General features: G+C 34.0%; 1 non-coding gene across 1 annotated transcript; it reads left to right on the top strand.

The window, feature by feature from the left end:
• Positions 1-27,219: 27,219 nt before the first annotated feature.
• Positions 27,220-27,326, top strand: LOC139850818 (small nucleolar RNA R71). Its single transcript, XR_011760196.1, has one exon. It is a non-coding gene; the product is annotated as a small nucleolar RNA R71 (small nucleolar RNA).
• Positions 27,327-72,089: the final 44,763 nt, after the last annotated feature.

Here is a 72,089-nt window from a genome sequence, read left to right on the forward strand (position 1 = left end):
GTGATTAGCTTGGGCGGCAGCGAGTAACTGTTGGAATTGCTCAGTAGTTAACACAACGTTGTTAACGGTAGGTGCAGCTGAACGAACCATGATGTTACTACATAAAAGTGAACATATGTTTGATAAGTTTAACAAGTTATAAGTTTGAGCAATCGCAAGTATGAATAAAGTATTGATATCGCATGATATTAATAAAACACTTTATATTATTAGAATGAGGCATTAAATAAGCCTTTATTATACGATTCAAAAATAGAAATAGTTTAAGGCATAGCCTTTACATAGACAAGGAATTAGAAAAATAATCTAGGAAATATTAAGATTGAAGAAATCTTCATATTTCTTCTTCTCATCCTCCACCTTCTTCATAAACTCATCAACTTTCTCGTTCCTCGCCTTTTGCTTCTCATAAAGATACTCGAGGTTATCGTAGAGGTTGGTAACACGGCTGTTGACTGCGTTGTTATCGTACCCCTTTAGAGTAAGCTGCTTGTAGACTCGATTTCTTTCCATATCCAACTAGAAATTAACATTCTCCTTGAGATGAGCAAGTGATTGCTTTCCCCAACGGGTGTTACGTTCTTCCTCATACTTCACCAACTTTTTCTCTTTCTTTAACTCCGCGTTTACCTCCAAGAGTTTCTTAATTTTGCGATCCTTCTCATCCATACGAACCTCCACTCTCGCCACGTGGCAAAGCAAACCTTCCAAGTTTCTCTCGGTATCTTTTCGCAGGCTCATGATCTCATACTTAGCAGCATCATCATAAGAAGGAGATCGGGCTCTTTTCCTTGACGGACCAGTTTCCTCAGGACGTTTCCCCTTGTCTTCAGTTTTCGAGGTCGGGTAGTGATCGGGAGAATTAGGTAAAGTATCCGGACTGTAGTTTGGTGAACGAGGACCACCAAAGCCATAAGGTGGACTTTGGGCTGGTCTTTCAGTGGAAGACCCTTTAGTATCTTCTTCGATCGGCTTGAAAAGAGTCATTTTGTTCGCTTAATGAAAATTAAACATCCTAATTTTAGGAAAGAGACTTTGATTAGCATTTTAAGCCAAGCGTATCAAAGCAAGGTTGTTAAGATTATTGTAGTGACCTGAACTTTTTCATGTTTATATATATTAATTGAGATTGATATTTACATGATTAAATGTTTCCAACATGTTAAGCAATCAAACTTGTTAAGACTTGATTAATTGAAATATGTTTCATATAGACAATTGACCACCCAAGTTGACCGGTGATTCACGAACGTTAAAACTTGTAAAAACTATATGATGACATATATATGGATATATATATATAGTTAACATGATACTATGATAAGTAAACATATCATTAAGTATATTAACAATGAACTACATATGTAAAAACAAGACTACTAACTTAATGATTTTTAAACGAGACATATATGTAACGATTATCGTTGTAAAGACATTTAATGTATATATATCATATTAAGAGATATTCATACATGATAATATCATGATAATATAATAATTTAAAATCTCATTTGATATTATAAACATTGGGTTAACAACATTTAACAAGATCGTTAACCTAAAGGTTTCAAAACAACACTTACATGTAACGACTAACGATGACTTAACGACTCAGTTAAAATGTATATACATGTAGTGTTTTAATATGTATTTATACACTTTTGAAAGACTTCAATACACTTATCAAAATACTTCTACTTAACAAAAATGCTTACAATTACATCCTCGTTCAGTTTCATCAACAATTCTACTCGTATGCACCCGTATTCGTACTCGTACAATACACAGCTTTTAGATGTATGTACTATTGGTATATACACTCCAATGATCAGATCTTAGCAGCCCATGTGAGTCACCTAACACATGTGGGAACCATCATTTGGCAACTAGCATGAAATATCTCATAAAATTACAAAAATATGAGTAATCATTCATGACTTATTTACATGAAAACCAAATTACATATCCTTTATATCTAATCCATACACCAACGACCAAAAATACCTACAAACACTTTCATTCTTCAATTTTCTTCATCTAATTGATCTCTCTCAAGTTCTATCTTCACGTTCTAAGTGTTCTTCATAAATTCCAAAAGTTCTAGTTTCATAAAATCAAGAATACTTTCAAGTTTGCTAGCTCACTTCCAATCTTGTAAGGTGATCATCCAACCTCAAGAAATCTTTGTTTCTTACAGTAGGTTATCATTCTAATACAAGGTAATAATCATATTCAAACTTTGGTTCAATTTCTATAACTATAACAATCTTATTTCAAGTGATGATCTTACTTGAACTTGTTTTCGTGTCATGATTCTGCTTCAAGAACTTCGAGCCATCCAAGGATCCATTGAAGCTAGATCCATTTTTCTCTTTTCCAGTATGTTTATCCAAGGAACTTAAGGTAGTAATTTTGTTCATAACATCATTCGATTCATACATATAAAGCTATCTTATTCGAAGGTTTAAACTTGTAATCACTAGAACATAGTTTAGTTAATTCTAAACTTGTTCGCAAACAAAAGTTAATCCTTCTAACTTGACTTTTAAAATCAACTAAACACATGTTCTATATCTATATGATATGCTAACTTAATGATTTAAAACCTGGAAACACGAAAAACACCGTAAAACCGGATTTACGCCGTCGTAGTAACACCGCGGGCTGTTTTGGGTTAGTTAATTAAAAACTATGATAAACTTTGATTTTAAAGTTGTTATTCTGAGAAAATGATTTTTATTATGAACATGAAACTATATCCAAAAATTATGATTAAACTCAAAGTGGAAGTATGTTTTCTAAAATGGTCATCTAGACGTCGTTCTTTCGACTGAAATGACTACCTTTACAAAAACGACTTGTAACTTATTTTTCCGACTATAAACCTATACTTTTCTGTTTAGATTCATAAAATAGAGTTCAATATGAAACCATAGCAATTTGATTCACTCAAAACGGATTTAAAATGAAGAAGTTATGGGTAAAACAAGATTGGATAATTTTTCTCATTTTAGCTACGTGAAAATTGGTAACAAATCTATTCCAACCATAACTTAATCAACTTGTATTGTATATTATGTAATCTTGAGATACCATAGACACGTATACAATGTTTCGACCTATCATGTCGACACATCGATATATATTTCGGAACAACCATAGACACTCTATATGTGAATGTTGGAGTTAGCTATACAGGGTTGAGGTTGATTCCAAAATATATATAGTTTGAGTTGTGATCAATACTGAGATACGTATACACTGGGTCGTGGATTGATTCAAGATAATATTTATCGATTTATTTCTGTACATCTAACTGTGGACAACTAGTTGTAGGTTACTAACGAGGACAGCTGACTTAATAAACTTAAAACATCAAAATATATTAAAAGTGTTGTAAATATATTTTGAACATACTTTGATATATATGTATATATTGTTATAGGTTCGTGAATCAACCAGTGGCCAAGTCTTACTTCCCGACGAAGTAAAAATCTGTGAAAGTGAGTTATAGTCCCACTTTTAAAATCTAATATTTTTGGGATGAGAATACATGCAGGTTTTATAAATAATTTACAAAATAGACACAAGTACGTGAAACTACATTCTATGGTTGAATTATCGAAATTGAATATACCCCTTTTAATTAAGTCTGGTAATCTAAGAATTAGGGAACAGACACCCTAATTGACGCGAATCCTAAAGATAGATCTATTGGGCCTAACAAACCCCATCCAAAGTACCGGATGCTTTAGTACTTCGAAATTTATATCATATCTGAAGGGTGTCCCGGAATGATGGGGATATTCTTATATATGCATCTTGTTAATGTCGGTTACCAGGTGTTCACCATATGAATGATTTTTATCTCTATGTATGGGATGTGTATTGAAATATGAAATCTTGTGGTCTATTGTTACGATTTGATATATATAGGTTAAACCTATAACTCACCAACATTTTTGTTGACGTTTAAAGCATGTTTATTCTCAGGTGAATATTAAGAGCTTCCGCTGTTGCATACTAAAATAAGGACAAGATTTGGAGTCCATGTTTGTATGATATTGTGTAAAAACTGCATTCAAGAAACTGATTTCGATGTAACATATTTGTATTGTAAACCATTATGTAATGGTCGTGTGTAAACAGGATATTTTAGATTATCATTATTTGATAATCTACGTAAAGCTTTTTAAACCTTTATTTATGAAATAAAGGTTATGGTTTGTTTTAAAAATGAATGCAGTCTTTGAAAAACGTCTCATATAGAGGTCAAAACCTCGCAACGAAATCAATTAATATGGAACGTTTTTAATCAATAAGAACGGGACATTTCAGTTGGTATCAGAGCGTTGGTCTTAGAGAACCAGAATTTTTCATTAGTGTGTCTTATCGAGTTTGTTAGGATGCATTAGTGAGTCTGGACTTCGACCGTGTTTACTTGAAAAATGATTGCTTAACAAATTTTGTTGGAAACTATATATTTTTAACATGTGAATATTATGTGATATATTAATCTCTTAACGCGTTTGATATTATGTGATAGATGTCTACCTCTAGAACAAGTCCCATTGACTTACCTAATAATAATGAAGAGTCAAATGTAAATTGGAATGATTCATGGACTGATTCACAAGTTCCCGAAGAGGAACCGGAAGAAGAGTCGGAACCGGAAGAAGAATCGGAACCGGAAGAAGAATCGGAACCGGATGAAGAAATAGAACCGGTGGGGGAAATAATAAAACTGTTAAGTAAAAGAAAATCCTCAACCAACCGACCAAGGTTAATTATGGTCAATGGTGTTTCCGCCAAGGAAGCAAAATATTGGGAGGATTACCAATTCTCCGATGAATCGGATTCCGACGAGAATTCCGATGATGTTATAGAAATTACCCCAACTGAATTTAAAAAGGCAAAAGAAAATAATAAGGGAAAGGGCATAAAAATAGAGAAATCTAATTCCAACCCCGATGAACTTTATATGTATCGTCAACCCCCGAAGTCCTTAAGTTGTAACAATGACCCAGGAACCTCTAAACCACCAGGTTTTTCTAAACCAATGTGGACAACGACGGCTCGTATTAGGGGAACATCATATATCCCTAGAAACTTGGCAAAACGAACCAAAACCGAAGAAGAAGAAACGAGCGAGTCGGAATAAGATAGTTGTATTCGTGTGGTGTAATATATGTAATATAGTGTTCTTATGCTTTATGATATACGTAAAAATTGCTTGTATTAATAAGTATTTTTTTATGAATCTAACTCTTGTCTATTTTACAGTTTAAAAACACAAAATGGATAGACAACCCAATATTTTAAGAGACCTACCCGGAGACATGATTGATGAAATCTTGTCTAGAGTCGGCCAGAATTCCTCGGCACAACTATTTAAGGCGAGATCAGTTTGTAAGACATTCGAAGAACGTTCCAAGAATGTCTTGGTTTATAAGAGACTTTCGTTTGAAAGATGGGGGATATCACATTGGGAAACCCATAAGTTACGATGTGTTTACTTTGACGCATATATTGCGGGGAACCCAAATGCTATTTTACGCAACGGGTTAAGAAATTATTTTGACTCAATATATCCGAATATTGGACTTCGTGATTTAGAAAAAGCGGCTAACATGCAACATAAAGAAGCATGTTATGCTTACGGATTAGTAATGTTCGCTTCTCACCAAAGTGAGAACAAGAACATCGGGCTACAACTATTAAACAAAACGTTTCCACAAGTGACGGAGTCGGTAATTGGGGTAAGAAATGAGGTTTTTAGATTATTACGGGACTGTTGGACATTACGTAACCCTCGTCCCTTTGACGACGTTACAACACGCTGTCCTATCAACGGCCATAATGGTTATGTTCCACAAGACCAAGGATGGGAAGTAGTCCTAGTAAAACCAGAATGCATGACTTGTTTCTGGACGTATGAATTACGTGTCTTTATTGCCTTTGCTGAACGACTTGTGTACTAGCTAGAATTATCTTCACAACTATCTTGTATCAAAGTTATTGTGTGCTATATTTCATGCTTTATGTAAAATAAGCGGTATTGTAAGTTTGTAAAATATTGTATAAAAGTTTGAACGCGAATCAGTTTTTCATATAGAATTGTAGTAGTTGAATTGTATATTAGCTACTAAGTATGAACTTAACGGGTAGGTACTACCCGAATTTAAACTTATAAAACGCTAATATGAAGAAAAAGCTTTTATAAATGAGTTCATATTATGCTACGAAATACTATTAACTACTCTTAATATTCTGTATGATTAACTTGTTCCATTTAACTATTTTGAAGGAAATGGCACCGACTACTCGACACACCGTGAATATGAATGAAGAGGAATTCCGTACTTTTCTAGCTTCAAACATAGCCGCAGTACAGGCTGCGCTACATACCAACAATAACCTTGGATATAGCAGTACAGAAAATCGTGTAGGATGCACCTACAAAGAATTCACTGCCTGCAAACCTTTGGAATTTGATGGAACCGAAGGACCGATCGGATTGAAACGGTGGACCGAGAAGGTCGAATCGGTGTTTGCCATAAGTAAGTGTACTGAAGAGGACAAAGTAAAGTACGCTACGCATACCTTCACAGGTTCTGCGTTAACATGGTGGAATACCTATCTAGAGCAAGTGGGACAAGACGATGCGTACGCACTACCGTGGTCAGCATTCAAGCACTTGATGAACGAGAAGTACCGTCCCAGAACCGAGGTCAATAAGCTCAAGACAGAACTTAGAGGGTTAAGAACCCAAGGATTTGATATTACCACGTACGAAAGATGATTCACAGAATTGTGCCTATTGTGTCCGGGAGCATTCGAAGATGAGGAAGAGAAGATCGACGCGTTTGTGAAAGGATTACCGGAAAGAATCCAAGAAGATATAAGTTCACACGAGCCCGCCTCCATACAACAGGCATGTAGAATGGCTTACAAACTCGTGAACCAAATTGAAGAAAGAATTAAAGAACAGACTGCTGAAGAGGCCAATGTGAAGCAAGTCAAAAGAAAGTGGGAGGAAAACGGTGATAAGAATCACCAATACAACAACAACAGCAATTACAACAATAATCGCAACAATTATCCCAACAATCGCAACTACAACAAACGACCCAACAACAACAACAACAGCAACTACAACAATCATCCCAACAACAATAATAACCGCAACAACAACAACAATCAGAAGCAGCTATGCCAAAGGTGTGAAAAGAATCACTCGGGGTTCTGCACCAAATTTTGCAACAAGTGTAAAAGAAATGGTCATAGCGCAGCGAAGTGTGAGGTCTACGGACCAGGGGTTAATAGAACAAAAGGAACAAATGGTGTCAGAACGAGTAATGGCGGAGCAAGTAGTGTCGGAGCAAGTTATGCCAATGTAGTTTGTTATAAATGTGGAAAACCGGGCCACATTATTAGAAATTGCCCGAACCAGGAGAACACGAATGGACAAAGCCGTAGAAGAGTTTTCAATATTAATGCGGCAGAGGCACAGGAAGACCCGGAGCTTGTTACGGGTACGTTTCTTATTGACAATAAATCTGCTTACGTTTTATTTGATTCGGGTGCGGATAGAAGCTATATGAGTAGAGATTTTTGTGCTAAATTAAGTTGTCCATTGACGCCTTTGGATAGTAAATTTTTACTCGAATTAGCAAATGGTAAATTAATTTCAGCAGATAATATATGTCGGAATCGAGAAATTAAACTGGTTAGCGAAACATTTAAGATTGATTTGATACCAGTAGAGTTAGGGAGTTTTGATGTGATAATCGGTATGGACTGGTTGAAATAAGTGAAAGCGGAGATCGTTTGTTACAAAAATGCAATTGGCATTATACGAGAAAAAGGAAAACCCTTAATGGTGTACGGAGAAAAGGGCAACACGAAGCTACATCTTATTAGTAATTTGAAGGCACAAAAACTAATAAGAAAAGGTTGCTATGCTGTTCTAGCACACGTCGAGAAAGTACAAACTGAAGAAAAGAGCATCAATGATGTTCCCGTCGCAAAAGAATTTCCTGATGTATTTCCGAAAGAATTACCGGGATTACCCCTACATCGATCCGTTGAATTTCAAATAGATCTTGTACCAGGAGCTGCACCAATAGCTCGTGCTCCTTACAGACTCGCACCCAGCGAGATGAAAGAACTACAAAGCCAATTACAAGAACTTTTAGAGCGTGGTTTCATTCGACCAAGCACATCACCGTGGGGAGCTCCTGTTTTGTTTGTCAAGAAGAAAGATGGTACATTCAGGTTGTGTATCGACTACCGAGAGCTGAACAAACTTACCATCAAGAACCGCTACCCACTACCGAGAATCGATGACTTATTTGATCAACTACAAGGCTCGTCTGTTTATTCAAAGATTGACTTACGTTCCGGGTATCATCAAATGCGGGTGAAAGAAGATGATATTCCAAAGACTGCTTTCAGAACACGTTACGATCATTACGAGTTTATGGTCATGCCGTTTGGTTTAACTAATGCACCAGCTGTGTTCATGGACCTTATGAACCGAGTGTGTGGACCATACCTTGACAAGTTTGTCATTGTTTTCATTGATGACATAATTATTTACTCAAAGAATGACCAAGAACACGGTGAACATTTGAGAAAGGTGTTAGAAGTATTGAGGAAGGAAGAATTGTACGCTAAGTTTTCAAAGTGTGCATTTTGGTTAGAAGAAGTTCAATTCTTCGGTCACATAGTGAACAAAGAAGGTATTAAGGTGGATCCGGCAAAGATAGAAACTGTTGAAAAGTGGGAAACCCCGAAAACTCCGAAACACATACGCCAGTTTTTAGGACTAGCTGGTTACTACAGAAGGTTCATCCAAGACTTTTCCAGAATAGCAAAACCCTTGACTGCATTAACGCATAAAGGGAAGAAATTTGAATGGATTGATGAACAAGAGAAAGCGTTTCAGTTATTGAAGAAAAAGCTAACTACGGCACCTATATTGTCATTGCCTGAAGGGAATGATGATTTTGTGATTTATTGTGATGCATCAAAGCAAGGTCTCGGTTGTGTATTAATGCAACGAACGAAGGTGATTGCTTATGCGTCTAGACAATTGAAGATTCACGAACAAAATTATACGACGCATGATTTGGAATTAGGCGCGGTTGTTTTTGCATTAAAGACTTGGAGGCACTACTTATATGGGGTCAAAAGTATTATATATACCGACCACAAAAGTCTTCAACACATATTTAATCAGAAACAACTGAATATGAGGCAGCGTAGGTGGATTGAATTATTGAATGATTACGACTTTGAGATTCGTTACCACCCGGGGAAGGCAAATGTGGTAGCTGATGCCTTGAGCAGGAAGGACAGAGAACCCATTCGAGTAAAATCTATGAATATAATGATTCATAATAACATTACTACTCAAATAAAGGAGGCGCAACAAGGAGTTTTAAAAGAGGGAAATTTAAAGGATGAAATACCCAAAGGATCGGAGAAGCATCTTAATATTCGGGAAGACGGAACCCGGTATAGGGCTGAAAGGATTTGGGTACCAAAATTTGGAGATATGAGAGAAATGGTACTTAGAGAAGCTCATAAAACCAGATACTCAATACATCCTGGAACGGGAAAGATGTACAAGGATCTCAAGAAACATTTTTGGTGGCCGGGTATGAAAGCCGATGTTGCTAAATACGTAGGAGAATGTTTGACGTGTTCTAAGGTCAAAGCTGAGCATCAGAAACCATCAGGTCTACTTCAACAACCCGAAATCCCGGAATGGAAATGGGAAAACATTACCATGGATTTCATCACTAAATTGCCAAGGACTGCAAGTGGTTTTGATACTATTTGGGTAATAGTTGACCGTCTCACCAAATCAGCACACTTCTTGCCAATAAGAGAAGATGACAAGATGGAGAAGTTAGCACGACTGTATTTGAAGGAAGTCATCTCCAGACATGGAATACCAATCTCTATTATCTCTGATAGGGATGGCAGATTTATTTCAAGATTCTGGCAGACATTACAGCAAGCATTAGGAACTCGTCTAGACATGAGTACTGCCTATCATCCACAAACTGATGGGCAGAGCGAAAGGACGATACAAACGCTTGAAGACATGCTACGAGCATGTGTTATTGATTTCGGAAACAGTTGGGATCGACATCTACCGTTAGCAGAATTTTCCTACAACAACAGCTACCATTCAAGCATTGAGATGGCGCCGTTTGAAGCACTTTATGGTAGAAAGTGCAGGTCTCCGATTTGTTGGAGTGAAGTGGGGGATAGACAGATTACGGGTCCGGAGATTATACAAGAAACTACCGAGAAGATCATCCAAATTCAACAACGGTTGAAAACCGCCCAAAGTCGACAAAAGAGCTACGCTGACATTAAAAGAAAAGATATAGAATTTGAAATTGGAGAGATGGTCATGCTTAAAGTTGCACCTTGGAAAGGCGTTGTTCGATTTGGTAAACGAGGAAAATTAAATCCAAGGTATATTGGACCATTCAAGATTATTGATCGTGTCGGACCAGTAGCTTACCGACTTGAGTTACCTCAACAACTCGCGGCTGTACATAACACTTTCCACGTCTCGAATTTGAAGAAATGTTTTGCTAAAGAAGATCTCACTATTCCGTTAGATGAAATCCAAATCAACGAAAAACTTCAATTCATCGAAGAACCCGTCGAAATAATGGATCGTGAGGTTAAAAGACTTAAGCAAAACAAGATACCAATTGTTAAGGTTCGATGGAATGCTCGTAGAGGACCCGAGTTCACCTGGGAGCGTGAAGATCAGATGAAGAAGAAATACCCACATCTATTTCCAGAAGATTCGTCAACACCTTCAACAGCTTAAAATTTCGGGACGAAATTTATTTAACGGATAGGTACTGTAGTGACCCGAACTTTTTCATGTTTATATATATTAATTGAGATTGATATTTACATGATTAAATGTTTCCAACATGTTAAGCAATCAAACTTTTTAAGACTTGATTAATTGAAATATGTTTCATATAGACAATTGACTACCCAAGTTGACCGGTGATTCACGAACGTTTAAACTTGTAAAAACTATATGATGACATATATATGGATATATATATAGTTAACATGATACTATGATAAGTAAACATATCATTAAGTATATTAACAATGAACTACATATGTAAAAACAAGACTACTAACTTAATGATTTTTAAACGAGACATATATGTAACGATTATCGTTGTAAAGACATTTAATGTATATATATCATATTAAGAGATATTCATACATGATAATATCATGATAATATAATAATTTAAAATCTCATTTGATATTATAAACATTGGGTTAACAACATTTAACAAGATCGTTAACCTAAAGGTTTCAAAACAACACTTACATGTAACGACTAACGATGACTTAACGACTCAGTTAAAATGTATATACATGTAGTGTTTTAATATGTATTTATACACTTTTGAAAGACTTCAATACACTTATCAAAATACTTCTACTTAACAAAAATGATTACAATTACATCCTCGTTCAGTTTCATCAACAATTCTACTCGTATGCACCCGTATTCGTACTCGTACAATACACAGCTTTTAGATGTATGTACTATTGGTATATACACTCCAATGATCAGCTCTTAGCAGCCCATGTGAGTCACCTAACACATGTGGGAACCATCATTTGGCAACTAGCATGAAATATCTCATAAAATTACAAAAATATGAGTAATCATTCATGACTTATTTACATGAAAACAAAATTACATATCCTTTATATCTAATCCATACACCAATGACCAAAAACACCTACAAACACTTTCATTCTTCAATTTTCTTCATCTAATTGATCTCTCTCAAGTTCTATCTTCAAGTTCTAAGTGTTCTTCATAAATTCCAAAAGTTCTAGTTTCATAAAATCAAGAATACTTTCAAGTTTGCTAGCTCACTTCCAATCTTGTAAGGTGATCAGCCAACCTCAAGAAATCTTTGTTTCTTACAGTAGGTTATCATTCTAATACAAGGTAATAATCATATTCAAACTTTGGTTCAATTTCTATAACTATAACAATCTTATTTCAAGTGATGATCTTACTTGAACTTGTTTTCGTGTCATGATTCTGCTTCAAGAACTTCGAGCCATCCAAGGATCCATTGAAGCTAGATCCATTTTTCTCTTTTCCAGTAGGTTTATCCAAGGAACTTAAGGTAGTAATGATGTTCATAACATCATTCAATTCATACATATAAAGCTATCTTATTCGAAGGTTTAAACTTGTAATCACTAGAACATAGTTTAGTTAATTCTAAACTTGTTGCAAACAAAAGTTAATCCTTCTAACTTGACTTTTAAAATCAACTAAACACATGTTCTCTATCTATATGATATGCTAACTTAATGATTTAAAACCTGGAAACACGAAAAACACCGTAAAACCGGATTTACGCCGTCGTAGTAACACCGCGGGCTGTTTTGGGTTAGTTAATTAAAAACTATGATAAACTTTGATTTTAAAGTTGTTATTCTGAGAAAATGATTTTTATTATGAACATGAAACTATATCCAAAAATTATGATTAAACTCAAAGTGGAAGTATGTTTTCTAAAATGGTCATCTAGACGTCGTTCTTTCGACTGAAATGACTACCTTTACAAAAACGACTTGTAACTTATTTTTCCGACTATAAACCTATACTTTTCTGTTTAGATTCATAAAATAGAGTTCAATATGAAACCATAGCAATTTGATTCACTCAAAACGGATTTAAAATGAAGAAGTTATGGGTAAAACAAGATTGGATAATTTTTCTCATTTTAGCTACGTGAAAATTGGTAACAAATCTATTCCAACCATAACTTAATCAACTTGTATTGTATATTATGTAATCTTGAGATACCATAGACACGTATACAATATTTTGACCTATCATGTCGACACATCTATATATATTTCGGAACAACCATAGACACTCTATATGTGAATGTTGGAGTTAGCTATACAGGGTTGAGGTTGATTCCAAAATATATATAGTTTGAGTTGTGATCAATACTGAGATACAAATACACTGGGTCGTGGATTGATTCAAGATAATATTTATCGATTTATTTCTGTACATCTAACTGTGGACAACTAGTTGTAGGTTACTAACGAGGACAGCTGACTTAATAAACTTAAAACATCAAAATATATTAAAAGTGTTGTAAATATATTTTGAACATACTTTGATATATATGTATATATTGTTATAGGTTCGTGAATCAACCAGTGGCCAAGTCTTACTTCCCGACGAAGTAAAAATCTGTGAAAGTGAGTTATAGTCCCACTTTTAAAATCTAATATTTTTGGGATGAGAATACATGCAGGTTTTATAAATAATTTACAAAATAGACACAAGTACGTGAAACTACATTCTATGGTTGAATTATCGAAATTGAATATACCCCTTTTTATTAAGTCTGGTAATCTAAGAATTAGGGAACAGACACCCTAATTGACGCGTATCCTAAAGATAGATCTATTGGGCCTAACAAACCCCATCCAAAGTACCGGATGCTTTAGTACTTCGAAATTTATATCATATCTGAAGGGTGTCCCGGAATGATGGGGATATTCTTATATATGCATCTTGTTAATGTCGGTTACCAGGTGTTCACCATATGAATGATTTTTATCTCTATGTATGGGATATGTATTGAAATATGAAATCTTGTGGTCTATTGTTACGATTTGATATATATAGGTTAAACCTATAACTCACCAATATTTTTGTTGACGTTTAAAGCATGTTTATTCTCAGGTGAATATTAAGAGCTTCCGCTGTTGCATACTAAAATAAGGACAAGATTTGGAGTCCATGTTTGTATGATATTGTGTAAAAACTGCATTCAAGAAACTGATTTTGATGTAACATATTTGTATTGTAAACCATTATGTAATGGTCGTGTGTAAACAGGATATTTTAGATTATCATTATTTGATAATCTATGTAAAGCTTTTTAAACCTTTATTTATGAAATAAAGGTTATGGTTTGTTTTAAAAATGAATGCAGTCTTTGAAAAACGTCTCATATAGAGGTCAAAACCTCGCAACGAAATCAATTAATATGGAACGTTTTTAATCAATAAGAACGGGACATTTCAATTATAAGGCAATCTTAAGTGCTTTAAGTCTAAGGCAGGAAAAGTTATAGTTTCCTAGATTGCTAAGGCACCCTAGCTAACAAGTAAGGCACACATAAAGATGCAATCCTGGTTCTCTATAACAGCCTGGTTTGCTCTGATACCAATCTTTCACACCCCCAGTTAGGGCCTGGGCGAAATGTGACTTAATATCGAAACATACCAACATATTATAATAAACGAGAACAATACTAAATGATGAATTTAACTTTAATGAGTACGCAGCGGAAAAAGAAATGTAGTTACAATGACAGGAATAACAATAATGGAAATGTTCACATGCAGAAGTAATAAATGCGATATCTCTTGATCCTATGTCCAAGTAGCATCACATAAGCAGTAAGTATAAGAGCTTGAATCAAATAGCATCTGAGACAAAACATGCTAAAGTGTCAACCAAAAAGGTTGAGTAAAGTTCATATGTTTAACAAAAAGTTTGACCATTGTTTTAGACCACAAGATTTAGTTTGTAAAGTTGATCTCGAAAGATCGAAAGAAATATTTATGCCAATTCGTGATATTTAAACTAAACGATAGTATGCCCCATGACAAGTTAGTTCTACTTGTAGATTTAATTTCATTATCAAGTAATACAAAGACATAGTCAAATGTATCGGGGACGTTACTCCCGATAGGCCTACCCCCAATAACCTAGCATGCCGAGCACTTAAAAATATCACTGTAGGGACTTTAGCCGAACAAAGCCGGGTATAGCATAGTTTAAGCAGTTTGGTACTTGTGTCTAAAGTGTAAAAAGTAAAAAAAAAAAACAGCATGTGTCTCACCCCAAAAGTAAGTAAGTTTTGCTAGCAATAAAGAGGGGCTATGAATTCACCTTAAATAGCAGTTGAAGTATTCCACGCAAGAAAGGAAAGTAAAGTAAGTAAGTGACCGGGATATCAACTAGAAGTAGTTCTTCAAGAGAGAAATGAGAGACTAAGGTGCAAGTTTGAAAAGAGAAATGTATGCGGTATTTATAGTTGAAAATGTTAGGTAAAAAAAATAAGTAAAAGAAATAAAAAGAAAAATATATATTAAATCTTAAGATAATAAAAGTAGTTTGTATTTTTATTAAAAGTAATTCTTAAAAGTTAAAATAAGAAAAAGTAGTTTGTATTTTTATTAAAAGTAAATCTTAAAAGTTAAAATAAGAAAAAGTAGTTTGTATTTTTATTAAAAGTAAATCTTAAAAGTTAAAATAAGAAAAAGTAGTTTGTATTTTTATTAAAAGTAAATCTTAAAAGTTAAAATAAGAAAAAGTAGTTTATATTTTTATTAAAAGTAAATCTTAAAAGTTAAAATAAGAAAAAAGTAGTTTGTATTTTTAATAAAAGAAAATCTTAAAAGTTAAAATAAGAAAAAGTGGTTTGTATTTTTGTATTTATTTATTAAAAGTAGATATAGTTTTGATTTTTTTTTTATAAAATTCTAAAAAAAATCATTTAATACATTTTTAAGAACATTTAACATTTTATTTCTATATTTGTTTAATTATTAAATACGAATTTTATATAAAAATTATTATTATATTCAATTTTTATTATTAAAATTAAAATTTATGATTATTACTTTATAGTTTTTATTATTTTTATAAATGTTATAATATTATTTATTATTTAGTTAATTATATATTCTATTAACTAAATAACAAAAGTAATATAAATATTATATATATTCATTGATGTAATTATGTTATAACATAACCTTATTTATAATATTTATAATTATATTATTTATTTTAAGCGTACGTTTATTCGGTCAACGTTAAATTTATTCGTATATAACAACTCTAGGTATTTTAGTAAAATCGAAAGTTGAAAAGTGAGGGTTGTTACATAACACCTAGTTTTATCGTTCATAAATATGTATAAACATGATTTTGAGTTCATTTGGTTGAAAATTTTGAAAATTTTTACTAGAATTGGCTAGTCAGTATATAAGACTAGGGCTGTTCTTTATTATCAGAGAGCACTAGATTCTAATACAACTACTGCGTTACTAGTATTTTTAATGGTAACCAAGTGTATAAGTCAAAAAATTTTAAAACCGAAAGAATTTAATCCCTTACCACACTTAAGATCTTGCAATGCCCTCATTTGCAAGAAATCAGTAACAGTAATTATTGAGGGTGATTAGCGTAGAAAAATGATTAAATTTTACCAAAGTTTCGAAACATATTGTTGTTTATGTTGAATGATAAATGGTGCACATCATTTGTTCATTCCGTCTGTTGTTACATCACACTTGTTTTTCATTTTGTCGTCAAAATTAATAGCTTTTGCTGAACTTAATGCCAGTCTTTGAAAATGCGCTGTTTTACCCTGTTGTGTACATGAGATAAAATACATACAATATAAATATAAACATGCATGGTAATTTGAAATGGGACTTAATATCCCACTTTCAAATTACAAAAATGAAATATTAGTACAAAACAATAAAAATATTAAACATTACATTAAAGTATCAAAATGTTAAAATAGATATAAAAAAAATAATAAAAGAGAAGACATCACCAATGGGACACTATTGATTTGGATAGAGGTTCCAGTTCATATCGTCATTCGGGTTCCATGGTTGGTGATAGGTGTTCTGGTATGCTTAATTGGGGTCGTACAGGTCAAAGGGTGGTCGCATGTCGGGCTGATGGGTGGATAGTAAGCAGGCCGAGTCGGGATGTAGTTATTTGGTACCTGATATGATAGCTGGCTCATGATTTGGTGCTGATGAACTTGCCAGCTATCGTGTTGGCATCGCCGGGAAGTCTCATACTCATTCGCGGCTTGCCACTACTCATACCGACGATGCCTATCCTCATTAGTCATTTCTACCTCATCTATACGCTGGAAAACGTTAGTAGCACTATCCCTAATGACATCCCTAATGTCATTCGCTTCCTCCATTTCCTCATCCGAACCCCTCTCTACCTGTGGATGGCGGCCCTGATATTGTACTGCCTGATTGCGTCTCCTAGTCAATACCTTTGCACCTTGATAGACTTGCAATCCTAAAGTCTCGTCCTGTTCCCTACTTACCATCATCGGACCCCCTTGATCCCTATCTACACCTAAATACTCTCCAATGAGAATAACAAAAATACCTCCTCCTATTATTTCCCCTTCCTGTATACCTTCCACCATTTTGGACAGATAAAAACCAACACAGTAGGGGTAATTAACAAAGCTTCTAGAGTTTTGAATGCACTTAAGGTAAAATAAATCGTGTAAGGTCATTTTCTCCTTGTTGTTACCTCTTTGTGTAATCGAGTTTGCTAAGAATCTATGTATTATACAAAGCTCGACTTTATTAATATCTAAATAGGAGTGTCTTACTCCCCGCGTAAACACATTAAAATTTGACATACGCCTCCAGATGGCGTTAGCGTTGATGTGCGCAGAGGTGTATACGAAATACTATTATTTTTATTACGAAATACGATACAATTTACACAAGTTTTATTTATTTATATAGATGGGATATACTTAAACCGTGCCACAACACTTATAGGCAGTGTGCCTAATCGTAGATTAGTGTAGTTTTTAGTAAGTCCGGTTCGTTCCACAGGGAGCTAGCTGAGTTTAACGCTATATTTTTTTAAAACTATATTTGTATATATATATATATATATATATATATATATATATATATATATATATATATATATATATATATAAGTAGTATTATTATAAAAGGGGGTTTTTACCGTTTAATGACCGGTTTGTCGATTTTATATTTTAAGCGTAAAGATAAATGACGATAATTTAAATGACAGAATTTAAATTACGATAAAGTAAATTGCAGTAATTAAAATGACAATAAATAAAGGTACAATGAAATATGAAATAAAAGTATTATGCTTATTTAAACTTCCGTAATCATGATGTTTGACGTTTTAATTTTAATTAATTGTTACCCGGGTTAATTGTCCTTTGTCCTGGTTTATTTGATACCTATCTGGTTTTTGTCCATAATAGTCCATCGGTCATAATTATAAAATACTCGTCAAATTAACCTTATTCCCAAAGTCAAATATTCCAACTAATTAGGGATTCGAACTGTAACAAGGTTTTAATACTTTGTTAATAATTACACCAGGTTATCGACTGCGTGTAATCCAAGGTTTTAATACTTTGTTAACAATTACACCAATTATCCTTGTATGTAATCCACCCCTGTTTTAATGAGATATGAATATTAATTTACCCACTTGATCAGAATGAATAATCAATTACCTAACCCGAATAATTAATTAAATAATCATAAAAGATGTCGTATAAACGTCACTAAATAGGACATACATAATCATTTTAATAATTATTAGATTAACTAATTTGAAGATAGGTTTGACAGGTTCTAATGACTTGTCATTCGATTAGACAATACCCCCTATCTATTAATAGTCAATAGTTCAATGTCCACAAGTGTCGGTCTTTTGTCCAAACCTTAATTATGGTACAAAATTCAATAACCCAATCTTAATTTTTAGTCTAACATCATGATTAGTTTGGCTCAAATAAGCATAATAATAACTTAGTTACGAGACATTAATTGAAAAAGGAAGAACATAGCTTACAGTGGTGATTAATCGAGTAGCGTTACACGGACAAAGTTTCGACTTTAAAACCCGTAAAACATTTCTTACAATAACCCAACTAAACCATAACTTTATTATTAAAATTAACTTAAATTAAAATTATATAATATAAATATATATTATATATTATGTTTAAAGAGAATAAAAAAAAATGAAAAATGGTGTGTACATCAAGCAGAATTCGATGGTTTTTATAGAGGTGAACTGATCTTGAGGGCCATGCGATCGCATGAGATTTGTGCTTCCAGGCCATGCAATGGCATGGCCAGCTGGGACAACACACATTATTTTGTTGTCTTGCTTGTCGACGTTATATAATAATATATAATATAATATATATAATTTTATATAATTATATATATATTATATTATATTCTTGTGCATAGTAGACTTGTAATTTTTGGTCCGATGACTCGAGCGTTGATGCTCGATTTATGTCCCAGTTTCGGATTTTCGAACGTCTTTTCGTACGCGTAGATATCTTGTACTTTGCGTTCCGCGGCTTGCACTCTTGTAATTTTTAGACGTTTCTCATCATTAAATTGAACCACTTGAATTATATCTTGTACATTTGAGCTTTTTGGTCATTTGCGTCTTAAAATCGTCGTTTTCTTCTTTTGTCTTCGCACTTATTTATTTAAACGAATATTACATAAAAATAGAACAATTACAACTAAAAGCTTTACATATTAGAAGGATATTGTGCCTAAATATATGTTCATTTGTAGCACTATCAAGCGTCAAAATTTTTATCTACCCGCTCACCATGATAAATCAAATTTGTACAATCAGGTGATAGTAATTCAGCGGGAGTGTAAATCTGTAAAGCCCTGGCCATGTCTAGCATGGACATTATGTACATCCTACGGCCAAGTAAAAATCTAAGAAAACTCTTTTCATCTAACCTATCTACATCTTTATTAAAAGCTATAGTACTCATTAGCTCAACACACCACTCTTTATATACAGGCCTACGATTGGTAAATAAACGTTCCCAATCAGTAAAAAAAGAGCTACCATGCCTTTGGATTAGATGCTGCCTAAATGGGTTAGCTAGGTGGACCCTTTCCAAAGGCACCCAATCTATTACCCTTGGTACTTCTACATTTTTGGTCCAAAGCTTAAATTTGTTACTTTGGTACGTCGGGTAATCTCTCCAACTTCTATCAATCTTTAAATTGGGATGCAACTGTTCTTCATGAATTGTTGGGTGTTCTATTATATGGTGAATGGGAAATACTACGTAGGCAATAAAAATTGTGGCTCCGGCTCATAGTATGGCACGTGTTGATCATAATGTTGTTGTTGTTCAGGTTGGTATTCCGGTTCGTGATATTGCATCTCTGGCTGTGGTTCCGGATCAGGTTGCCTAGACGATGATGCGCCGTCCGTAAATTTGTGCATACAAGTATGCATTAGTGTTAGCAAAATAACAAATTAAAACAATTACAATAACATGTTTAATTCATATTAAACTTATACTCATTTTCATATTTTTATCAATTTTACAATTTTTCAAATAAGCATATATGAAAATGTTTACAAAGTTCATAAGCTTTTATCTCAAATAACATGCTAAAATAATCATTACTAGCAATTAAACAAGTTTCAAATGACATTTATATCAAATTAATCAAGTTCATGAATTTTAGACTTAAAAAGTCAACTTTAATTCTCAAAAATCATGTTTAGGATAAATGTTTGGATCATTTAGCTACCTAAACATGTTACACTACTTAATTAAGCAATAATTCATGACAAAAATCGGCCATAACCTATTTATATCAAAAAGCCCCAAATTGCTCAAGAACACAAACCCTAGATTTTTAAAAATTTTGAAGTTTTTGGCTTCAAATCATGTTAAATAGCATCAATCTAGGTTTTACATGCATAATATACTAACAATTTAACTCTAATTACACTAGAAATTAACAAAATCAAATTATTGCAATTAATTAAAATTATCACAAAAAGTAGGAAATTTATGAGTTTAGGGGTGAAATTTTTACCTTTCTGCTTCCCCATCTGAGAAAAGATATGTTTATAGCGGATTGTAGAACGAAATTTGGTTGAATTTGGTGAAAAAAATGAAGATTTTAGAGAGTGTTTTGAGAGTATTTGCGTATGTTTGTGTGTGTGTGTGTTGTGTAGAACAGAACCAGTCAACTGGAACTTTTAATTCTGTCCAGATTTTCCTTACCATGCGATCGCATGGCTTGACAGTTCAAACCCCATGCGATCGCATGGGGTCCAGGTATTTTTTTTTATAAAACCTTTTACTTATAAAACAATTAATTAATTTTTTAAAAATTTGTTTTCTTTTAGAATGAGGGCGTTTCGGATCTTTGTCCTAGTTCGCCTCTCGACAAAATTTTAAAAATTTGTCTTTTTAAAGAGTTGTTTTAAAAGCTAAGTTTTTTGGATTTTTTTTTTAATATTTTTGGCATACTTTAAATCAATAAGATTAAAAATAATGATAATAAAACTTCTCGTCCAGCCCTTGGGTTAAGCAATTTCGGTTCAACGACCTAGTCTTCAACTCACGACGAATTTTAGAAATCATATTTTTAACTTAATGAAATAAAGTAAATTTTGTTTTTAAATTCACACCAAACTTAAATTTGAAATGCGTAAAATTAAAAACTCATATTAATATCATTAATATTTTTATACATTAATTTTACTAACTTATATTAAAAATATTAGTTTTTAAAATATTTACAAACTTAAATATATTGATTTTAAAAATTTACAATATTAATTTAAAAATAAGGTAAAAATTAAAATTAAAAATCTTTTTGGTCTTTTATCCCACTTTAATCAATCAAATATTAACAAAAATATACGTCCCTCTTTTGGGTAAAGTAATTTTGGCTATTTTACCTAGTTTTACTCTTGACGAATTTTTGAAATATTTTGGATTGGTTGATTAAAGATATTTATACCTTAAGAATAAACGGTAAATTTCGCAGTGTTGTAATAAATTTTTGTATGATATCAATAATTTCGGTTTCGCATACCTAATTTTATTGAATATCAATTTAATACTTTATAGTGAACGATTCAGCGTTTATTATCAAAAGGTTAAAAGCAATAAAAAAAACATAAAACTGTACATACTTACCTGTAAGATAGAATTTTTACAGACCTGCTTTAGCTGACTCATAGAAGAGTCGTGTGATTTGGTTTTCCATAGCTACATAAGCGTAACCCCGATTCTTTAATAACTTTTCTTCTAAACATATGAACGGTCCTTCTCTGCATAGAGTAACAAATTCGGTATTTGAATATGTTTGATTGTTCGAACATTTACCTTCGTGTGACCATTTTCCGCATTTATGACATCTTTCAAGGTGCCGTGCTCTTCTTTTTGTTGCGGATTTTGATTTTCCTTTACCAAAATGTGTCTTATGATGATCTTTCCTGAGTTCTTTCCTAACTTTTTCCATTTTGCCTCTTATGAAGGATACCAGTTCACTCAGAAAGATGTTATTATTACGTTTAGTAACACCTAAAAGAAATAAATATTCAGAATGAAGGGAGAAGACTAGTTCTTTAGGGTCTGCTAGGGAAAGACCGTTCGGATTCCATTCTCGAAAACTACATGAAAATAGAATATCTAACTCTAATAGAAATACATATTACCCTAAAAAGATTCGAATCTTCCCACAGTTAGTTAGCTGTGGTGTCGAAATTGTGATTAACTTCATTTTCATCTTCCATTGGATTATCTATGTAATGTTTAACTTTGTGACCATTAACCTTAAATTCAATCCCATTTGAATTTATTAATTCTACTGTTCCATATGGGAAAACTCTTTTGACTATGAATGGTCCAGACCATCTTGATTTCAATTTTTCAGGAAATAGCTTGAATCATGAATTGAAAAGAAGAACTCTGTCTCCTTCTTTAAATTCTTTTGAACTTCTGATTCTTTTATCATGCCATTTCTTCATTCTTTCTTTATAGATTAATGAATTTTCATATGCTTCATGTCTTAACTCTTCTAATTCGTTTAATTGACTTAATCGTAGACGGCCGGCTTCATGCAAATCAAGATTACATGTCTTCAAAGCCCAAAATGCTTTGTGCTCAATTTCTACTGGAAGGTGACATGCTTTTCCGTAAACGAGTCTAAAAGGTGTGGTTCCAATTGGAGTTTTGTTGGCTGTTCTAAAAGCCCAGAGTGCATCCTCCAATTTCATGGACCATTCCTTCGGATTTTATCCTACGGTTTTCTCTAGAATACGTTTAATGCTCTGTTGGTATTTTCAACTTGTCCACTTGTTTGTGGATGATAAGCGGTTGAGATTTTATGAGTTACTCCATATCTTTTGAGAACTTTCTCAAGTTGATTATTACAAAAATGAGTACCCCGATCACTTATTAAAGCTTTCGGTGTTCCGAACCTAGCAAAAAGACGTTTTAAGAAAGTTGACTACAACTCGTGCATCGTTAGTTGGGAGAGCTCGTGCATCGTTTTAAGAATGTAGAGATTATTATGATATTTTGGAAATGGACCCATAAAGTCAATACCCCAAACGTCAAATACTTCACATACTTGAATGACATTTTATGGCATTTCATCACGTTGACTTATTTTTCCAGCCCTTTGACAAGCATCACAGGATTTACAAAGAATGTGTGCGTCTTTGAAAATTGTAGGCCAATAGAATCCAGCGTCGTAGACTTTTCTTGCTGTGAGTTGAGGCCCATAATGCCCTCCTGTTGGTCCTGTGTGTCAATGGTTTAAGATTTAACTAGCTTCATCTCCGAATACGCATCGGCGTATTATTCCATCGGGATAACTTTTAAACAAATGTGGATCTTCCCAAAAATAGTGTTTTATATCACTAAAGAATTTCTTTCGTTTTTGGTACGACAACCCTTTTTCAAGGAATCCACATACTAAATAGTTTGCATAGTCTGCAAACCATGGAATTTCATTATAATCGATCTTCAATAGATATTCATCAGGAAAGTTATCTTGTATAGTCGATTCATTTAGCACTTCTAATTCAGGATTTTCAAGACGAGAAAGATGATCAGCGGCGAGATTTTCTGCTCCCTTTTTGTCTCGGATTTCAATATCAAACTCTTGTAAGAGTAAGATCCAACGTATTAATCGTGGTTTAGCATCTTGTTTTGAAAATAGGTATCTAAGAGCAGAATGGTCAGTATAGACCACCGTTTTTCCTAGAACGAGATATGAACGAAATTTATCAAAAGCAAAGACAATAGTAAGGAGTTCTTTTTCAGTAGTTGTGTAATTCATTTGTGCTACTTGTAACGTCTTACTAGCATAATAAATAGGTTGAAATCGTTTTTCAATCCTTTGTCCTAAAACGGCTCCCAGTGCAAAATCACTTGCATCGCACATAAGTTCAAATGGTAAATTCCAATTTGGAGTTATCATGATCGGAGCATTAGTGAGTTTTTCTTTAAGAATATTAAAAGATTTAATGCATTCATCTGAAAAGATGAATGGAGCATCCTTTTCTAGGAGTTTATTCATAGGAGTGGCAATTTTAGAAAAATCTTTTATGAAACGTCGGTAAAAACCGGCATGCCCTAGAAAACTCCTAACTCCTCTAACATTGGTGGGATGTGGAAGTTTAGCAATTACATCTACTTTAGCTCTATCCACTTCAATTCCTTCCTTTGAAATTTTATGACCAAGAACGATGCCTTCTCTAACCATGAAATGGCATTTCTCCCAATTAAGAACTAGATTTGATTGCTCGCATCTAATAAGCATTCGTTCAACATTAACTAGACATGTTTCAAAAGTATCACCGAAGACTAAAAAGTCAACCATGAAAACTTCCATGCATTCATCTATCATGTCGTGAAAAATCGCCATCATGCACCTTTGAAAGGTTGCAGGGGCATTGCAAAGTCCAAATGATATGCGTTTGTAAGCAAAAGTACCATAAGGGCACGTGAAGGTGGTTTTCTCTTGGTCCTCGGGTGCTATTGGAATTTGAAAGTATCCGAAAAAACCGTCAAGAAAACAATAGTAACTGTTTCCAGCTAACCTTTCTAACATTTGATCAATGAAAGGTAAGGGAAAGTGATCTTTTCTGGTGGCGTCATTTAATTTTCTATAATCAATACAAACACGCCATCCTGTTACAGTCCTAGTAGAAATAAGCTCATTTTTTCATTTGTGATGACAGTCTTGCCACCCTTCTTAGGTACGCATTGAACTGGGCTTACCCATGGACTATCAGAGATTGGATAAATTAAACCTGCATCTAGCAGTTTAATAATTTCTTTCTTAACAACATCTTGCATATTATGATTTAGTCTTCATTGGCGTTGCACATAGGTTTTATGGCCTTCTTCCGTAAGGATTTTATGTGTGCAATACGAAGGACTTATGCCTTTAATGTCATGAATCTTCCATACAATAGCTGGTTTATGAGCTTTTAGCACAGAAATGATTTGAGATTTTTCATTTTCAGTAAGAGAAGACGATATTATTACAGGTAATTCAGATTCACCATGTAAATAAGTGTATTCCAAATGGTTTGGAAGTAGCTTTAACTCTAATGTCTGTTGTTCTTCTATCGATGATTTGTATCGATGTCTGTCTTCCTCTTTTAACATTTGAAGTTCTTCGGTTGTTAGTTCGTAATCATTAGCCATGAGTGCGGCTAACATTCCAGCTTCATCAATTGGTTCAGTTCCTTCTCCTAAAGAACATTCTCCTGTTCCTTGTAATTCTGGAAATTTTTCTAACAATTCTGCATGTGAATCTATAGTTTGAATATAATAACATGTATCATCTTCAGATTGCGGTTGTTGCATGGCTCTATCAACAGAAAAGGTAACACTCTCGTCCTCTATACTTAGGGTCAGTTTCTTACCGAACACGTCTATTATTGCTTTAGCCGTGTTTAAGAATGGTCTTCCTAATATAAGAGGAACTCGAGAATCTTCTTCCATGTCCAAAATAACAAAATCTACTGGAAATACTAAAGTACCAACTGTAACTAGCATGTTCTCCATTATCCCTCTAGGATATTTTACTGATCGATCGGCTAGTTGTATGCTTATTCGTGTTGGTTTCAATTCTCCGAGGTCTAGTTTAGCGTATAGTGAATACGGCATTAAATTTATACTAGCACCTAAGTCTGCCAATGCTTCTATTGAACTAAGACTACCCAGAAAATATGGAATTGTGAAACTTCCTGGATCTGAGAGTTTTTCTGGTATCTTATTCAACAACACTGCAGAACAATTAGCATTCATAGTAACAGCCGAGAGTTCTTCCATTTTCTTTCTTTTTGTGATTAGATCTTTCAGGAATTTAGCATATCTTGGCATTCCTGAAATCACATCAATGAAAGGAAGATTGACATTTATTTGTTTAAACATATCCAAGAATTTGGATTGCTCGGCTTCAAGTCTTTCTTTTCTCATTTCACTTGGGTAAGGAAGTGGTGGTTGGTATGGTTTAACATAAGGTTTAGCCTTAACTGTGTTATCATCATTCACCTTTTCAACTACCGGTTCTGTTTCCTTTTCTTGCTCAGGCTGTGGTGCATGTGTAGTAGGGATAGAGTCATCAGAATTTACAGGCATTTCAGGTGGTTTAAGTGTAATACCACTTCTCGTGGTAATGGCTTTAGCTGTTTCATTCCGGGGGTTAGCATTTGTATTGCTAGGTAAACTTCCCGGTTTTCTTTCACCTATCAACCTTGCTAGGTTGCTTACTTCTTATTCCAGATTTTGGATTGAAGCTTGTTGATTTCTAAATGCTTGAGCATTTTGTTCATTAGTTTGTTTCTGAGATGTGAAAAATTGAGTTTGAGATTCAACTAGTTTTGACATCATTTCTTCTAGATATGGCTTTTTATCATCGATTTGTGGTGGTTTAATTGGAAAAATAGGTCTTTGCTGATTGTAAGTATTATTAGATACTTGTTGATTGCTAGGACCTTGTTGGTTGTTGTATGGAACGTTTTGATTATAATTCTGATTTTGATTGTAGTTTGGTCTTGGCGGTTGATAATTATTCTGATAATTATTTTCAGGCCTTTGGTTCATGTATGAAACATTCTCTCTTTGTTCCATTGTCTGTTCAATACTGAGACAATCTTTTGTCAAATGTGGTCCTCCAACCTGCTCACAACTAATTCGTATAGCATGAATATCTTTAGTCATCTTTTCCATTCTTCTTTCGAAAGCATCTATCTTTGTGGAAATGGAATCAAAATCATGGCTAGAATCGACTCTAGCCGCTTTAGATGATCTAACGTTGTCTTTTTCTTGGTGCCACTCATGTGAGTGGGAAGTAGTGTTATTAATAATTTTGTAAGCTTCAGTTGCGGTTTTCTTCATAATGGAACCACCAGCTGAAATATCGATGTCTTTTCGTATAGTAATGTCGCATCCTTGGTAGAATATTTGTACTATTTGATAAGTGTCTAAACCATGTTGAGGACATCCTCTTAACAATTTTTCAAATCTTGTCCACGCCTCATATAGAGTTTCATTTGGCTTCTGTGTGAACGTAACTATTTCTCCTTAAAGTCTCACGGCTTTAGATGCCGGAAAGAATTGTTTAAGAAATTTTTCAACTAAGACATCCCATGTATCAATCGCCCCTTCAGGTAACGATTCTAACCAATCTTTGGCTTCTCCCTTTAATGTCCAGGAAAATAACATGAGATATATCTGTTCAACCTCAACTTCTCTGATCTTAAATAAAGTACAGATCCTATTAAAGGTTCGAAGATGTTCGTTTGGATCTTCCTTCGGCGCACCACTAAATTGGCATTGATTAGTTACCATGTGTAGGATTTGTCCTTTGATTTCATAATCTGGTGCGTTAATGTCTGGTTGAGTAATTGCATGACCTTGGCCAGTGCGTTTAGCTCTCATTCGGTCTTCCATACTTAGAGGTTCCAGATTTTCCATGATTGAATTTGTTGAATCTGAATCACTAGAAGATTCTGATTTAATGGTTTCATCCTTGACAATCTCTGGATGAGTGATTTGTGGTTCAGGAGGAATGATTAGTGGTTCAGGATCTCTGAATTGTCCCTGAATATCCTCCGGATTCTCAATTGTGAGGTCGGGTTCAAAAAATGGATTATCGGAAATTTGAATTGGAGTACTTGGTCGACTAGATGACGATTCTAAAGAAAAATCAACGACGACAATATTGGCTAGATGTCTTGATCGAGTTACAGGTGGTGAACGTATGAAAGGTGGTGAACGTTTTGCTCGGTGCATTCACAGAATATCCTATTAGTTATAAAAATAAAAATTATATAAGCTATCAAATTAATAGACTTTTCTGATTTTGCCCACGTTTCGAATAGCCAATAGATGCAGCAGGTAGCCAGGACCCTTTAAATTGGAAGCCCACAACTCGCCACTAACAAATTCAACTATTACTACGAACCAGGAAATTTTGGATGTCTATCAATTTAATCACTTAAAATAATTTTTTCGTTGAAATTTAAAGAAAATAAAGAAAACTCTATGTCCTAAAAACTAGAATGTCGAGAAATAAGAAAGAAAAATAGTGCGTCGAAAAATAAAAGGTCGAAAAATAAGTGTCGAAAAATAAAAGTCGAAAAATAATAAAAATAAAATGCAGCGTCCAAACTTAAAAGTCTAAAAACTAAAAATTAAAACTTACGTTTAAAGGTATTAAAGCTTAAAGGAATTCTAAATCCAAAACGGCAATAACTTAAAAAAATACTAAAATCTATGAAAATATTAAAGCGATAAGCAACGTCGTAGAATTCTAAAGCGCCTAAATCTTAATCTAAAGAAAAAGCACTTAATGGATTTTACGTCAAAGCCTAAGAATCTAGAAATAGAAATTAACTACGGTAAAAACTAAATTTAAACTAATTACGAATGATAAATATACAATTTACGAATAAACGCTTAAAAGATACGAAAATATAAAAATAAAACTAAAGTTATAAAAATACAATTTTTTATAAAAATATTATTTTTTATATTATATTTTATAAAAGTATTAATTTATATAATTAGTATTTATATTAAAACTCAATATTACAAAATATAAATTAAATCTTAAAATTAAAAACTAATTAAATAACTAAAACCTAATTAGGGTTAATAATAAAAATAATTAAATTAAATTAAACCCTAATTCAGTCGGCTAAGGTACCTGGGCTGTCAAATCAATCCATGCGATCGCATGGATTGTGTGTAGGAATTTCATGCGGTCGCATGGCTTCCGGTACCAGGCCAATTGTTGGGCTGCTACAGTATTATGGCCTGATTACTTAATTATATTTTTTTATAGCGTTTCGCTTTTGGCGTTTAAGAGATGTTCCCCGGCAGCGGCGCCAAAAATACTTGATGTTAAAGCAAATTATTACGAAATACTATTAAATATGATACAATTTTACATAAGTTATTTATTTATTTATAGAGTGGATATACCTAAACCTTGCTACAACACTATAGGCAGTGTACCTAATCGTACAGTAGTGTAGTTTTTAGTAAGTCCGGTTCGTTCCACAGGGAGCTAACCAAGTTTAACGCTATATTTTTTTTATTTTAAACTATATTTGTATAAATATATATATAAGTAGTATTATTATTATTATAAAAAGGGGGTTTTTTTTACCGTTTAGTGACCGGTTTGTCGATTTTATGTCTTAAGTCACAATTAAAACCTATGTAAAATATTAAAAATAAATATAACTTAATTTAAAGCGTAAAGTAAATGACGATAATTAAAGTGCGATAAATTAAATGACGATAAATAAAATTGTGATAATTAAAAGTACGATAATTAAAAATGCGATAAGATATAAAATAAAGGAATTATGCTTATTTAAACTTCCGTAATCATAATGTTCGACGTGTTGATTTTAATTTATTACCATGGGTTAATTGTCCTTTGTCCTGGATTATTCAATATGTCCATAAGGTTTTTGTCCATAACAGTCCATCCGTCATAAATATAAAGTGCGAGTGTCCTCGTCAAATTATCCTTATACCCGAAGTCAAATATTCCAACTAATTGGGGACTTAAACTGTAATAAGGTTTTAATACTTTATTATCAATTACACCAAGTGTCCTTGTATGTAATCCACCCCTATTTTAATGAGTCCATTGACTATTAATCCATTCCCGTGTCCGGTTAAATGAACGATTAATAGTATTTATAAATATCCCCCCATCGTGTCCGATCGAGTGTATATGGTTATTTATAGATAAGTCAAATTGTAAATCTCTATATTAAATTAACGAACTATCATTCAGTTAAACAAATATAAAGCCCATTAATAGTCCAATTTCCACAAGTGTCGGTCTTTTGTCCAAACCCCAATTATGGTACAAAGCCCAATTACCCAATCTTAATATTTAGCCCAACATCACGATTACTTCGGCTTAAATAAGCATAATAATAACTTAGCTACGATACATTAATTTAAAAAGGTTGAACATAACTTACAATGAGTATTAATAGCGTAGCGTTACACGGACAGAGTTTCAACTTACAAAACCTTTAAAACATTCCTTACAATAACCCAATTATTATTAAACTTAAATTAAAATTAAAATTAAAATTATAAATATATATATTCTTTACAGAGGAAGAAAGAAAATTTTGATGTCTATTACTCGTCGAATTCGTTGGCTATTTATAGGACCTGACCAACATTTAGCTGCCATGCGATCGCATGGAAATTGTGCTTCCAGGCCATGCGATCGCATGGCCCCCTGGGACAGCTCACAATCTTTTATTTTCTTGTTTGCCGACGGTTTTTATTTTAATATATAAATATAATATATATATTTTATAGAATTATTTATATATTATATTATATTCGTGTGCATAGTTAATTTGTAATTTTAGCTCCGTTGCGTCGCGCGTTGATAGTTGGTTCATGTCCCGGTTCCGAATTTTTGAACGTCCTTTTGTACGATTTAATATCTTGTACTTTGCGTTTCCCGGCTCGTACTCTTGTAATTTTGAGACGTTTCTCATCAATAAATTGAACCACTTGGATTGTACTTTGTACTTTTTAGCTTTTTGGTCATTTGCGTCTTCAAATCGTCGAATCTGTCTTTTGTCTTCACCTTTTATTATTAAATGAATACCACTTGTTAATAGAACAATTGCAACTAAAATCTTGTCTTTCTTGAAGGATAATGCTATGAAATATATGTTCGTTTTTAGCATTATCATCTATACTAACCATAACTTAACTAACTTATATTGTATTATACATGTATTCTAACATATATTATGTAATCTTGATAGACCATAGACACGTATACAATGTTTTCACATATCATATCGACGTCATCTATATATATTATTTGGAATAACCATAGACACTTTATATGCGCTAATGCTCGAGTTAGCTATACAGGGTTGAGGTTTTCCAAAATAATATATATACTTTGAGTTGTATTGAGTCTGAGACTTGTATACACTGGGTCGTGGATTGATTCGAGAAATTATATTAATTTATTTATGTACTACTAACTGTGGACTACTAATTGTGGACTACTAACGTTGGACTGCTAATTTAACAACTTAAATCATCAACACGTAATAAAAATGTTATGAATATATTTCGATCATACTTTAATATATATGTATATATTTGTTATAGGTTCGTGAATCGACCAGTAGCCAAGTGTTATTTTCCGACGAAGTGAAAATCTGTGAAAGTGAGTTATAGTCCCACTTTTATAATCTATTATTTTTGGGATGAGAATACATGCAGTTTTATAAATGTTTTACAAAATAGACACAAGTAATCGAAATTACATTCTATGTTGAATTATCGAACCGAATATGCCCCTTTTTAGCTTGGTAGCCTAAGAATTGGTGTTTATTATAACTGCCACCAATTGACACGAATCCAAAAGATAGATCTATTTGGCCTAACAAACCTCATCCAAGTTACGGATGCTTTAGTACTTAGATTTATCATATCCGATGAGAGTCCCAGAATTATGGGGATATTCTATATGCATCCTGTTAAGGTCGGTTACCAGGTGTTCATCATATGAATGATTTTTATGCAGATTGCATTATTATTGAAAAATGGAAATGAAAATCTTGTGGTCTATTATTACGATTTGATAAATATATAGGTTAAACCTATAACTCACCAACATTTTTGTTGATGTTTTAAGCATGTTTATTCTCAGGTGATTATTAAGAGCTTCCGCAGTTGCATGCTAAATAAAGACAGGATTTGGAGTCTGCATGCTTGTGTAATATTGTTTAAAAACTGCATTCGGAGACTTAAATTGTTGTGTAATATTACTGTAAACCATTATGTAATAGTCGTGTGAAACGCTATATTTTAGATTATCATTATTTGATAATCCTCGTAATGATTTTGAACCTTTATCTATAAAATAAAGGTTATGGTTTGTTTTAAAAATCGAATGCAGTCTTTGAAAAACGTCTCATATAGAGGTCAAAACCTCGCAACAAAACCAATTAATATGACACGTTTATAATCGATATGAACGGGACATTTCACCAAGTCCATGTATAATTGTATTTCTTAGACAACACTTAAATGCTTGTGAATGAGTTTGATAGAGAGCAGTATTGTCTGATACCAGTTCCCCGGCAGCGGCGCCAAAAACTAGTCTCTCTCCTGATATGGCCAAAATGGACGGTTTTATTTCGTGCGATGTTGTCACAACGCGTCGGAGTCAGCCACCAAGAGGAAGGGTACTTGTTTTAAATTTATATTTAGTGGGGCCTAAATCGTACGACTCCTTATTATGAGTAAGGGAAGTATGACCTAGAGTCGTATTTTTGAGATATCAGTAGAATCGAACCTATATCTAAAACTTAGGATAATTCTAAGGTGCAGGAGTAGTGGTTGATTACCTAATTTTGAGTTTCCTAAATAAATTAAAGTAAATGCGATAAAATTTGTAATTCAGATAAGGCTAAAACAAATGCATGTTATGATTTCATCAGTTACTTTGTTGGTATTATGGAGTGCTGGCTCATGGATAGGCAGTGATCTTGTATTTACTACACTAGTCCTAAATGCCCCTGTCATAAGACATGTCACCGAGTAATGCGATAGGCTTGAAGATTCTGAATAGACAGCAACGTTCCTTACCCCCGACGCTCGTGCAGTCTGACTACAGGCATACATGTTCAGACGGCTCATCCAATTGAGCGACTCGGTTGGGTGACGTATTAACATTCCAAAATGGTCTAAACTTTCTTAAGTATAATAGAATACATGGTTTTCCATATTCGAGAGACGTGATGTGTCTCAATGCTTTCGTTAATGATTGGTTTTAAATGATAGTTAGGCCCTTAAAAGAGTTCAACCATAAAGAACATGAAATGTCCCGTTCATATTGATTATAAACGTTCCATATTAATTGATTTCGTTGCAAGGTCTTGACCTCTATATGAGACGTTTTTCAAAGACTGCATTCATTTTTAAAACAACCATAACCTTTATTTTATCAAAAAAGGTTTTAAAAGCATTACGTAGATTATTAAATAATGATAATCTAAAATATACTGTTTACACATGACCATTACATAATGGTTTACAATAGAAATATATTACATCGACATATGTTTCTTGAATGCAGTTTTTACACAATATCATACAAACATGGACTCCAAATCTTGTCCTTATTTTAGTATGCAACAGCGAAAGTTCTTAGTATTCACCTGAGAATAAACATGCTTTAAACGTCAACAAAAATGTTGGTGAGTTATAGGTTTAACCTATATATATCAAATCGTAACAATAGACCACAAGATTTCATATTTCAATACACATCCCATACATAGAGATAAAAATCATTCATATGGTGAACACCTGGTAACTGACATTAACAAGATGCATATATAAGAATATCCCCATCATTCCGGGACACCCTTCGGATATGATATAAATTTTGAAGTACTAAAGCATCCGGTACTTTGGATGGGGTTTGTTAGGCCCAATAGATCTATCTTTAAGATTCGCGTCAATTAGGGTGTCTGTTCCCTAATTCTTAGATTACCAGACTTAATAAAAAGAGGCATATTCAATTTTGATAATTCAACCATAGAATGTAGTTTCACGTACTTGTGTCTATTTTGTAAATCATTTATAAAACCTGCATGTATTCTCATCCCAAAAATATTATATTTTAAAAGTGGGACTATAACTCACATTCACAGATATTTCCTTCCTCGGAAATAAGACTTGGCCACGGATCGATTCACGAACCTATACAAATATGTACATATATATCAAAGTATGATCAAAATATAATTACAACCATTTTTATTATGTTTTAAAGATTTGAGTGTATTAAGTCAGCTGTCCTTGTTAATAACCTACAACTAGTTGTCCACAGTTAGATGTACAGAAATAAATCGATATATATTATCTTGAATCAATCCATGACCCAGTGTATACACGTCTCAAGCTAGATCACAACTCAAAGTATATATATTTTTGGAATCAACCTCAACCATATATAGCTAACTCCAACATTACTGCATATAGAGTGTCTATGGTTGTTCCAAATAATATATATACATGGGTCAATATGATATGTCAAAACATTTGCATACGTGTCTATGGTGTCCCAAGATTACATAATATATTAGAATACATGTATAATACAATATAAGTTATCTAGGATATGATTTATATAGATTTTTTAAACATTTCCCGTAGCTAAAAAGATCAAAAATATCCAATCTTGTTTTACCCATAACTTCTTCATTTTAAATCCGTTTTGAGTGAATCAAATTGCTATGGTTTCATATTGAACTCTAATTTAATAATCCAAACATAAAAAGTATAGGTTTATAGTCAGAAATTTAAGTTACATTTCAACTACTAAAGAGGTAGTCATTTCCGTCGAAAGAACGACATCTTGATGACCATTTTGAAAAACATACTTTCACTTTGAGTTTAACCAAGATTTTTGGATATAGTTTCATGTTCATATGAAAAATCATTTTCCCAGAAGAAAAACTTTTAAATCAAAGTTTATCATAGTTTTTAATTATCCAAACCAAAACAGCCCCCGGTTTCACTACAACGGCGTATATCCGATTTTATGGTGTTCATCGTGTTTCCAGGTTTTAAATCATTAAGTTAGCATATCATATAGATATAGAACATGTTTTTAGTTGATTTTAAAAGTCAAGTTAGAAGGATTAACTTTTATTTGCGAACAAGTTTAGAATTAACTAAACTATGTTCTAGTGATTACAAGTTTAAACCTTTGAATAAGATAGCTTTATATGTATGAATCGAATGATGTTATGAATATCATTACTACCTCAAGTTTTCTGGATAAAACTACTAGAAATGAGAAAAATGGATCTAGCTTCAAAGGATCCTTGGATGGCTTGAAAGTTCTTGAAGCAGAATCATGACATGAAAACAGTTCAAGTAAGATTTTCACTCGAAATAAGATTGTTATAGTTGTAGAAATTGAATCAAAGTTTGAATATGAATATTACCTTTAATTAGAAAGATAACCTACTATAAATAATAAAGGTTCCTTGATCTTAGATGATTACTTGGAATGGATTAGAAAGCTTGGAAGTAGACTTGCAAACTTGGAAGTATTCTTGATTTTTATGAAACTATACTTATGGAATTTATGAAGAACACTTAGAACTTGAAGATGGAACTTGAGAGAGATCAATTAGATGAAGAAAATTGAAGAATGAAAGTGTTTGTAGGTGTTTTTGGTCGTTGGTATATGGATTAGATATAAAGGATATGTAATTTTGTTTTTATGTAAATAAGTCATGAATGATTACTAATATTTTTATAATTTTATGAGATAATTCATGCTAGTTGCCAAATGATAGTTCCTACATGTTTTAGATGACTCACATGAGCTGCTAAGAGCTGATAATTGGAGTGTATATACCAATAGTACATACATCTAAAAGCTGTGTATTGTACGAGTACGAATACGGGTGCATACGAGTAGAATTGTTGATGAAACTGAACGAGGATGTAATTGTAAGCATTTTTGTTAAGTAGAAGTACTTTGATATGTGTCTTGAAGTCTTTCAAAAGTGTAAGAATACATATCAAAACACAACATGTATATACATTCTAATGGAGTCGTTAAGTCTTCGTTAGTCGTTACATGTATGTGTTGTTTTGAAACCTTTAAGTTAACGATCTCAATTAATGTTGTTAATCCAATGTTTATTATATCAAATGAGATGTTAAATTATTATGTTATCATGATATTATGATGTATGAATATCTCTTAATATGATATATACATTAAAATATCGTTACAACGATAATCGTTATATATAAGTCTCGTTTCGTAATTCTTGAGTTAGTAGTCTTGTTTTTACATATGTAGTTCATTGTTAACACACTTAATGATATATTTAAATATCATTTTATTATGTTAAATATAGTGTATCAATATCTTAATATGATACATATGTATTTAGTAGACGTTATCATAACGATAATAGTTATATATATCATTTCGAGTTTCTTAACTTAGTAATCTCATTTCTTATGTATATCACACATTGTTAATATACTTAGTGAGATACTTACTCATCATAATCTCATGTCAACCATATATATATGTCTATATATACCACAACATGTAGTTTTTACAAATTTGTAACGTTCGTGAATCGCCGGTCAACTTGGGTGATCAATTGTCTATATGAAACTTATTTCATTTAATCAAGTCTTAACAAGTTTGATTGCTTAACACGTTAGAAACATTTAGTCATGTAAATATCAATCTCAATTAATATATATAAACATGGAAAAGTTCGGGTCACTACAGTACCTACCCGCTAAATAAATTTTGTCCCGAAATTTTAAGCTGTTGAAGGTGTTGACGAATCTTCTGGAAATAGATGCGGGTATTTCTTCTTCATCTGATCTTCATGCTCCCAGGTGAACTCGGGTCCTCTATGAGCATTCCATCGAACCTTAACAATCGGTATCTTGTTTTGCTTAAGTCTCTTAACCTCACGATCCATTATTTCGACGGGTTCTTCAATGAATTGAAGTTTTTCATTGATTTGGATTTTGTCCAACGGAATAGTGAGATCTTCTTTACCAAAACATTTCTTTAAATTCGAGACATGAAAAGTGTTATGTACACCCGCGAGTTATTGAGGTAGCTCCAGTTGGTAAGCTATTGGTCCGACACGATCTATAATCTTGAATGGTCCAATGTACCTTGGATTTAGTTTCCCCCGTTTACCAAATCGAACAACGCCTTTCCAAGGTGAAACCTTAAGCATGACCATTTCTCCAATTTCAAACTCTATATCTTTTCTTTTACTGTCTGTGTAGCTCTTTTGTCGACTCTGGGCGGTTTTCAATCGTTGTTGAATTTGGATGATTTTTTTGGTAGTTTCTTGTATTATCTTCGGACCAATAATCTGTTTATCCCCCACTTCATTCCAACAAATCGGAGACCTGCACTTTCTACCATAAATTGCCTCAAACGATGCCATCTCAATACTAGAATGATAACTGTTGTTGTAGGAAAATTCTGCTAACGGTACGTGTCGATCCCAACTGTTTCTGAAATCAATAACACATGCTCGTAGCATGTCTTCAAGCATTTGTATCGTCATTTTGCTCTGCCCATCAGTTTGTGGATGATAGGCAGTACTCATGTCTATACGAGTCCCCAATGCTTGTTGCAACGTCTGCCAGAACCTTGAAACAAATCTACCATCCCTATCAGAGATAATAGAGACGGGTATTCCATGTCTGGAGATAACCTCCTTCAAATACAATCGCGCTAACTTCTCCATTTTGTCATCTTCTCTCATTGGCAGGAAGTGTGCTGACTTGGTGAGACGATCAACTATTACCCAAATAGTATCATAACCACTTGCCGTCCTTGGCAATTTAGTAATGAAATCTATGGTAATGTTTTCCCATTTCCATTCCGGGATTTCAGGTTGTTGGAGTAGACCTGATGGTTTCTGATGTTCAGCTTTGACCTTAGAACACGTCAAACATTCTCCTACATATTTAGCAATATCGGCTTTCATACCTGGCCACCAAAAGTGTTTCTTGATATCTTTATACATCTTCCCCGCTCTGGGATGTATTGAATATCTGGTTTTATGTGCTTCCTTAAGTACCATTTCTCTCACATCTCTAAACCTTGGTACACAAATTCTATCAGCCCTATATCGGGTTCTGTCTTCCCGAATATTAAGATGTTTCTCTGATCCTTTCGGTATCTCATTCTTCAACTTTTCTTCTTTTACAACCCCCTGTTGCGCCTCTATTATTTGAGTAGTAAGGTTAGTACGAATAATTATATTCATAGTTTTTACCCGTATAGGTTCTCTGTCCTTTCTACTCAAAGCGTCAGCTACCACATTCGCCTTCCCCGGGTGGTATCGAATCTCAAAATCATAATCATTCAACAGTTCAATCCACCTGCGTTGTCTCATATTCAGTTGCTTCTGATTAAATATATGTTGGAGACTTTTGTGGTCGGTATATATAATACTTTTGACCCCATATAAATAATGCCTCCAAGTCTTTAATGCAAAAACAACAGCACCCAATTCCAAATCGTGAGTCGTATAATTTTGCTCATGAATCTTCAATTGTCTAGACGCATAAGCAATCACCTTCATTCGTTGCATTAATACACAACCAAGACCTTGCTTTGATGCATCATAATAAATCACAAAATCATCATTCCCTTCAGGCAATGACAATATAGGTGCCGTAGTTTGCTTTTTCTTCAATAACTGAAACGCCTTCTCTTGTTCATCCTTCCATTCAAATTTCTTTCCTTTATGCGTTAATGCAGTCAAGGGTTTTGCTATTTTGGAGAAATCTTGGATGAATCTTCTGTAGTAACCAGCCAATCCTAAAAATTGACGTATATGCTTCGGAGTTTTTGGGGTTTCCCACTTTTCAACGGTTTCGATCTTTGCCGGGTCCACCTGGATACCTTCTTTGTTCACTATGTGACCGAGGAATTGAACTTCTTCCAACAAAAATGCACACTTTGAAAACTTAGCGTACAGTTTTTCTTTTCTCAATACTTCTAGCACTTTTCTCAAATGTTCTTCGTGCTCTTGATCATTCTTTGAGTAAATAAGTATGTCATCGATGAAAACAATGACAAACTTGTCAAGATATGGCCCACACACTCGGTTCATAAGGTCCATGAACACAGCTAGTGCATTAGTCAATCCAAACGGCATAACCATAAACTCGTAATGACCATAACGCGTCCTAAAAGCAGTTTTTGGAATATCATCCTCCTTTACTCGCATTTGATGATATCCAGAATGTAAATCGATTTTCGAATAAACTGACGAGCCTTGTAGTTGATCAAATAAGTTGTCGATTCTCGGCAGTGGATAACGGTTTTTGATGGTAAGTTTATTCAAATCTTCGTAGTCAATACACAACCTAAATGTACCATCCTTCTTCTTGACAAACAAAACAGGAGCTCCCCATGGTGATGTGCTTGGTTAAATGAAACCACGTTCTAATAGTTCTTGCAGTTGGCTTTGCGGTTCTTTCATCTCGCTGGGTGCGAGTCTGTAAGGAGCACGAGCTATTGGTGCAGCTCCTAGTACAAGATCTATTTGAAATTCAACAAATCGATGTGGAGGTAGTCTCGGTAATTCTTTCAAAAATACATCGGGAAATTCTTTTGCGACGGGAACATCATTGATGCTCTTTTCTTCAGTTTGTACTTTCTCGACGTGTGCTAGAACAGCATAGCAACCTTTTCTTATTAGTTTTTGTGCCTTCAAATTACTAATAAGATGTAGCTTCGTGTTGCCCTTTTCTCCGTACACCATTAAGGGTTCTCCTTCTTCTCGTACAATGCGAATTGCATTTTTGTAACATACGATCTCTGCTTTCATCTCCTTCAGCCGGTCCATGCCAACTATTACATCAAAACTCCCTAACTCTACTGGTATCAAATCAATCTTAAATATTTCGCTACCCAGTTTAATTTCTCGATTCCGACATATATAATCTGCTGAAATTAATTTACCATTTGCTAATTCGAGTAAAAATTTACTATCCAACGGCGTCAATGGACAACTTAATTTAGCACAAAAATCTCTACTCATATAGCTTCTATCCGCACCCGAATCAAATAAAACGTAAGCAGATTTATTGTCAATAAGAAACGTACCCGTAACAAGTTCCGGGTCTTCCTGTGCATCTGCCGCGTTAATATTAAAAACTCTTCCGCGGCCTTTTCCATTCGTGTTCTCCTGGTTCAGGCAATTTCTAATAATGTGGCCCAGTTTTCCACATTTATAACAAATTACATTGGCATAACTTGCTCCGACACTACTTGCTTCGCCATTACTCGTTCCGACACCATTTGTTCCTTTCGTTCTGTTAACCCCTGGTCCGTAGACCTCACACTTCGCCGCGCTATGACCATTTCTTTTACACTTGTTGCAAAATTTGGTGCAGAACCCCGAGTGATACTTTTCACACCTTTGGCATAGCTGCTTCTGATTATTGTTGTTGTTGCGGTTGTTATTGTTGTTGGGATGATTGTTGTAGTTGTTATTGTTGTTGTTGTGCCGTTTGTTGTAGTTGTGATTGATGTTGCGATTGTTGGGATAGTTATTGTTGTATTGGTGACTCTTATCACCGTTTTCCTCCCACTTTATTTTGACTAGCTTCACGTTGGCCTCTTCGGCCGCCTGTTCTTTAATTCTTCCCTCAATCTGGTTCACTAGTTTGTGAGCTATTCTACATGCCTTTTGTATGGAGGCAGGCTCGTGTGAACTTATATCTTCTTGGATTCTCTCCGGTAACCCTTTCATAAATGCGTCGATCTTCTCTTCCTCATCTTTGAACGCTCTCGGACACAATAGGCACAATTCTGTGAATCGTCTTTCGTACGAAGTAATATCGAATCCCTGTGTTCGTAACCCTCTAAGTTCTGACTTGAGTATATTGACCTCTGTTCTGGGATGGTACTTCTCGTTCATCAAGTACTTGAATGCTGATCACGGTAGCGCGTAAGCAGCATCTTGTCACACTTGCTCTAGATAGGTATTCCACCATGTTAATGCAATACCTGTGAAGGTATGCGTAGCGTACTTCACTTTGTCTCCTTCAGCACACTTACTTATGGCAAACACCGATTCAAATTTCTCGGTCCACCGTTTCAATCCGATTGGTCCTTCGGTCCCATCAAATTCTGAAGGTTTGCTGGCAGTGAATTCCTTGTAGGAGCATCCTACACGATTTCTTGCGCCGTTAGCTGTATTGCTAGATTCAGAGTTATTGTTGGTATGTAGCGCGTGTGATGACCCGAAAATTTCTGACCAAATTTAAACTTAATCTTTATATGATTTCGACACGATAAGCAAAGTCTGTAAGGTTGAGTCTCAAAAATTTTGAACTATTTTTTTTCATATATGCAATTACCCTTCGACCGCTTTCAACGATTCACGAACAAATAATTGTAAATGAATGTGTGTGTGCATATATATATATATATATATATATATATATATATATATATATATATATATATATATATATATATATATATATATATATATATATAATAATTTGAAACATTTAATTTGTTATATTACTATTAATATTACTAATATTATTGTTATCATTATTAATATCATTATTATTATAGTTAGTAGTAAAATTTTATTGAATGAGTTGAAACAATTAATGACTAAAATAAATAAATTTATGACACTGTGTTCTCAAACATTCCCCATTAATTTATGACAGCGGAATCCTTCCAAATTATGATGGCTTTACTAGTTGTAGTGTGTTATATGTGAATTGAATTGCAAATGGATTTACTATTGGTGATTGGCAATTACAATTTATATGTATATTTATATTAGACATACACCCGACACTTCATTCCATTAATATGACTCCCACCATCTTCTTTAAATCTACACGTTTAATCTTCATGAATATTAAATATTATTTTTAATATTTGTAAACTACTTTATGTTTTAAGTCCCATCCATGTAATCTATATTCTATATGAATATCATATAACACACAGATAGATTCAAATTAGGAGACTATTACATTACTCTACTTTATCACTTATTACAAATATCAAAAATTCGTTATCTGAATGATTGATATCACAGTCACCACTATCCATCTTCTCTATTCTATATATTACATATAAACATATACATGTACTGATACATATAGGATACACATAAAGATATAATCAAACCACTCTCACCTTCTTTCACAACACCCATCTACTTCTTCTTCATCACTTCTAATAAGTTCACTCGACACCATTAACAACCGACAATTCTTTTTTATTCGAATAACAACAACCACCTATGGCTCACACCTTCATGAATCACCCACCGGCTTACAACAAGACAGTCACGAACCACCTATCAATATGGGCTGCTAACTACAGCTGTTTACCTTTGTGTTTTGATCAATCAACATGCAAACACAACCCAACATATTCGGCAAGGTATTCTACTGTGGCTATTTCATGCTTATTGTTTTCTATTTGCAGCTGAAACCACCATTTAACCACCAAGAACCCACAAAACTAAACTCTTCCTATTTCTATTACCATTCGAAATTCACTTTCCACCTACAGCGATATATGTTTACTGCATCTATATTTTTATGTTTCAGACGTGTACCACAAACCACCACAACTATTAACCGTTAAACTAAATTTCTGTTTCGTATTAGTAAACGCCACCCTACAACCTTGGAACCACCCTACCACCACCATAACAGGTCTTTGATGTACAAACATAAATCACCATCTTTGTTAATTCTTTCCCCAACAAATAACACCAATGGAGCATTACTACAAACCACCATCTTTTTCATCTTCGATCAACCAAAAACCCTATATCAAACACCAATTGTTTCGGCTACTAATGGAACCACCTTCTTTTCCCTGCTTCTTTCTTTGCTTGTCGAGCTACTTCTCCATTTAACTGCCACACTCCTCAAACCCACCAAATATATACATGCTTGTGATCAAACTTCATCTCCTTCTCTATTCCATCCATTGGCCACCATCACCACCTTGAAGCCCCCACTCTTCTACTACTCCTTTGTGAATTACTTGTTTCCTACTCGACATACAACTCAAAACATGATGGGTTACTGCTGCAATTTATTTTCTGTTTCCTATTCAAATCACCCAAGAACCCCCACCTCACCGATTACTACTTTCAACTAAACCCGTATGTTTGTTGATCAATCACCATTTTCTTATTCTAATACAATAAAAATGCCATGGATTAATCACCATTGAACACCATATTAACCGCCACCATCTACAATTATGAACCACCTCATTTTTCTTCTCACTCTATATATATCTCACATCTATTCTGTTTCTTTTTCTAGTTACATCGTGAACAACCAACATCTTTGGACACCCTAAACCACAACTTATCATATTAATCATCATAGATACTATACTACTGCAGTTGGATACGTTTCTGTTTAAACCGGCACTGTTTTACTATGTCCCTTTTATTCAACAAACACCAGCTACGAATTCCTTGTTCTCGTATAATTAATGATGATACGATGTTACTATGGATATTGAGTTTATGATGTTGGAAAGTGTGATTTTAGGAAGGAGGGTCAAACAAATTAAAGTAACAAAAATGGGTTTATGGCCGATAAAATATAACCAATTTAAAATGGAGTGGGGTTTGGAAAAATTGATTAAACAATACATGATAAGAGTACATGATAGCTACTGCATTTTTTTTTATATGTCGTGCTATAGGAGGGTAATCAAACAGGTCACGATTTCCTGTTGGGCTGCCGATTTTTTTTTTCTTAGTTGGGCCGAGGTGTGTAGTTGGGCCGAGCTTGTTTATGAATGGGTTGTAGTCAACCAAATACTCGAGATGGGTTTTGCACTACCCAGCAGCTGTTGGGCCAAGTGAGATTGAGCTGTTTGGGCTTGAAACAGAAAACGGGTTAAAATAATTAGTTTGGGTATTAAGTCAGGAAAGTAACAAATGAAGCATTGGTTTGATATGTTATCGGGTTAGCGGGACGTCGCGGGTTCAAACTCGGACTTGGGCACTTTTTTAGGACTACTTCTTTGAGGTAGTTTACTTATTACTCACTTTCATTATTATTATTATTATTATTATTATTATTATTATTATTATTATTATTATTATTATTATTATTATTATTATTATTATTATCAATTTTAATGTAAGTAATATTATTATTGAAACTAAAATTCTTTATAAAAATTATCATTTTTATTATTAGAACTATCATTATTATTATTATTAGAATTATCATTATTTTTATCATTATTATTTTTATTATCATTTTTATTATTTTAAACACTAATATTATTATTTTTATCATTATTATTATTAGTATTATTAATTATTAATATATCAAATAAATATTTCTATATAAAAATGTATTATTTACATAAAACATAACTATATTAATATGTTTATAATAAATATTAATTATCTATTTAATGTATATAAAAATAAATATAGTAATTTAGATATTAATGAAACGTACAAATTACTAAAATAACAATTAATAATAATACCTAATTTTATTCGATTACCATTATATGTGTTAATATACATATAAATGTTATAGGTTCGCGAATCCGAGGACAACCTTGCATTGTTAAGTTCCGTCGTATGAATATTTTTACTACAAAATATCGTATTGTGAGTTTCATTAATCCCTTTTTAAATGCTTTTGCAATATATATTTTTGGGACTGAGAATACATGCGTTGTTTTTATAATTGTTTTACGAAATAGACACAAGTAATTGAAACTACATTATATGGTTGAATTATCGAAATCGAATATGCCCCTTTTTATTTAGTCTGGTAATCTAAGAATTAGGAAACAGACACCCTAATTGACGCGAACTCTAAAGATAGATCTATCGGGCCCAACAAGCCCCATCCAAAGTACTGGATGCTTTAGTACTTAGAAATTTATATCATGTCCGAAGGAGGATCCCGGAATGATGGGGATATTCTATATGCATATTGTTAAGGTCGGTTACCAGGTGTTCAATCCATATGAATGATATTTTTGTCTCTATGTATGGGACGTATGTTTATGAGAAATGGAAATATGAAATCTTGTGGTCTATTAAAAATTATGAAATGATTATTTATGTTAAACTAATGAACTCACCAACCTTGTGGTTGACACTTTAAAGCATGTTTATTCTCAGGTATAAAAAAAATCTTCCGCTGTGCATTAGCTCATATTAGAGACATTACTTGGAGTCATTCATGGCATATTTCAAAAGACGTTGCATTCGAGTCGTTGAGTCCATCAAGATTATTATTAAGTCAATTATAGTTAGATGTATTATGAAATGATAAGCATGCCGTCAACTTTCGATGTAAATGAAAGATTGTCTTTTCAAAAACGAATGCAATGTTTGTAAATGTATCATATAGAGGTCAAGTACCTCGCGATGTAGTCAACTGTTGTGATTCGTTTATAATCGAGATGGACTTCGTCCGGATGGATTAGGACGGGTCATCACAGTTGGTATTAGAGCAGTGGTCGTAGCGAACCAGGTCTTGCATTAGTGTGTCTAACTAGTAGACGTTAGGATGCATTAGTGAGTCTGGACTTCGACCTGGTCTACATGTCAAAAAGTTTTGCTTATCATTTTGTGTCAAAAATTACCTGCTTATCATTTTTAGAGAAACACTTGCTTATCATTCTTAGTCTAGACGCGTTTTACTGCATTGACTGCATGAATAGTGTATAGATAAAATTTATATCTTAGCGTATCTGCTACTTCATATCTTAGTGTATCTGTTACTGTAACTTTGCCTGACAACTTCCATAGATTCCTCCGTAACTTATGGGATTTTAGTATTATATATGCATATGTAAACTATGTATTGCAAGGTACTAATCTACATCCTATAATCTATTTCTTATCGAAAATTCTTCATCTGATTGTACGGGATGGATCCTTCAACCAGTTCGAGTCCCTCAAATTCCGATAACTATTCCGATAGTTATTCCGACAGCTATTCCGACGTGGACGTTCACCTAAGCTCCGAAAGCAGCGTCACCAGAATGAATCAACCAACCAACCATCCTCAATTCATATGATGAGTTCGTAGTCGACTTAATTAATGGAGACGAGAAGAAGGCAATCCCTTCCACCAACCGAATCCACCTCTTGACAATGAACCTGAAGCGTTTACCGGCGAACCTATTCGAGACACCATTTTCAGTCTCATTTCCAGGGTAACTCGACAAGATTATATTCTATCCACAATTCTGAAACTTATTCATTCGCTCGTTCCGACCGACAATCGTCCTGGAGTAATGAGTCAACAAACTTCGCGCTCGAATAATCAATTCGGAGAATATGGTGCAAAATGTACCAGCTTCAGCAACATCACCGGCACCAAAAATACAATCAATAACAGCACCAGTACCATCAACAATCCATGTTTCAATATCATCATCTGTACTTTGAGTATGATCTTCGTTCTACGTATCGTTCTACCTCATTTATCTTCGTTCGGTATGGCAAATATGTAATCTCTAAAGTTTTAGAGATTATTTATTCTAGTTTCAACCGAAAAGCAATGGGTTTAATATCATATTAATTCATTAAATCCATGAATACATATGAAGAAAATATATATGTATATATGTTTTCATAAAGTTTGTAATTAAAAATTCTCTTGTACAAACTGTTAATGGTGAAAATATTTTAACGGGTAGGTAATACCCGAAGAATATTTAGATTTCGCATTAATAAGTTACACTGTACATTCTTCGAATATGATTCAACAGTCATTTACTATCCTACTTGCAACCACAGCTATACGAATCCATTCATCACAGAATAACCATTTTCATTCAATTTCATATTTGGATTTTGACCTATCAGAATCCGACAAATGGCATAATGAAGAAAACATTGGACAAAATAAAATTTATTAGAAACAAACAAATTAACTATGAGAAATTTTGTTAAGAATCCACGCTAACAAAATCCTAGCTAACTGTTCCTAGCTAACTGATTAAATTTTGTTTATCGCAATTTATTTTATCGCAATTTACATTCTCGCAATTTTATTTATCGTCATTAAATTTCTGTTATTTACTTTACGCACTTTATTTATCGTTATTTAATTTTCTGTTTTTTATTTTACGCATTTTAAATATCGGGACATGTATACAAGGTTTTGACATATCATATCGACGCATCTATATATATTATTTAGAATCACCATAGACACTCTATATGCAGTAATGATCGAGTTCTCTATACAAGGTTGAGATTGATTCTACAATAATATATATAGTTTGAGTTGTGACCGATTCTGAGACGTATATGGGTCGCGACACGTATTAATTAATTCGAATATTATATATTAAACTATATATGAATTATTGGACTGTCAACTGTGGACTATCGACTGTGAACTAATAACATTGGACAATTAAAATGAATTAAAATATTGATTATAATATATGAAACTAAACAATTTTTTCAAGTTTGCCACTTGATTTCATCCTAAACCTCATTTGTATCTTGACGATTACAATCTGCGTTCAAACCTTTCATGATTCTTGAAAACATCTAAATCGAGAGGATGAATCAACCGCACTTCATCTATGGAAGAAAAGATTGATGCATATAAGAGTACTCGGAACCTGAGTAAACGTTTAACACGTATCTGTACTAGCTCCTTTGGAGTTATTATTACTGAAAATAACTTGCAATTCCTTCCCAAATTAGCCAGTTTTGTCACAGCTCCAGCAAATCAACTTCGACTTTTCACTTGAATTAGCTTATTATAACTCTGATATATAAGTTTACCTTTCGTCATCGATACCGAAAAACCGTTTATATCTTACTATATTAGCAGTAAACTTACCAGCAACTTCATTGATCTTTGATTTTATGAAAAGTTATTATATTCATTGAAATCCTATCACCTACTCATCTGCATCTGATAACGAGAATTGTCGTACCAAATACCGAGAGTCAACAATCAGTTTTGAAATCTCGCAGCCTGTCTACATCAACAGTTATATATAAACATATAACATTTATCTCTTAGAATTATGATCTTCCATTCTGAAATTTTGAAAAGGGCATCCAGCCTACGAATTAATACATTGAACTTTGAAAAAGCTGAATGAAGCAGCAGAAAACTGTAGGCAACCGTAAATGACCTTAGTCGTCCGAAGTTTGTTGATAAAGAATAGTATGTTGGAAAAGCTCAGAAACGTTGGAACTGGAAAACGGATTGAGCTAACCACGAAGGAGACCAAGGACAAATACAAGGACCAAACCCTATATTCAAAGTGAAATGTCCCGTTCTTATTGATTAAAAACGTTCCATATTAATTGATTTCGTTATGAGGTTTTGACCTCTATATGAGACGTTTTTCAAAGACTGCATTCATTTTTAAAACAAACCATAACCTTTATTTCATAAATAAAGGTTTAAAAAGCTTTACGTAGATTATCAAATAATGATAATCTAAAATATCCTGTTTACACACGACCATTACATAATGGTTTACAATACAAATATGTTACATCGAAATCAATTTCTTGAATGCAGTTTTTACACAGTATCATACAAACATGGACTCCAAATCTTGTCCTTATTTTAGTATGCAACAGCGGAAGCTCTTAATATTCACCTGAGAATAAACATGCTTTAAACGTCAACAAAAATGTTGGTGAGTTATAGGTTTAACCTATATATATCAAATCGTAACAATAGACCACAAGATTTCATATTTCAATACACATCCCATACATAGAGATAAAAATCATTCATATGGTGAACACCTGGTAACCGACATTAACAAGATGCATATATAAGAATATCCCCATCATTCCGGGACACCCTTCGGATATGATATAAATTTTGAAGTACTAAAGCATCCGGTACTTTGGATGGGGTTTGTTAGGCCCAATAGATCTATCTTTAGGATTCGCGTCAATTAGGGTGTCTGTTCCCTAATTCTTAAATTACCAGACTTAATAAAAAGGGGCATATTCGATTTCGATAATTCAACCATAGAATGCAGTTTCACGTACTTGTGTCTATTTTGTAAATCATTTATAAAACCTGCATGTATTCTCATCCCAAAAATATTAGATTTTAAAAGTGGGACTATAACTCACTTTCACAGATTTTTACTTCGTCAGGAAGTAAGACTTGGCCACTGGTTGATTCACGAACCTATAACAATATATACATATATATCAAAGTATGTTCAAAATATATTTACAACACTTTTAATATATTTTGATGTTTTAAGTTTATTAAGTCAGCTGTCCTCGTTAGTAACCTACAACTAGTTGTCCACAGTTAGATGTACAGAAATAAATCGATAAATATTATCTTGAATCAATCCACGACCCAGTGTATATGTATCTCAGTATTGATCACAACTCAAACTATATATATTTTGGAATCAACCTCAACCCTGTATAGCTAACTCCAACATTCACATATAGAGTGTCTATGGTTGTTCCGAAATATATATAGATGTGTCGAAATGATAGGTCGAAACATTGTATACGTGTCTATGGTATCTCAAGATTACATAATATACAATACAAGTTGATTAAGTTATGGTTGGAATAGATTTGTTACCAATTTTCACGTAGCTAAAATGAGAAAAATTATCCAATCTTGTTTTACCCATAACTTCTTCATTTTAAATCCGTTTAGAGTGAATCAAATTACTATGGTTTCATATTGAACTCTATTTTATGAATCTAAACAGAAAAAGTATAGGTTTATAGTCGGAAAAATAAGTTACAAGTCATTTTTGTAAAGGTAGTCATTTCAGTCGAAAGAACGACGTCTAGATGACCATTTTAGAAAACATACTTCCACTTTGAGTTTAACCATAATTTTTGGATATAGTTTCATGTTCATAATAAAAATCATTTTCTCAGAATAACAACTTTTTAATCAAAGTTTATCATAGTTTTTAATTAACTAACCCAAAACAGCCCGCGGTGTTACTACGACGGCGTAAATCCGGTTTTACGGTGTTTTTCGTGTTTCCAGGTTTTAAATCATTAAGTTAGCATATCATATAGATATAGAACATGTGTTTAGTTGATTTTAAATGTCAAGTTAGAAGGATTAACTTTTTTTTGCGAACAAGTTTAGAATTAACTAAACTATGTTCTAGTGATTACAAGTTTAAACCTTCGAATAAGATAGCTTTATATGTATGAATTGAATGATGTTATGAACATCATTACTACCTTAATTTCCTTGGATAAACCTACTGGAAAAGAGAAAAATGGATCTAGCTTCAACGGATCCTTGGATGGCTCGAAGTTCTTGAAGCAGAATCATGACACGAAAACAAGTTCAAGTAAGATCATCACTTGAAATAAGATTGTTATAGTTATAGAAATTGAACCAACGTTTGAATATGATTATTACCTTGTATTAGAATGATAACCTACTGTAAGAAACAAAGATTTCTTGAGGTTGGATGATCACCTTACAAGATTGGAAGTGAGCTAGCAAACTTGAAAGTATTCTTGATTTTATGAAACTAGAACTTTTGGAATTTATGAAGAACACTTAGAACTTGAAGATAGAACTTGAGAGAGATCAATTAGATGAAGAAAATTGAAGAATGAAAGTGTTTGTAGGTGTTTTTGGTCGTTGGTGTATGGATTAGATATAAAGGATATTTAATTTTGTTTTCATGTAAATAAGTCATGAATGATTACTCATATTTTTGTAATTTTATGAGATATTTCATGCTAGTTGCCAAATGATGGTTCCCACATGTGTTAGGTGACTCACATGGGCTGCTAAGAGCTAATCATTGGAGTGTATATACCAATAGTACATACATCTAAAAGCTGTGTATTGTACGAGTACGAATACGGGTGCATACGAGTAGAATTGTTGATGAAACTGAACGAGGATGTAATTGTATGCATTTTTGTTAAGTAGAAGTATTTTGATAAGTATATTGAAGTCTTTCAAAAGTGTATAAATACATATTAAAACACTACATGTATATACATTTTAACTGAGTCGTTAAGTCATCGTTAGTCGTTACATGTAAGTGTTGTTTTGAAACCTTTAGGTTAACGATCTTGTTAAATATTGTTAACCCAATGTTTATAATATCAAATGAGATTTTAAATTATTATATTATCATGATATTATCATGTATGAATATCTCTTAATATGATATATATACATTAAATGTCTTTACAACGATAATCGTTACATATATGTCTCGTTTAAAAATCATTAAGTTAGTAGTCTTGTTTTTACATATGTAGTTCATTGTTAATATACTTAATGATATGTTTACTTATCATAGTATCATGTTAACTATGTATATATCCATATATATGTCATCATATAGTTTTTACAAGTTTTAACGTTCGTGAATCACCAGTCAACTTGGGTGGTCAATTGTCTATATGAAACATATTTTAATTAATCAAGTCTTAACAAGTTTGATTGCTTAACATGTTGGAAACATTTAATCATGTAAATATCAATCTCAATTAATATATATAAACATGGAAAAGTTTGGGTCACTACAGTACCTACCCGTTAAATAAATTTCGTCCCGAAATTTTAAGCTGTTGAAGGTGTTGACGAATCTTCTGGAAATAGATGCGGGTATTTCTTCTTCATCTGATCTTCACGCTCCCAGGTGAACTCGGGTCCTCTACGAGCATTCCATCGAACCTTAACAATTGGTATCATGTTTTGCTTAAGTCTTTTAACCTCACGATCCATTATTTCGATGGGTTCTTCGATGAATTGAAGTTTTTCGTTGATTTGGATTTCATCTAACGGAATAGTGAGATCTTCTTTAGCAAAACATTTCTTCAAATTCGAGACGTGGAAAGTGTTATGTACAGCCGCGAGTTGTTGAGGTAACTCAAGTCGGTAAGCTACTGGTCCGACACGATCAATAATCTTGAATGGTCCAATATACCTTGGATTTAATTTCCCTCGTTTACCAAATCGAACAACGCCTTTCCAAGGTGCAACTTTAAGCATGACCATCTCTCCAATTTCAAATTCTATATCTTTTCTTTTAATGTCAGCGTAGCTCTTTTGTCGACTTTGGGCGGTTTTCAACCGTTGTTGAATTTGGATGATCTTCTCGGTAGTTTCTTGTATAATCTCCGGACCCGTAATCTGTCTATCCCCTACTTCACTCCAACAAATCGGAGACCTGCACTTTCTACCATAAAGTGCTTCAAACGGCGCCATCTCAATGCTTGAATGGTAGCTGTTGTTGTAGGAAAATTCTGCTAATGGTAGATGGCGATCCCAACTGTTTCCAAAATCAATAACACATGCTCGTAGCATGTCTTCAAGCGTTTGTATTGTCCTTTCGCTCTGCCCATCAGTTTGTGGATGATAGGCAGTACTCATGTCTAGACGAGTTCCTAATGCTTGCTGTAATGTCTGCCAGAATCTTGAAATAAATCTGCCATCCCTATCAGAGATAATAGAGATTGGTATTCCATGTCTGGAGACGACTTCCTTCAAATACAGTCGTGCTAACTTCTCCATCTTGTCATCTTCTCTTATTGGCAGGAAGTGTGCTGATTTGGTGAGACGATCAACTATTACCCAAATAGTATCAAAACCACTTGCAGTCCTTGGCAATTTAGTGATGAAATCCATGGTAATGTTTTCCCATTTCCATTCCGGGATTTCGGGTTGTTGAAGTAGACCTGATTGTTTCTGATGCTCAGCTTTGACCTTAGAACACGTCAAACATTCTCCTACGTATTTAGCAACATCGGCTTTCATACCCGGCCACCAAAAATGTTTCTTGAGATCCTTGTACATCTTCCCCGTTCCAGGATGTATTGAATATCTGGTTTTATGAGCTTCTCTAAGTACCATTTCTCTCATATCTCCAAATTTTGGTACCCAAATCCTTTCAGCCCTATACCGGGTTCCGTCTTCCCGAATATTAAGATGCTTCTCCGATCCCTTGGGTATTTCATCCTTTAAATTTCCCTCTTTTAAAACTCCTTGTTGCGCCTCCTTTATTTGAGTAGTAAGGTTATTATGAATCATTATATTCATAGATTTTACTCGAATGGGTTCTCTGTCCTTCCTGCTCAAGGCATCGGCTACCACATTTGCCTTTCCCGGGTGGTAACGAATCTCAAAGTCGTAATCATTCAACAATTCAATCCACCTACGCTGCCTCATATTCAGTTGTTTCTGATTAAATATGTGTTGAAGACTTTTGTGGTCGGTATATATAATACTTTTGACCCCATATAAGTAGTGCCTCCAAGTCTTTAATGCAAAAACAAATGCGCCTAATTCCAAATCATGTGTCGTATAATTTTGTTCGTGAATCTTCAATTGTCTAGACGCATAAGCAATCACCTTCGTTCGTTGCATTAATACACAACCGAGACCTTGCTTTGATGCGTCACAATAAATCACAAAATCATCATTCCCTTCAGGCAATGACAATATAGGTGCCGTAGTTAGCTTTTTCTTCAATAACTGAAACGCTTTCTCTTGTTCATCATTCCATTCAAATTTCTTCCCTTTATGCATTAATGCAGTCAAGGGTTTTGCTATTCTGGAAAAGTCTTGGATGAACCTTCTGTAGTAACCAGCTAGTCCTAAAAACTGGCGTATGTGTTTCGGAGTTTTCGGGGTTTCCCACTTTTCAACAGTTTCTATCTTTGCCGGATCCACCTTAATACCTTCTTTGTTCACTATATGACCGAGGAATTGAACTTCTTCCAATCAAAATGCACACTTTGAAAATTTAGCGTACAATTCTTCCTTCCTCAATACTTCTAACACCTTTCTCAAATGTTCACCGTGTTCTTGGTCATTCTTTGAGTAAATAAGTATGTCATCAATGAAAATAATGACAAACTTGTCAAGGTATGGTCCACACACTCGGTTCATAAGGTCCATGAACACAGCTGGTGCATTAGTTAAACCAAATGGCATGACCATAAACTCGTAATGACCGTAACGTGTTCTGAAAGCAGTCTTTGGAATATCATCTTCTTTCACCCGCATTTGATGATACCCGGAACGTAAGTCAATCTTTGAATAAACAGACGAGCCTTGTAGTTGATCAAATAAGTCGTCGATTCTCGGTAGTGGGTAGCGGTTCTTGATGGTAAGTTTGTTCAACTCTCGGTAGTCGATACACAACCTGAATGTACCATCTTTCTTCTTGACAAACAAAACAGGAGCTCCCCACGGTGATGTGCTTGGTCGAATGAAACCACGCTCTAAAAGTTCTTATAATTGGCTTTGTAGTTCTTTCATCTCACTGGGTGCGAGTCTGTAAGGAGCACGAGCTATTGGTGCAACTCCTGGTACAAGATCTATTTGAAATTCAACGGATCGATGTGGGGGTAATCCCGGTAATTCTTTCGGAAATACATCGAGAAATTCTTTTGCAATGGGAACATCATTGATGCTCTTTTCTTCAGTTTGTACTTTCTCGACGTGTGCTAGAACAGCATAGCAACCTTTTCTTATTAGTTTTTGTGCCTTCAAATTACTAATAAGATGTAGCTTCGTGTTGCCCTTTTCTCCGTACACCATTAAGGGTTTTCCTTTTTCTCGTATAATGCGAATTGCATTTTTGTAACAAACGATCTCTGCTTTCACTTCTTTCAACCAGTCCATACCAATTATCACATCAAAACTCCCTAACTCTACTGGTATCAAATCAATCTTAAATGTTTCGCTAACCAGTTTAATTTCTCGATTCCGACATATATTATCTGCTGAAATTAATTTACCATTTGCTAATTCGAGTAAAAATTTACTATCCAAAGGCATCAATGGACAACTTAATTTAGCACAAAAATCTCTACTCATATAGCTTCTATCCGCACCCGAATCAAATAAAACGTAAGCAGATTTATTGTCAATAAGAAACGTACCCGTAACAAGCTCCGGGTCTTCTTGTGCCTCTGCCGCATTAATATTGAAAACTCTTCCGCGGCCTTGTCCATTCGTGTTCTCCTGGTTCGGGCAATTTCTAATAATGTGGCCCGGTTTTCCACATTTATAACAAACTACATTGGCATAACTTGCTCCGACACTACTTGCTCCGCCATTACTCGTTCCGATACCATTTGTTCCTTTCGTTCTATTAACCCTGGTCCGTAGACCTCACACTTCACCGCGCTATGACCATTTCTTTTACACTTGTTGCAAAATTTGGTGCAGAACCCCGAGTGATACTTTTCACACCTTTGGCATAGCTGCTTCTGATTGTTGTTGTTGTTGCGGTTATTATTGTTGTTGGGATGATTGTTGTAGTTGCTGTTGTTGTTGTTGTTGTTGTTGGGCCGTTTGTTGTAGTTGCGATTGATGTTGCGATTGTTGGGATAATTGTTGCGATTATTGTTGTAATTGCTGTTGTTGCTGTATTGGTGATTCTTATCACCGTTTTCCTCCCACTTTCTTTTGACTTGCTTCACATTAGCCTCTTCAGCAGTCTGTTCTTTAATTCTTTCTTCAATCTGGTTCACTAGTTTGTGAGCCATTCTACATGCCTGTTGTATGGAGGCGCGCTCGTGTGAACTTATATCTTCTTGGATTCTTTCCGGTAATCCTTTCACAAACGCGTCGATCTTCTCTTCCTCATCTTCGAACGCTCCCGGACACAATAGGCACAATTCTGTGAATCGTCTTTCGTACGTGGTAATATTAAATCCTTGGGTTCGTAACCTTCTAAGTTCTGTCTTGAGCTTATTGACCTCGGTTCTGGGACGGTACTTCTCGTTCATCAAGTGCTTGAATGCTGACCACGGTAGTGCGTACGCATCGTCTTGTCCCACTTGCTCTAGATAGGTATTCCACCATGTTAACGCAGAACCTGTGAAGGTATGCGTAGCGTACTTTACTTTGTCCTCTTCAGTACACTTACTTATGGCAAACACCGATTCGACCTTCTCGGTCCACCGTTTCAATCCGATCGGTCCTTCGGTTCCATCAAATTCCAAAGGTTTGCAGGCAGTGAATTCTTTGTAGGTGCATCCTACACGATTTCCTGTACTGCTAGATCCAAGGTTATTGTTGGTATGTAGCGCAGCCTGTACTGCAGCTATGTTTGAAGCTAGAAAAGTACGGAATTCCTCTTCATTCATATTCACGGTGTGTCGAGTAGTCGGTGCCATTTCCTTCAAAATAGTCAAATGGAACAAGTTAATCATACAGAATATTAAGAGTAGTTAATAGTATTTCGTAGCATAATATGAACTCATTTATAAAAGATTTTTCTTCATATTAGCGTTTTATAAGTTTAAATTCGGGTAGTACCTACCCGTTAAGTTCATACTTAGTAGCTAATATACAATTCAACTACTACAATTCTATATGAAAAACTGATTATAATAATATTTCGCGTTCAAACTTTTATACAATATTTTACAAACTTACAATACCGCTTATTTTACATAAAGAATGAAATATAGAACACAATAACTTTGATACAAGATAGCTGTGAAGATAATTCTAGCTAGTACACAAGTCGTTCAGCAAAGGCAATAAAGACACGTAATTCATACGTCCAGAAACAAGTCATGCATTCTGGTTTTACTAGGACTACTTCCCATCCTTGGTCTTGTGGAACATAACCGTTATGGCCGTTGATAAGACAGCGTGTTGTAACGTCGTCAAAGGGACGAGGGTTATGTAATGTCCAACAGTCCCGTAACAATCTAAAAACCTCATTTCTTACCCCAATTACCGACTCCGTCACTTGTGGGAACGTTTTGTTTAATAGTTGTAGGCCGATGTTCTCGTTCTCACTTTGGTGAGAAGCGAACATTACTAATCCGTAAGCATAACATGCTTCTTTATGTTGCATGTTAGCCGCTTTTTCTAAATCACGAAGTCCAATATTCGGATATATTGAGTCAAAATAATTTCTTAACCCATTGCGTAAAATAGCATTTGGGTTCCCCGCAATATATGCGTCAAAGTAAACACATCGTAACTTATGGATTTCCCAATGTGATATCCCCCATCTTTCGAACGAAAGCCTTTTATAAACCAAGGCATTCTTGGAACGTTCTTAGAATGTCTTACAAACTGATCTCGCCTTAAATAGTTGTGCCGAAGAATTCTGACCGACTCTAGACAAGATTTCATCAATCATGTCTCCGGGTAGGTCTCTTAAAATATTGGGTTGTCTATCCATTTTGTGTTTTTATACTGTAAAATAGACAAGAGTTAGCTTCATAAAAAAAATATACTTATTTAATACAAGCAATTTTTACATATATCATAAAGCATAAGCACACTATATTACATATATTACACCACACGAATACAACTATCTTATTCCGACTCGCTTGTTTCTTCTTCTTCGGTTTTGGTTCGTTTTGCCAAGTTTCTAGGGATATATGATGTTCCCCTAATACGAGCCGTAATTTTCCACATTGGTTTAGAAAAACCTGGTAGTTTAGAGGTTCCCGGGTCATTGTTACAACTTAAGGACTTCGGGGGTTGACGATACATATAAAGTTCATCGGGGTTGGAATTAGATTTCTCTATTTTTATGCCCTTTCCCTTATTATTTTCTTTTGCCTTTTTAAATTCGGTTGGGGTAATTTCTATAACATCATCGGAATTCTCGTCGGAATCCGATTCATCGGAGAATTGGTAATCCTCCCAATATTTTGCTTCCTTGGCGGAAACACCATTGACCATAATTAACCTTGGTCAGTTGGTTGAGGATTTTCTTTTACTTAACCGTTTTATTATTTCCCCCGCCGGTTCTATTTCTTCATCTGGTTCCGATTCTTCTTCCGGTTCCGATTCTTCTTCCGGTTCCGACTCTTCTTCCGGTTCCTCTTCGGGAACTTGTGAATCAGTCCACGAATCATTCCAATTTATATTTGACTCTTCATTATTATTAGGTGAGTCAATGGGACTTGTTCTAGAGGTAGACATCTATCACATAATATCAAACGCGTTAAGAGATTAATATATCACATAATATTCACATGTTAAAAATATATAGTTTCCAACAAAATTTGTTAAGCAATCATTTTTCAAGTAAACACGGTCGAAGTCCAGACTCACTAATGCATCCTAACAAACTCGATAAGACACACTAATGCAAAATTCTGGTTCTCTAAGACCAACGCTCGGATACCAACTGAAATACAGTTGGGGACAACCACCGTCCCACCCAGTGCCTTCCCAGCTAACCGCCTGGTGACCACTGAGTGTACCTCAGATACTGATTTTAGGGCCTGCCTCTCGGCTACTGCCAACCCTCGTAAGGGATCGCAAGGAGTAAGAGCCAATGCTTCGTCACAGGTAACACTGTGAGAACCTCCTTTACGACTAACTCGCCACACATGGACGGCGTTATACCAGCTCTGATACCAACTGAAATGTCCCGTTCTTATTGATTAAAAGCGTTCCATATTAATTGATTTCGTTGCGAGGTTTTGACCTCTATATGAGACGTTTTTCAAAGACTGCATTCATTTTTAAAACAAACCATAACCTTTATTTCATAAATAAAGGTTTAAAAAGCTTTACGTAGATTATCAAATAATGATAATCTAAAATATCCTGTTTACACACGACCATTACATAATGGTTTACAATACAAATATGTTACATCGAAATCAATTTCTTGAATGCAGTTTTTACACAATATCATACAAACATGGACTCCAAATCTTGTCCTTATTTTAGTATGCAACAGCGGAAGCTCTTAATATTCACCTGAGAATAAACATGCTTTAAACGTCAACAAAAATGTTGGTGAGTTATAGGTTTAACCTATATATATCAAATCGTAACAATAGACCACAAGATTTCATATTTCAATACACATCCCATACATAGAGATAAAAATCATTCATATGGTGAACACCTGGTAACCGACATTAACAAGATGCATATATAAGAATATCCCCATCATTCCGGGACACCCTTCGGATATGATATAAATTTCGAAGTACTAAAGCATCCGGTACTTTGGATGGGGTTTGTTAGGCCCAATAGATCTATCTTTAGGATTCGCGTCAATTAGGGTGTCTGTTCCCTAATTCTTAAATTACCAGACTTAATAAAAAGGGGCATATTCGATTTCGATAATTCAACCATAGAATGCAGTTTCACGTACTTGTGTCTATTTTGTAAATCATTTATAAAACCTGCATGTATTCTCATCCCAAAAATATTAGATTTTAAAAGTGGGACTATAACTCACTTTCACATATTTTTACTTCGTCGGGAAGTAAGACTTGGCCACTGGTTGATTCACGAACCTATAACAATATATACATATGTATCAAAGTATGTTCAAAATATATTTACAACACTTTTAATATATTTTGATGTTTTAAGTTTATTAAGTCAGCTGTCCTCGTTAGTAACCTACAACTAGTTGTCCACAGTTAGATGTACAGAAATAAATCGATAAATATTATCTTGAATCAATCCACGACCCAGTGTATACGTATCTCAGTATTGATCACAACTCAAACTATATATATTTTGGAATCAACCTCAACCCTGTATAGCTAACTCCAACATTCACATATAGAGTGTCTATGGTTGTTCCGAAATATATATAGATGTGTCGAAATGATAGGTCGAAACATTGTATACGTGTCTATGGTATCTCAAGATTACATAATATACAATACAAGTTTATTAAGTTATGGTTGGAATAGATTTGTTACCAATTTTCACGTAGCTAAAATGAGAAAAATTATCCAATCTTGTTTTACCCATAACTTCTTCATTTTAAATCCGTTTAGAGTGAATCAAATTACTATGGTTTCATATTGAACTCTATTTTATGAATCTAAACAGAAAAAGTATAGGTTTATAGTCGGAAAAATAAGTTACAAGTCATTTTTGTAAAGGTAGTCATTTCAGTCGAAAGAACGACGTCTAGATGACCATTTTAGAAAACATACTTCCACTTTGAGTTTAACCATAATTTTTGGATATAGTTTCATGTTCATAATAAAAATCATTTTCTCAGAATAACAACTTTTAAATCAAAGTTTATCATAGTTTTTAATTAACTAACCCAAAACAGCCCGCGGTGTTACTACGACGGCGTAAATCCGGTTTTACGGTGTTTTTCGTGTTTCCAGGTTTTAAATCATTAAGTTAGCATATCATATAGATATAGAACATGTGTTTAGTTGATTTTAAATGTCAAGTTAGAAGGATTAACTTTTTTTTGCGAACAAGTTTAGAATTAACTAAACTATGTTCTAGTGATTACAAGTTTAAACCTTCGAATAAGATAGCTTTATATGTATGAATCGAATGATGTTATGAACATCATTACTACCTTAAGTTCCTTGGATAAACCTACTGGAAAAGTGAAAAATGGATCTAGCTTCAACGGATCCTTGGATGGCTCGAAGTTCTTGAAGCAGAATCATGACACGAAAACAAGTTCAAGTAAGATCATCACTTGAAATAAGATTGTTATAGTTATAGAAATTGAACCAAAGTTTGAATATGATTATTACCTTGTATTAGAATGATAACCTACTGTAAGAAACAAAGATTTCTTGAGGTTGGATGATCACCTTACAAGATTGGAAGTGAGCTAGCAAACTTGAAAGTATTCTTGATTTTATGAAACTAGAACTTTTGGAATTTATGAAGAACACTTAGAACTTGAAGATAGAACTTGAGAGAGATCAATTAGATGAAGAAAATTGAAGAATGAAAGTGTTTGTAGGTGTTTTTGGTCGTTGGTGTATGGATTAGATATAAAGGATATGTAATTTTGTTTTCATGTAAATAAGTCATGAATGATTACTCATATTTTTGTAATTTTATGAGATATTTCATGCTAGTTGCCAAATGATGGTTCCCACATGTGTTAGGTGACTCACATGGGCTGCTAAGAGCTGATCATTGGAGTGTATATACCAATAGTACATACATCTAAAAGCTGTGTATTGTACGAGTACGAATACGGGTGCATACGAGTAGAATTGTTGATGAAACTGAACGAGGATGTAATTGTAAGCATTTTTGTTAAGTAGAAGTATTTTGATAAGTGTATTGAAGTCTTTCAAAAGTGTATAAATACATATTAAAACACTACATGTATATACATTTTAACTGAGTCGTTAAGTCATCGTTAGTCGTTACATGTAAGTGTTGTTTTGAAACCTTTAGGTTAACGATCTTGTTAAATATTGTTAACCCAATGTTTATAATATCAAATGAGATTTTAAATTATTATATTATCATGATATTATCATGTATGAATATCTCTTAATATGATATATATACATTAAATGTCTTTACAACGATAATCGTTACATATATGTCTCGTTTAAAAATCATTAAGTTAGTAGTCTTGTTTTTACATATGTAGTTCATTGTTAATATACTTAATGATATGTTTACTTATCATAGTATCATGTTAACTATGTATATATCCATATATATGTCATCATATAGTTTTTACAAGTTTTAACGTTCGTGAATCACCGGTCAACTTGGGTGGTCAATTGTCTATATGAAACATATTTTAATTAATCAAGTCTTAACAAGTTTGATTGCTTAACATGTTGGAAACATTTAATCATGTAAATATCAATCTCAATTAATATATATAAACATGGAAAAGTTCGGGTCACTACAGTACCTACCCGTTAAATAAATTTCGTCCCGAAATTTTAAGCTGTTGAAGGTGTTGACGAATCTTCTGGAAATAGATGCGGGTATTTCTTCTTCATCTGATCTTCACGCTCCCAGGTGAACTCGGGTCCTCTACGAGCATTCCATCGAACCTTAACAATTGGTATCATGTTTTGCTTAAGTCTTTTAACCTCACGATCCATTATTTCGATGGGTTCTTCGATGAATTGAAGTTTTTCGTTGATTTGGATTTCATCTAACGGAATAGTGAGATCTTCTTTAGCAAAACATTTCTTCAAATTCGAGACGTAGAAAGTGTTATGTACAGCCGCGAGTTGTTGAGGTAACTCAAGTCGGTAAGCTACTGGTCCGACACGATCAATAATCTTGAATGGTCCAATATACCTTGGATTTAATTTCCCTCGTTTACCAAATCGAACAACGCCTTTCCAAGGTGCAACTTTAAGCATGACCATCTCTCCAATTTCAAATTCTATATCTTTTCTTTTAATGTCAGCGTAGCTCTTTTGTCGACTTTGGGCGGTTTTCAACCGTTGTTGAATTTGGATGATCTTCTCGGTAGTTTCTTGTATAATCTCCGGACCCGTAATCTGTCTATCCCCCACTTCACTCCAACAAATCGGAGACCTGCACTTTCTACCATAAAGTGCTTCAAACGGTGCCATCTCAATGCTTGAATGGTAGCTGTTGTTGTAGGAAAATTCTGCTAATGGTAGATGGCGATCCCAACTGTTTCCGAAATCAATAACACATGCTCGTAGCATGTCTTCAAGCGTTTGTATTGTCCTTTCGCTCTGCCCATCAGTTTGTGGATGATAGGCAGTACTCATGTCTAGACGAGTTCCTAATGCTTGCTGTAATGTCTGCCAGAATCTTGAAATAAATCTGCCATCCCTATCAGAGATAATAGAGATTGGTATTCCATGTCTGGAGACGACTTCCTTCAAATACAGTCGTGCTAACTTCTCCATCTTGTCATCTTCTCTTATTGGCAGGAAGTGTGCTGATTTGGTGAGACGATCAACTATTACCCAAATAGTATCAAAACCACTTGCAGTCCTTGGCAATTTAGTGATGAAATCCATGGTAATGTTTTCCCATTTCCATTCCGGGATTTCGGGTTATTGAAGTAGACCTGATGGTTTCTGATGCTCAGCTTTGACCTTAGAACACGTCAAACATTCTCCTACGTATTTAGCAACATCAGCTTTCATACCCGGCCACCAAAAATGTTTCTTGAGATCCTTGTACATCTTCCCCGTTCCAGGATGTATTGAATATCTGGTTTTATGAGCTTCTCTAAGTACCATTTCTCTCATATCTCCAAATTTTGGTACCCAAATCCTTTCAGCCCTATACCGGGTTCCGTCTTCCCGAATATTAAGATGCTTCTCCGATCCCTTGGGTATTTCATCCTTTAAATTTCCCTCTTTTAAAACTCCTTGTTGCGCCTCCTTTATTTAAGTAGTAAGGTTATTATGAATCATTATATTCATAGATTTTACTCGAATGGGTTCTCTGTCCTTCCTGCTCAAGGCATCGGCTACCACATTTGCCTTTCCCGGGTGGTAACGAATCTCAAAGTCGTAATCATTCAACAATTCAATCCACCTACGCTGCCTCATATTCAGTTGTTTCTGATTAAATATGTGTTGAAGACTTTTGTGGTCGGTATATATAATACTTTTGACCCCATATAAGTAGTGCCTCCAAGTCTTTAATGCAAAAACAACTGCGCCTAATTCCAAATCATGTGTCGTATAATTTTGTTCGTGAATCTTCAATTGTCTAGACGCATAAGCAATCACCTTCGTTCGTTGCATTAATACACAACCGAGACCTTTCTTTGATGCGTCACAATAAATCACAAAATCATCATTCCCTTCAGGCAATGACAATATAGGTGCCGTAGTTAGCTTTTTCTTCAATAACTGAAACGCTTTCTCTTGTTCATCATTCCATTCAAATTTCTTCCCTTTATGCATTAATGCAGTCAAGGGTTTTGCTATTCTGGAAAAGTCTTGGATGAACCTTCTGTAGTAACCAGCTAGTCCTAAAAACTGGCGTATGTGTTTCGGAGTTTTCGGGGTTTCCCACTTTTCAACAGTTTCTATCTTTGCCGGATCCACCTTAATACCTTCTTTGTTCACTATATGACCGAGGAATTGAACTTCTTCCAACCAAAATGCACACTTTGAAAATTTAGCGTACAATTCTTCCTTCCTCAATACTTCTAACACCTTTCTCAAATGTTCACCGTGTTCTTGATCATTCTTTGAGTAAATAAGTATGTCATCAATGAAAACAATGACAAACTTGTCAAGGTATGGTCCACACACTCGGTTCATAAGGTCCATGAACACAGCTGGTGCATTAGTTAAACCATATGGCATGACCATAAACTCGTAATGACCGTAACGTGTTCTGAAAGCAGTCTTTGGAATATCATCTTCTTTCACCCGCATTTGATGATACCCGGAACGTAAGTCAATCTTTGAATAAACAGACGAGCCTTGTAGTTGATCAAATAAGTCATCGATTCTCGGTAGTGGGTAGCGGTTCTTGATGGTAAGTTTGTTCAACTCTCGGTAGTCGATACACAACCTGAATGTACCATCTTTCTTCTTGACAAACAAAACAGGAGCTCCCCACGGTGATGTGCTTGGTCGAATGAAATCACGCTCTAAAAGTTCTTGTAATTGGCTTTGCAGTTCTTTCATCTCACTGGGTGCGAGTCTGTAAGGAGCACGAGCTATTGGTGCAACTCCTGGTACAAGATCTATTTGAAATTCAACGGATCGATGTGGGGGTAATCCCGGTAATTCTTTCGGAAATACATCGGGAAATTCTTTTGCAATGGGAACATCATTGATGCTCTTTTCTTCAGTTTGTACTTTCTCGACGTGTGCTAGAACAGCATAGCAACCTTTTCTTATTAGTTTTTGTGCCTTCAAATTACTAATAAGATGTAGCTTCGTGTTGCCCTTTTCTCCGTACACCATTAAGGGTTTTCCTTTTTCTCGTATAATGCGAATTGCATTTTTGTAACAAACGATCTCTGCTTTCACTTCTTTCAACCAGTCCATACCGATTATCACATCAAAACTCCCTAACTCTACTGGTATCAAATCAATCTTAAATGACACTTGAAAATGGGACGTGATGATTCACAGATCATAATGTCATCATGTGCCATGTTACATAACTATGTCATTCTACTTAACCTCCGAACATATCAAGAAAATATATTCTTGATAGTTCTATCTTCTGTAATTCTGGTAATTTACTAAATCAAATCGTGCTACTACGTTCCTTCCTACCTAGAATATCATGATCCTTCAAAATTTCATACATATGAATTCTAGACCATTATTCGCTTGACTTGGAGTCGGGAAGAGAAAACAAGAGCATGGAGCTCCGAAATATAAAGGAAAATATAAAGCCCGATAACAGCACATAAATTACAAACCGTGTATATCAATGTTTATCGCAACATAAAGACACGGGAGAATTAAAAACACTATAACCCCAAGGGCGAAGTAGAAGAAAGCAGATTCCTCTGGTAGAATTTGGAAAAGGAGAAAGATTGTTGCAATAGTCAGGATGAGGACAAAGATCAGAACTGGATTAAGCATTTTCACAATCGTTTGAAAGTATGGATCGAGAAAGAAAGAATTGAAGTGGTGAAAATAATAGAACGGAAAAAGTTCATTTATAGAGAAGATACCAGACAAAGCAATCGAGACAGATAATCGCATTAAATTAAAGAGGATCCTAATTTTCCATAAATCTCGAAGAATCAGATCTTATAGATTTCCAAGATTTTCTTTTAAATTCCTTGAATTCCGAAATTCAAACATGACTACATCAAAAGCTAGGGCAAATCTTTATTTTCTTATTTCACTAATTTGTGATAGTTTCACCCGTACGTTTCGAGTAATTGAATTATCTTATCCATATTACTCAAGAGTAATAAAACTCTATTTATCAACTCATATTAGTCATGAAAAACAATTTTATTGTTAGCCATGACCACCTCACTCAAATTTCGGGACGAAATTTCTTTAACGGGTAGGTACTGTGATGACCCGGAAATTTCTGACCAAATTTAAACTTAATCTTTATATGATTTCGACACGATAAGCAAAGTCTGTAAGGTTGAGTCTCAAAAATTTTGAACTATTTTTTTTCATATATGCAATTACCCTTCGACCGCTTTCAACGATTCACGAACAAATAATTGTAAATGAATGTGTGTGTGTGTGTGTGTGTGTATATATATATATATAATAATTTGAAACATTTAATTTGTTATATTACTATTAATATTACTAATATTATTGTTATCATTATTAATATCATTATTAGTATAGTTAGTAGTAAAATTTTATTGAATGAGTTGAAACAATTAATGACTAAAATAAATAAATTTATGACACTGTGTTCTCAAACATTCCCCATTAATTTATGACAACGGAATCCTTCCAAATTATGATGGCTTTACTAGTTGTAGTGTGTTACATGTGAATTGAATTGCAAATGGATTTACTATTGGTGATTGGCAATTACAATTTATATGTATATTTATATTAGACATACACCCGACACTTCATTCCATTAATATGACTCCCACCATCTTCTTTAAATCTACACGTTTAATCTTCATGAATATTAAATATTATTTTTAATATTTGTAAACTACTTTATGTTTTAAGTCCCATCCATGTAATCTATATTATATATGAATATCATATAACACACAGATAGATTCAAATTAGGAGACTATTACATTACTCTACTTTATCACTTATTACATATATCAAAAATTCGTTATCTGAATGATTGATATCACAGTCACCACTATCCATCTTCTCTATTCTATATATTACATATAAACATATACATGTACTGATACATATAGGATACACATAAAGATATAATCAAACCACTCTCACCTTCTTTCACAACACCCATCTACTTCTTCTTCATCACTTCTAATAAGTTCACTCGACACCATTAACAACCGACAATTCTTTTTGATTCGAATAACAATAACCACCTATGGCTCACACCTTCATGAATCACCCACCGGCTTACAACAAGACAGTCACGAACCACCTATCAATATGGGCTGCTGACTACAGCTGTTTACCTTTGTGTTTTGATCAATCAACATGTAAACACAACCCAACATATTCGGCAAGGTATTCTACTGTGGCTATTTCATGCTTATTGTTTTCTATTTGCAGCTGAAACCATCATTTAACCACCAAGAACCCACAAAACTAAACTCTTCCTATTTCTATTACCATTCGAAATTCACTTTCCACCTACAGCGATATATGTTTACTGCATCTATATTTTTCTGTTTCAGCCGTGTACCACAAACCACCACAACTATTAACCGTTAAACTAAATTTCTGTTTCGTATTAGTAAACGCCACCCTACAACCTTGGAACCACCCTACCACCACCATAATAGGTCTTTGATGTACCAACATAAATCACCATCTTTGTTAATTCTTTCCCCAACAAATAACACCAATGGAGCATCACTACAAACCACCATCTTTTTCATCTTCGATCAACCAAAAACCCTATATCAAACACCAATTGTTTCGGCTACTAGTGGAACCACCTTCTTTTCCCTGCTTCTTTCTTTGCTTGTCGAGCTACTTCTCCATTTAACTACCACACTCCTCAAACCCACCAAATATATACATGCTTGTGATCAAACTTCATCTCCTTCTCCATTCCATCCATCGGCCACCATCACCACCTTGAAGCCCCCACTCTTCTACTACTCCTTTGTGAATTACTTGTTTCCTACTCGACATACAACTCAAAACATGATGGGTTACTGCTGCAATTTATTTTCTGTTTCCTATTCAAATCACCCAAGAACCCCCACCTCACCGATTACTACTTTCAACGAAACCCGAATGTTTGTTGATCAATCACCATTTTCTTATTCTAATACAATAAAAACGCCATGGATTAATCACCATTGAACACCATATTAACCGCCACCCTCTACAATTATGAACCACCTCATCTTTCTTCTCACTCTATATATATCTCACATCTATTCTGTTTCTTTTTCTAGTTACATCGTGAACAACCAACATCTTTGGACACCCTAAACCACAACTTATCACATTAATCATCATAGATACTATACTACTGCAGTTGGATACGTTTCTATTTAAACCGCCACTGTTTTACTATGTCCCTTTTATTCAACAAACACCAGCTACGAATTCCTTGTTCCCGTATAATTAATGATGATACGATGTTACTATGGATATTGAGTTTATGATGTTGGAAAGTGTGATTTTAGGAAGGAGGGTCAAACAAATTAAAGTAACAAAAATGGGTTTATGGCCGACAAAATATAACCAAATTAAAATGGAGTGGGGTTTGGAAAAATTGATTAAACAATACATGATAAGAGTACATGATAGCTACTGCATTTTTTTTTATATATCGTGCTATAGGGGGGTAATCAAACAGGTCACGATTTCCTGTTGGGCTGCCGATTTTTTTTTCTTAGTTAGGCCGAGGTGTGTAGTTGGGCCGAGCTTGTTTATGAATGGGTTGTAGTCAACCAAATACTCGAGATGGGTTTTGCACTACCCAGCAGCTGTTGGGCCAAGTGGGATTGAGCTGTTCGGGCTTGAAACGGAAAACGGGTTAAAATAATTAGTTTGGGTATTAAGTCAGGAAAGTAACAAATAAAGCATTGGTTTGATATGTTATCGGGTTAGCGGGACGTCGCGGGTTCAAACCCGGACTTGGGCACTTTTTAGGACTACTTCTTTGAGGTAGTTTACTTATTACTCATTTTCATTATTATTATTATTATTATTATTATTATTATTATCAATTTTAATGTAAGTAATATTATTATTGAAACTAAAATTCTTTATAAAAATTATCATTTTTATTATTAGAACTATCATTATTATTATTATTAGAATTATCATTATTTTTATCATTATTATTTTTATTATCATTTTTATTATTTTAAACACTAATATTATTATTTTTATCATTATTATTATTAGTATTATTAATATATCAAATAAATATTTCTATATAAAAATGTATTATTTACATAAAACATAACTATATTAATATGTTTATAATAAATATTAATTATCTATTTAATGTATATAAAAATAAATATAGTAATTTAGATATTAATGAAACGTACAAATTACTAAAATAACAATTAATAATAATACCTAATTTTGTTCGATTACCATTATATGTGTTAATATACATATAAATGTTATAGGTTCGTGAATTCGAGGACAACCTTGCATTGTTCAGTTCCGTCGTATGAATATTTTTACTACAAAATATCGTATTGTGAGTTTCATTAATCCCTTTTTAAATGCTTTCGCAATATATATTTTTGGGACTGAGAATACATGCGCTGTTTTTTTAATTGTTTTACGAAATAGACACAAGTAATTGAAACTACATTATATGGTTGAATTATCGAAATCGAATATGCCCCTTTTTATTAAGTCTGGTAATCTAAGAATTAGGGAACAGACACCCTAATTGACGCGAACTCTAAAGATAGATCTATCGGGCCCAACAAGCCCCATCCAAAGTACTGGATGCTTTAGTACTTCGAAATTTATATCATGTCCGAAGGAGGATCCCGGAATGATGGGGATATTCTATATGCATATTGTTAAGGTCGGTTACCAGGTGTTCAATCCATATGAATGATATTTTTGTCTCTATGTATGGGACGTATGTTTATGAGAAATGGAAATATGAAATCTTGTGGTCTATTAAAAATTATGAAATGATTATTTATGTTAAACTAATGAACTCACCAACCTTGTGGTTGACACTTTAAAGCATGTTTATTCTCAGGTATAAAAAAAATCTTCCGCTGTGCATTAGCTCATATTAGAGACATTACTTGGAGTCATTCATGGCATATTTCAAAAGACGTTGCATTCAAGTTGTTGAGTCCATCAAGATTATTATTAAGTCAATTATAGTTAGATGTATTATGAAATGATAAGCATGCCTTCAACTTTCGATGTAAATGAAAGATTGTCTTTTCAAAAACGAATGCAATGTTTATAAATGTATCATATAGAGTCAAGTACCTCGCGATGTAGTCAACTGTTGTGATTCGTTTATAATCGAGATGGACTTCGTCCGGATGGATTAGGACGGGTCATCACAGCGCGGCCTGTACTGCGGCTATGTTGGAAGCAAGAAAGGCACGAAATTCCTCTTCGCTCATATTCAAGGTGTGTCGAGTAGTCGGTGCCATTTCCTTCAAAATAGTCAAATGAAACAAGTTAATCATACAGAATATTAAGAGTAGTCAATAGTATCTCGTAGCATAATATGAACTCATTTATAAAAACTTTTTCTTCATATTAGCGTTTTATAAGTTTAAATTCGGGTACTACCTACCCGTTAAGTTCATACTTAGTAGCTAATATACAATTCAACTACTACAATTCCATATGAAAAACTGATTATAATAATATATCACATATAAATATTCTTCAAACTTACAACTTCGCTATATTACATATAACATGAAATATAGTACACTATGATACAGGACAGTTTTGAAGATAAATCTAGTTAATACGCAAGTTGTTCAGCAAAGGAAATAAAGACACGTAATTCATAAGTCCAGAAACAAGTCATGCATTCTAATTTTACTAAGACGACTTCCCATCCTTGGTCTTGTGAAAAATAACCATTATGACCATTGGCTAGGCAGCATGTTGTAATGTCGTCAAAAGGGCGAGGGTTTCGTAATGTCCAACAGCCCCGTAATAATCTAAAAACCTTGTTTCTCACCCCAACTACTAAATCCGTCACTTGTGGGAAAGTTTTATTTAAAAGCTGCAATCCGATGTTCTTTTTCTCACTTTGGTAAGAAGAGAACATCACTAACCCGTAAGCATAACATGCTTCTTTATGTTGCATGTTAGAAGCTCTTTCTAATTCACGAAATCCTATGTTGGGATATGTTGAGTCAAAATAGGTTCTTAACCTGTAGCGTAAAATTGCATTTGGGTTCCCCGCATTTAACGCTTTAAAGAAAATACGGCGTAACTTAAAGACTCCCCAATGTGATATACCCCACCTATCAAAGGAAAGCCTTTTATAAACTAAGGCATTTTTGGAAAGTCTTTCAAATGTTTGACAAGTTAATTTCGCCATAACTAAATGTGCTGATGAATTCTGACCGACTCTAGATAAGATTTCCTCAATCATATCCTCTGGTAGGTCTTCTAAAATATTCGGTTGTCTACCCTTAACGTCCATTTTGTTTTTATACTGTAAAATAGACAAGGATTAGATTAGTAATAACAAACAATACAAGCAATTTTTACATAGAACATAAAAGTACAAGCACACTACAATACATTTATTACACAATATGCTCACACCCCTCTAATCTGAATCACTGGTTTCTTCTTCTTTGGACTTGGTTCTTTTTCCTAATTTTCTAGAGATATATGATGTTCCTCTAATACGAGCCGTCGTTTTCCACATTGGTTTAGAAAAACCTGGTGGTTTAGAGGTTTCCGGGTTATTGTCACAATATTGAAAATACGGGTGTTGACGGTACATATAAAGTTCATCGGGGTCGGAATCAGATTTCTCTATTTTGATGCCTTTTCCCTTATTATTTTCTTTTACCTCATTAAATTGGGTCGGGGTAATTTCTATAACATTATCGGAATCCTCATCAGGATCCGATTCATCAGAAAATTGGTAATTTTCCCAATATTTTACTTCCTTAGTGGAAACACCATTGACCATTATTAACTTTGGTCCATTGGTTGAGGATTTTCTTTTATTTGACCGGTTTTCTGTGGTTCCTACTATTCCCCCCTCCCGAACCTCTTCTTCTTCCGATTCGTCTTCTTCTGGTTCCTCTTCTTCCGGTTCCGTTTTCTCTTCTTCCGGTTCTTCGGGAACTTGTGAATCTTGCCAATATATATTCGACTCTTCGTTATTATTAGGTGAGTCAATGGGATTTGTGCTAGAGGTAGACATCTATCACATAATATCAAACATGTTAAGAGATTAATATATCACATAATATTTACATGTTAATAATATATAGTTTCCAACAAAAATGTTAAGCAATCATTTTTAAAGAAAACACGGTCGAAGTCCAGACTCACTAATGCATCCTAACAAACTCGATAAGACACACTAATGCAAATTTTCTGGTTCTCTAAGACCAACGCTCGAATACCAACTGAAATGTCCCGTTCATATTGATTATAAACGTTCCATATTAATTGATTTCGTTGCGAGGTTTTGACCTCTATATGAGACGTTTTTCAAAGACTGCATTCATTTTTAAAACAACCATAACCTTTATTTTATCAATAAAGGTTTTAAAAGCATTACGTAGATTATCAAATAATGATAATCTAAAATATACTGTTTACACATGACCATTACATAATGGTTTACAATAGAAATATATTACATCACACTACAAGAAAAATGCTCCTATAGGACCCCCAATTTGGTCATATAAAGCCACTTTATAGGACCTTTGGGCTTTATAGGACCTAC

The sequence above is a fragment of the Rutidosis leptorrhynchoides genome, chromosome 5 (assembly GCF_046630445.1).
Source record: "Rutidosis leptorrhynchoides isolate AG116_Rl617_1_P2 chromosome 5, CSIRO_AGI_Rlap_v1, whole genome shotgun sequence".
NCBI lineage: Eukaryota > Viridiplantae > Streptophyta > Magnoliopsida > Asterales > Asteraceae > Rutidosis > Rutidosis leptorrhynchoides.